This window comes from Osmia lignaria, chromosome 7 (assembly GCF_051020975.1).
Source record: "Osmia lignaria lignaria isolate PbOS001 chromosome 7, iyOsmLign1, whole genome shotgun sequence".
Taxonomy (NCBI): Eukaryota; Metazoa; Arthropoda; class Insecta; order Hymenoptera; family Megachilidae; genus Osmia; species Osmia lignaria.
Window position 1 is genome coordinate 3,466,296 of NC_135038.1, and position 56,683 is coordinate 3,522,978.

A 56,683-nucleotide genomic window follows, 5' to 3' on the forward strand; every position below is an offset into this window, starting at 1 on the left:
CTGATGGGCCCCGTATCCAACGCGCCAGTCTCCAACACAAGCTGCTCCAACGCTTCTGGGAATTGGAGGAACTGTCAGGCCAGCCCCCCTTGTCGCCCGAGGAGATTTGTGAACGACCCTTCAAGGACGCAAGCATCCGGGACTCTACAGGACACTATTGGGTCCGTTTACCTTTCAGGATAGATCCGGTCACCGCGTTGAGGCCTTCCCGGTCTTCAGCCCTCAAGCTACTGCTCACCTGTGAGCGTCGATTGACCTCGGACGAGTTCCTGGGCAGCAAGTATTTCCAATTTATGTCCGAGTACCAGACCTTGTAGCAGATGAAGGCAGACACTATCTGCTGCACCATGCGGTGATCAAGCGATATAATACTTCAGCGAAACTCCGCGTGGTCTTCAAGACGGCTTCAGGGTACTCGCTTATTGCTAGCAGTGATGCCAGAATCGTGGGACGTGGGACAAATTTTTACCCTCTCCACGCCGTCCCAGTGACTCCCCTACTTCAGTTGTTTCATCTAACACAAGCGTGTTGTCCTACGTGTCCGTGCCAGGCCCTCCAAACGCCCGTATTTAATGCTGTAACTAAAATTAGTGTTACGCCTCACTACCAGGATCGCTGGTGTCGCTACAAACACATATAAATGATATCGGTGAGGTACACACACAAGCACATGGTCCCTATATACGTGTGCATGGTCGTACTTATTCAAAACTTAGAAAAATAAAAATGAAGGAAAGGAAAAAATTACAACAGTATATAAATATTAATGGAAATATATTCAATGTTTGTTGTGGTTAATGTGTATATATATTTATAAAAACAATATAAAAAATAGAATTATAAATAATATAAAAAACAGAATTATACAATAAATGACACATTTTACTCGCAGATTACATCATAATACATTAATTTATATACATACAATACAAAACATATATATCACGATAGAAACAGGAAGGAGGCGATTTCTCGTACAGAAGTGAGCTAGAAGTGTAGGATGACAATCCCTCATTCAAGAGTGCGCTCTCAGGAAAAATGACTACGAAGCTCTGTCAAGCACGTGTGCATCTGAAAAGGCAAAAGGGGAATTCGGTTGAACAGCGTTCCTCGCATTTGTAAACAGTGTCATAACTTGTAACATTAAAGAAATTCCCCCGTTAATATTGCAAATTATGACACTGTTTATAAATGTAAGGAAAACCGTTCACCCGACTCCCCTTCCCGTTCAGGGGCACACACAGTTGACGAAACTTCGTAGTCAGTTTACCTGACAGTGCAATCAAGAATGAGGGATTGTCATCCCACATTTCTGACTCACTTCTGCACGAAAAATCGCCACCATCCTGCTCGTATCGTGATTTTCATGACATTTTCATTACATACATACATTGCATTCCTCACACACACTGTATACATTACAAAACACTGTATACATTACACACATTCCATACATTGCACACATGCCATACATTGCACACATTCCATACATTGCACACATTCCATACATTGCACACATTCCATACATTGCACACATGCCATACATTGCACACATTACAATAATATTACATTGCTTACTTCCTACTTACATGAAGAGCTCGTGTTATAAGTGGATCCGAAGACGCAGGCTCCTCGGATCCATTTATAACACGATTTACTCTTCCTATATAATTCTTGTTGCGCGCAGAGAATAAATTTTTTCTCTGGGCAAAATACCGATAATTTTAGTAAGGAAGGAAGGAGTTTTAATAAAGTTTTAGAAACACTTTTAATGTAAGTAATATAATTTAATAAAGAAAAGGAGTGTTTAGTCACTTTATACTATGGTGCCTTTAATTAGTAAAGGCAAACTGAGTTTTACTGGGTACTTTCAGTCGAAGTACCGTGCGAATTAGTCGCGTGATCAAAAATGTCGTTACTTGTTTTCGTCGTGAAGAGCGAAAGAGTAGCCGATCGTCGCCGCGTCGCGGTTTTTATAATCGTAAGCGCGATGACAACGCCGAGGTGTTTTCGGCGTCTGGCATAACTATGCCTATTTTAAATTGGCGCGCTCAATCCCGAACAATTCTTGACAACATATATGATACATTGATGTATCACATATGTTATCAAAGAATTGCCATGTTCGGAGCATGTCAATTTAAAATTCACATGCTCCGAAATGCATAATTTTAGAGTCGCAATAAGGTTCGGAGTGTGCGCTATATGTGGCATATTAGCGAGGCAAATAGATACTACCTGCGTTATCAATGATCTACACGCAGCATGCATCGATGAACTTTGAGAAACATTGATTTCAAAAACTAATGCCAAACAAAATTTGCAGGTGGTGTTCTTCTTCAGAACACCCCGTGAAACATACTGAACCACTGTTAATACAGTCGATTCAGCAGCTGCCGAAACATTGAAATTTAGAAAAATAGTAGAATTGTCGATCATCGATGCAGCTGGAGCAGGTGACAAATATTTTTAAGACTAATTAAAAAGTTTGCGGATTCTTCAGATTCGCAGTTAGTATCCGCACTTACCAACTGCGAATAGGAATTTAAGAGCAATGTCCTATAATACCCGTGAAAGGCAGTACACGTTGGATTAGTATTTCGCGTACCATGCTGTTTAATCTGACCGAAAAAATTTTCTAAGGCATCTTGGTTAAAATTGCGACCGATAAAATGAGAAAATCCAAGATTGCCTAGAAGTATTGTCAAAAATTTAAAATTCTCTAACGTTCTAATCCAATTGCATACTACCAGTGGACGCTCTTTATCCGCAAACTTTCTTTTAATAAATTTCGTGCTTCGAAAAACATTAATGTCTACATCCCAGATATTGGGTCTTTCGCAGTTCATATCTACTACCGGAAGAGGACGACTACTGTTGATACTGTCGAAAATATCATTCATAAAATGAATGAATCGAGCAGTGTCAACACCTTCTAAAGGCATTTCACGCGTACCGCACACACTCTTAAGTTTATTGCGACTCATGAGTGTTATTACGGACCCAACCGATAGACTAAAAACCTGCGCGCAATACTTCACCTTCATTTTCCTAATTTTATCAACTACTAAATGCTTTGCAGTAAGCTTCTTCAGAACTCGGTCCTGAGAAGAAGCATTACTGCTATCAATAAAATATAAATCTTCCACGTGTGGCTAAATGGTCACACGTGGAAGATTATCCGCTAAATTGAATTGCAAATCTTTAGTCAAAAGATTGTTCCGCATGCACTTTAATAGGTGCGGAGGATCGAAGAGAGGTACGATTTCATTTTCATCAATTACAATTATATCATGCCGTAATGGATTCGACTGCTGAAAGGCATTTCTCTTCGAATAATCTATTAGGCATTGTATTGCCTTACAATTCGTGCTGCCTTGGTCACAAACTGAGGCTACAACTACAATGCCGGCCTGACATGCACTGCGAACTAATGCTTTAAATATTCTAACGATGATCTCCGCGGAAGAAGTACCCCTACAAAAACTATATGCGACAGGTTGCTTCCAAGGTCGCACCCCGTGTATACCTTTCAACATCCACACCATGGCATGATCTGCAATATCTAATGAACGCGAAAAACCGGAGTCTACAAATCCTTCAACTATGTCCATTGAAGGGTTGTAGACCAGTGACGGCGATAGCTTAATTTCGTCGAAAAGCAGAATAGCGTATCTGCTTTTCTCGTTTGGGAAGGACTCGGACCGCTCTTCGAGTTCACGGAATACGTTGTCGCAAATTCCAGCTCTTAGTGGAATGTGCGACAATAATTTCCGAAGCGTTTCGATACTTGGCAAAAGAAATAATTTTGACAAATATCGGAACGCTTTTGGACTTTGCTTATAAATACTTAAAGCTAATACCTTTTCCTCTTCCGTGAAGCGTCGTCCATAGATGGGTTTTCCCTCGTTGCGCATCTAGGCGGAAATCATCGCGTGTAGGCAAGTTTTCCAAAACTTGGCATACACCTACTTGCACGAGATGCTCTATCTTCTTGATGCGGTCCTTCGTTGCCATCTGCCGCCGCTTGCACTGCCGCGCTGCCTTCCATACCGCTGCCACGGCGCTGTAGATTCGTTGCTGCAGGGGCTTCTCCACGATGTTGTCCTTCAGCATCTTCAGTATATTACCTGCGGAAGGAAACATACAATATAATTACTCTGTAAAGGATATATAAAGTTATATAAAGTAGTGTATAGTTTGCATGTGTATTACTGCCATGTATACCGTATACACAGTGTAATGTACACATGCAAATGAATAATATCGACTGAAGGTATGTACATACTAGGGTGGCGCACTGAGCTCGACCCTACATAGAGGATGTTTAGTACCTTCAGTTACGAGAAAGTGTATCCGATTTGGAGTACCTCAATCTTCGGCGTCAAATAATGCACGTAAGAAATACATAAAGTAAAAATTTTAGTTGTACATGTTAGCAGCATTGTATGAGAAGCAAGCATTGTATAGAATGCCTGGCGTTTTGGAACAAACTATGAAATATCCGAATTATTTTAATATTATATCAACTTTGGATTGATATTGCCTGGGCATTCTGTACAGTGATTGCTTTTCATACATGGCTAGTAACATGTACAAATGATAAAAAAGAGTAGAATGTTAACAATTTCCTTTCAGTAAGAAAAAAAATTGTATACATTTCTCTCATTTTAGGATATGAATGCGACAAGGAATGTTTAATGGAAGTAATTGAATTGCACCGGTTTTAATCAAAAACTTCAACTATTCTTTTATTTATTCAATATTTTTTGCAGTGTTGTCCTGCACTTATGATTACTTAACCTAATATATTCATACTTATTTCGTACCTTTATGGCCTTTCTGAGCTTCTGATCGCTGATGCTCTCTTCCAAGGACAACACAATCTGTAATTGTAAAAAAGACTTAATAAAACTTCCCTTTAAATCATCATGCATAATATTTAATACTAACATCCAGTAATATATAAATTCATACCTGCGTTATGCAATGGCTTGTCTTCTTGTAGACTTAGTCTGCCTAAGTCGTTGCATTGCATTTCTACAAACAGCCAAAGAATATTTGTTAAATATACCAGTCTACAACTAAGAAAGATAGTAAAACCAAAAGTAATATTTTTTCATGGTAACACACTAACCTCCGGATGGTCCAGGAAGTGCTGTGAAGTCCACGTGTCCCACGATGCCACACTTCGTATCCATTCCCCCAGTGCAGTCAGGTTTGCCTGTCACAATAAAATTAAATAACATTATAGATACATTTCATGTTAGAAGTATTATTATGTACTTTCAGTATACAGGTATAACTGAAAACTTACATTCTTCTTCTTCTTCTGGTATTTCCATCAGGGTCTCTTGCTGCTTTATTTTAATAGAGGCAGCCTCTGACACTGTGTAATAAATATTTTCATTAACAATTATGTACATACGCTACACAAATTATGTAAGAGTATTACCTAGTAAGTACAGTGTTGGAACTGCGGATGTAGTCAGCCTCTTTCTCATAAAGTATTTCTCTTCAATGTGGCTGCTACATATCACCCAGAACTTCAGTTTTTCAGGTGGAAGTATTAACAAATTTGGATGGTCACATGCTTCCACCCACTGCATCATCCTCTTCTTATCCTTCTTCTCCTGGGGGAAGGTGAACATCCTCGTGTACTGCTGGGTGCAGCTTCTAACGCTGCATACTTTCATCCGTTTTCTTTAAAGACACATTTTAGTAATTAAAATTAAATATATTAATGAAACACCAATGTAAACAGTTACTGTTTTCAGTAACAATTCTAAAAAATTCGGTACTTACTTCATTTCCATCTTCACCTGCTGTTGCTGCATCTCAGTAGAAATGATCCAAAAATCTGAAAAAAAACTCGGAAAAACCTGAAAAAAACCTTACAAAATATGTTGTTAAATAATCGGAATAATAATACTAATAAAGATAAAAATAGTAAAAATAATAAAAATAATAGAAATAATAAAAATAATAATAAAAATAGTAACAATAATATGTATGTATGTATGTATGTATGGTTTTATTGGATTCCCCTTGGGGTTACCATTCCTTCACACTTATTTTTACAAACTTATTCTTACGTATTACTACGTATATGCTAAAAATCTTATTCGCCGCCATCGCTCGCTTCTCTACTCGACCTCTCTCTCTCCGCTTTTCTAACTATAACTTAATTCTATCTTAATTCTATCTTAATACTACTTTATTTCTATTCTTAGTTTTATCCTTACACCTATCCTTATTTCTATCCTTATATCCAACCGCGGCTTAGCATACCGGTAGCAATTTCACCCCCTGATTTCCTCCCTAGGTTTCCGGTTCCTCCCATTCACTCTTCTCGCACACCTTCCCTTCATTCATTCGCCCTTTTCTCGCTCCTTTATTTTTTCTTTCTCTCCTATCGCCTCCCTATGCTGTTTTTTCTTTCCCTGTTTCCCTTGCCTTCTCCAGCTCCCTCATCCATCCTTCTCCTTCCCCCTCCTCTCCCAGCAATTGCTTCACTCTTTCCTGCCAACTACCCGCCCCCCCTCCTCCCCTTCCACATCTTTCCCATACATGCTCCCATGTCTCCTCCTCCCCTTCGCATAACCTACATCTTCTCTTCTCCTCCGGTTCCCAGTATCTCCCTTCTCTCACCTCGTTCCCTAGCCTGTACCTTGCCATCCTCTGCCACCTGCTCCCCCCATCCTTTCCTCAGGTACTCCGCCGTACCCCTGCTTTTTACCTGCTTATACCACTTATTATAGTTCGAGTTTATTATTCTCTCACTATTTTCCTTCTCCTGTTCCTCCCTATTTCTTCTTTCTATCTCTTCCCATTCCCAACCTCCTAAACCTCCCCTCCTTTCCATTTCTTCTGCTTCCACCCCTCTTTCTCTTAAAAAATCTATCCTCTCCTCCTCCCAAGTTGACAGTCTCTCTCCTCTTTTCGCCCTTTCCCTTATTTCCTGCAGACACTTCCTTGCCCACCCATTTCCACCCCCCTCCTCTATTTTTCTTTCAAGGTGCCATGCTCTTTTTCCTGCCCAGCTCCTTATCTTTCCTCTCCCCGTCTCTACCCGAACTAGGTAACCCGGTGTCCTCCAATGCACCCCCAGCGTCCACCTCAGGTACCTATCTTGTACCGCCTCAATCTCTTCTCTCTCCCTCCAACCCCATACCTCCGCCCCATAGCTCATTACCGCCCAGACCAACCTATCATACAGCCACATCTTCCTTTCCCAGTCCGCTTTAAATCTCCTCTTCCCTATCTCCCAGACCTGTCTCATCACTGCTGCTGTCCTTCTAATTCTGTCTCTTATTTGTTTTCCTTGTGTCCCGTTCCTCCCCACTACATATCCCAGGTACTTGTACTCCTTCACCTCCTCTATTGGCTTTCCGCTCCATATCCATCTCCATTCTTTTTTCCTGCCACCTCCTTTTTTAAACCTCATCATCTTTGTTTTTCCGGTGTTCAAAACCAGTCTCTTCTCTTCTAGATACTTTTCCAGCGTTTTCAGCATCATTCCCATTCCTACTTCCTCTTCTGCCAGAATTACCATATCATCTGCGTATGTTAGGACGAACACTTTCTCTCCTCCCACTCTTATCCCTCCCCACCCTTCCTCTTTAAATCTGTCCTCTATGTCCGCCAACAGCACATTGAATAGGTACGGACTTAGCGGGCACCCCTGCCTCACCCCTTTTGCCGTCCAAAAAGCTCTTCCTGTATCTTCTCCTATCCTAACCTTACTCCATGTCTCCCTATAAATTTCTTCCACTCTTCTTCTTATTCCCTCTCTTATCCCCCTCTCCCTCATCGCCCTAAACAGAGTTTCCCTATCTATCGAGTCAAATGCAGCCTTTAGGTCTACAAACATCGCCACCATCCCTCCTCCTTTCTTCCCTATCTGCCTATTTATTAGGTAGTTGAGCACATAAATATTTTCCGTTGTTCCCATTCCTTTCCTGAATCCTGTCTGACATTGTGGTAGCACCTCTTTCTCTTCCATATCCTCCTTCAATCTTTCTGCTAACACCGATGCGTAAATTTTGTACAAAGTCGGCATTAGCGTTACTCCCCTGTAGTCCTCCGCTTTTTCTCCCGACCCCTTCTTTTTTATCGGAGCTACAATCCCCCCTTTCCATTTTTCTGGCCAGCCTTCTCCTCTCCATACTCTATTGCATATTTTCCATGCCCAGTCTCTTGCTTCCTCCCCACCTAACATCCAGATTTCGTTTGGGACTCCATCCTCCCCTGCTGCCTTGTTTCTCTTCAACTTTCGTATCACCCTGTCAAACTCCTCCTTCGTTATCCCCTCTTCCCCATCCTCTTCCCCTCTTCTTTTTCCTTCTCTCACCACTTTACTATCCACCCCTCCTAGCATACCCATAAAGTGTTCCCTCCATTCATCTTGTCCGATACCTTCATTTACTCCTGTTCTCTTCCTTCTCTCTGACTTTATAATTCTCCATACTTCCCTCTCCGTCCTTGCCTCCTCTACCTCTTTCTCTAGTCTTCTCGTCTCCTCTCTCTTTTTTTCATCATACAGCTGCCTATACTCTCTTCTCTTTCTTCTGTAGTCCATCCTATCCTCTTCACCTTTTCTCCACTTCCTCAGGGCCTTCCTAACCTCTTCTTTTCTTTCCTTGCAGTCTTCGTCCCACCACCCTCTCTTTCCTTTCCTCCCTCTTCTCTCTTCTTCTTCCCCTTCCATCCCTTTTTCTATTGCCCTCCCGATTTTCTTTGTCGTCTCTTCTATCTCCTGTCCTAGCTCTCTTTCTTCCCCGCCTCCCCACCTCATTTCTTCCTTAAATCTCTCCTTTGCTTCCTCCGTCCACTCCATTTTCTTTTTCCCCCTATTATTCTTCTTCCCTCCCTGTCTTCCCTCCCTTCTCCCTCGGATTTCCACTATTAGCGGGTGGTGGTCTGACGTCACCGCCTCTCCTACTACTAGTTTTTCTACCCTTTCCCACGCTTCCTCCTCTCCTATCACGTAATCAATTACAGTATCCCCCCTCCCTCCTGTGTAAGTAAATTCACCATCCTCATCACCCCTTATCCCCCCGTTCCCAATACTCCATCCTGTCCCATTATCCTTTCCAATAATTTCCTTCCTTCTGCATTCACTTTTTTGTCTTTCGACTTTCTTCCTCCCTCCTCTTCCCCTACCCCCATATTCTCCCGCCCTCCTCCCCCGTTCTTGCGTTGAAGTCCCCTCCAACTAACTTCACTAGCCCCTCCCTCCTTTCCTCCATCCACCCCCTCAGCTTCCCCATTTCATCTTCTATGTCCCCATTTACATACACTCCCATTATTTCCCACCTCTCCCCCCCTATTTTCCCTTCGCCTTTCATTATTCCCTGTCCCTTGTCTTCTATCTCTCCTCCTGACTCCAATTCTAGTCCCTCTCTTATCCCCAGCACCATCCCCTCCTTCGCCCTTCCCTTCTTGTTTTTCTTACTCGCTGCCTGCGCACTCCATTTGTATCCCCCCGGCATCTTTCCCTTCATGTTTTCCCACCCTTTTTCATCCAACCACGTCTCCATCAATATCATTATATCCCATTCCCTTACCCTCTGCCAAAAGTCTCTGTCCTTGTTCTTCAGACCCGCTACATTCCAGAAGGCTATCTTCCATATTCCTCCCCCCTCTTCCCTCCTGGTCTTGTCCCCTTTTCTCTCCTTTCTCTTTTCTCTCTGCCTCCCCTCCTCTTCCCCTCTCCCTCTTCCTACCTACTCTCTCTTTCTGCTCCTTTTCCATCACTCTCCTCTTTTTTCTCCCCCTGCCCCTCTTTCCTTCTGTCTTTCTCTTTCCCCTCCCTCTCCCTCGCCTATTAATCTTTCTTTCTCTTCATCCCAGCTCCACCACTTCCCTTCTATTCTTATCCTTCCTCTGCCTACCTATACGTTCTTCCCCTTACTGCTTTCTTCTCCTGCTATTCTCCTTAATTTCCATTGCGTCCTCCTTTCATCCCAAGTTAAATCCTCTTCTATCCTCACCTCCCTGCCCCTTAGCTTCTTTTTCTTATCCATCACCTCCCATTTTTGCTCTGTTGTTTTCATTTTTACCCATATCATTTTCACCTCCCCCTCTTTTCCCTCCGCCCCTATCTTTCTTACCCCCTCTATTTCTCCCTCCGCTCCTATGTCTCTTAATATTCTTTCGGCTTCTTTCCTGATTCCCCCTTTTCCTACCTTTACTCCTTTTATTACCAGATTTCTCTTTCTTTCCTCTCTTTCTTTTGCCTCCAATTTTTTCTCTATCCCTCTCACCCTATCCCTTATCTCCTTCTCTTCTCCTCTCTGCCCCTCTCCACGGTTCTCCCCCATCTCTATCTGCTTTACTCTCACTTCTAGTTCCTTAATCTCTTTTCCCTTTCCTTCTATTTCTTCCAGTCTCTTACTTATATCCCCCATTTTTTCCCACATCCCTTTCCTCTCTTCCTCCCATTGTTCCTCTCTTTTCTTAATTTCCTCTTTTAGTTTTTCCATCTCCTCCCTTATCTCCTTCCCTACCTCTTTTAGTCCTTTTCTCATTTTATCCTTTATCTCCGTCAGCAGGCCCCGAAGCTCTACCCTGCTTCCCTGCTCCTGCTCCTTCGGAGATCTTTCTGTTTTTTGGCTTTTCCTAAATATCAATCCCTCCTCCTCCTTCCCCCCTTCGCCCTCACCACCTATACTCTCCCTCTTTCTTTTCCACAATTCCTCTACACTCCCCATGCTTGCACTTCTCTCCCTCCCCTGCCTTTTTAGACTTTCCGCCAGCGTGGGTCTTCCCCTCTTTCCTATCTCCTTTTCTTCCATCTCTCTCTTACTGGGTCCTTTCTTTCTCCTATCCTGTTCACTTCTTCTTCCTTACCGACGTGGGATATCCACCTCGCTAGAAATTCTGCCTTTCTCCCCTCACTACCAGTGTCGCCACTCTCGCCCGAACAATTCCTCCCGTTACCCGTGCCTCGTTGTCCTAACCTCTAAATTTACTTTTTCTTTTTGTCCCTTTTTCTCGCCTACCTATTCTCTTCTCTCCCCTTCACTCTACCCCGAATCTTCCTAACCCTCTCCCTCACCCCCCACTCGCTCTCTATCGCTCTTTTCCTTTCACACACCCTTTTTCACTCTCAAAAACTTTCACTACGCTTTCTTTGCTTCTATATACTTTCTCGCCCGGAACCGAAAAAAAAAAAAATAGTAACAGTAATAATAATAATAATAATAATAATAATAATAACAATAATAATAACAATAACAATAACAATAACAATAATAATAATAATAATAATGATAATGATAATGATAATGATAATGATAATGATAACGATAACGATAACGATAACGATAACGATAACGATAACAATAACGATAACAATAGCAATAACAATAAAAACAACAATAACAACAATAATAACAACAACAATAATAATGTGGGACGCGGTCGCGGCGTTCGCGACCTCTGTCCTGGTGGCGAAGAGAGTCGATGGCTGTCTACAGGACCCCCGTCCAGGTCCTGTAGAATAGAGGAGGCCTGCTGTCTGCGCAGGCCAGCACGCCACGGACCCAGACCGAAGTAATGCGATGAGCGGATTCCGGTCTGGGCCCATATGTCAGAGGTGGTTTTAGTGGGTAGGCCCTTCAGCATAATTGCAGGAGGGAGAGTCCCACAGTCCCTCCGCAATACGTTGCGGGGGTCTGCGTAATGCATTTCCACCTCTTAAAAAAAAAAAAAAAAAAAAAAAAAAAATAATAATAATATTGAAAATAAAATAAAAATTGAGATACATCTTGGTTTTCTCTTACTGCCCACGCTATCGCTTTCAATGACCGTTAATCGACATGTGCGCCACATTTCTTCAGTTTCTATAATTTTTGAAACAATTAAACATCGCCGCGACAAATTTCGCGGGAACATGACGTCACGATATCTTTAGTTGTGTATGTTACAATCACTGATACAAGGTATGCATGTGGAGAAGCGACATCAGCACCTCCTGGTAGTGAGGCGTAAACCTAAAATTTGCATCAAAATCACAAGAGTGGAGCTTGGAGGGCCTGGTTAGGGATGGGCGATGTTCGACAAAAATATCGATGTTAAAATAATCGATTAGTTGAAAAATCGATAATTGAACATCGATGCTTTTTAAAAAATATCAAAGTATCGAATTTTTTTTTACTTGGGCTGATTTTGGAAACATCACCCTGAGCACATTTCCTAGAGTGTAGCCTAGAAAATGCATATACAGGTAAACAAAAAATATTACACTATCTTTCTTATTTAAGTTTTCCTAAAAAATATAGTTAAATCAGAATCGTACATTCAATGTTAACTTCGAAGAATATTAATGAATATCCCCCAAGTAGTAATAGTATTTTGCGAGTTCTTGAACTGTAAGTGCAACAGGGTTGACTTCGTGATTAGAAGAAATGTTTTTATTAAATCTAGGAAATGGGGTATTCTAAGGATAGATATGCATAAGCAGCATAAACATCAAAATATTATGCGTGCTGTTACGTCGCAACTCAGGGAGGCAATTAAAACTACACGGTATCACTTCCACACGCGTTCGTTTTATTAAATTAATAATTGAATTTTGGACGATGGTTCAAATCTCGCACAAGAACTAACTATTATTAAGCGATCGTGACCCTTGCTATGAAGTCGCCTGGCGCAGAATGGCCGCCCGGGTGTGGTTTTTTATTATATATATGAATATGTTGCGCAGTTTCGTTCGCGAAGAAGCAGCCCAGTCGTCGGATTCTTATGTTTCTATGTGTCATCAGTTTCTGGGCTGCCGTACCATGGGAATAGGGGATGCAGGGTGTTATCTCTGCTAGTCAAGCTAGCAGAGGTTCCCGCCTAACAATACTTTATAAAAAGTCACTGTACCTGCAATAGTAGAACAGATGCAAAAGGATTGAGATGATAAAGAAAATTATAGATGGAGCATTTGGATAAGATAATTTAAATCTAAGATCATAGAATAAGAGTCACAAGAATATAATACCACAAATGCGTAAGGCGTTCTTATTTAGTCGCGTTCCGAAATTCACTGCCACTGCAGGAATCTAATTACGTATTACAGATTTTCAGGGCTGGCAATGAAGTTCGGAACACGACTTATACCCAATGAGCATACAACATTTCTCGAAAATTATACGCTCATTGAATAGTGCGCGTCGAGTTATCATATCATGCTGTTCAGTTTTCTCACAGAGATAAAAAATACCGATGTTATGTAAAAAAGTATCGATAATCGATTAATTGATTTGTAGAAACATCGACAAAAATAATCGATTATTAGGAAAAAAACTATCGATATTTAAGTAATCGAAACATATTGCCCATCCCTACTTGGCACCCCGTTGGCATAGCACAATAAAAAAACTGAACTGGTAGAACATTTTTAGTCGCTGTTTAGAATGAATATGGAACCTAATCTCTTATTGTCTGTCATAATGTAAAAAAGGAAATTCTAAGGATTTTAAACAACAAATAAAAATGTTTGAAGTGGTATAATTAATAAACGTTTGAATTGAAGGCTACGCTAATGATGCAAAATTTGAAAACAATTTAAATGAAACTTACCCATTCGTTTCTAAATTAACTTGCTACGCTGAAAACAAATAATTTCCACTAGATCACTGTGTCGATTCTGGACATTCGATGAGCAAACACCTCGCCTATTATTCATACTTAAGTGCAATAAATGAGGGGAGCTTACTGGCCCGATCATGAAAACAGCTGTTCTACCGAACGTGTTTCCCCGTTTTCCAGTGACAATTATCTGCTTTCAACGTAGCAGGTTAATTTAGGAACGAATGCGAAAGTTTCATTTAAATGGTTTTCAAATTTTTCATCATTAATGTAGCCTCCAATTCAAACGTTTATTAATTATTCCATTTCAATCATTTTTATTTGTTGTTTAGAATGCTTAGAATTTCCTTTTTTACATTATGACAGGCGACAAGAGATTAGGTTCCGTATTCGTTTTAAACGACTGAAAGTATTCTACCAGTTCAGTTTTTTTATTGTGCTATGCCAACGGCATAGTTGCTGTACGCGCTCGGATTGGCCGGTGTTTTTTGTTGATAATTCGAAAACGAACCAACATTTTGGAAAAGGAAGAAGTTGTTTAGAATCACATGCTATATTCTATCCTTGTTCAAAAAATAACATCCTTGCTCGGCCGATCACTTTATGATTTGCCGCTACCTCGGATCTCTCACTTGTTTCTCGTGTTCTCTATCGTCCCGTTTCGAGAACAAAGTCGAGCCGAATAGCCTACCTGATCCGTAATAAGCAACAGGCCAGACCCGAGCGTGTTGCTTATTACGAGGCAATCCTGTATCAGAAATTGGCAGCACCCCTGATGTACATGCACTATACTGCAGTTCGCGAGAGACCATACTTAATTCGCGCAAGTCACTAGTTCTAGAGAGATTTTTAATAACGTTTGTTATTCCCCTCTACAGCTTGTTTCTTATTATACTTTGCGATCATATAAATGGTGGGCAGAAATATTTGACATACGATAACTGATAACCGGTGATGACATTGTAAAGTTTCACGATACAATGAAATTCCTATTATTTTTCGAAAAAAAAATGATGTGAACGCAAAGTAAGAAGCAAGCTGTAAAGGGGAATCACACACGCTATTAAAAATCTTCCTAGACCTAGTGAGCTGCGCGAGTTAGTGCGGTCACTCGTGAACTGCAGTATAGTTAAATCGCAATGGGTATGTTGATTCCCGTTGAATATTGTTTCCTTGAAATTATCAAATGGGTCATTTATCATAGGTTGCCGACGCCCGAGTTAGGATCTTCCTAGTAGAGGAAAAGTTTTTAATTTTGCGCCACCTCCGAAAACTTTGAAATGTATTTGGTATCCTAGTTAACTATTAAGTAGATATTATTAATAGCTATGGAATATTGGTATAAATTGAATAGAAATTATTTCACACTTTTTAGTGCATTTCGAAGTCGGATTTGTTTTTTGTTAAAAATTATTTTTGAAACAACAGATCCGCCAACCACCGCAAGTTGCGGATAGGAAATAAATGCGTAGATGATTGGATTTATGCAGCTGAAATTCAGTGTTTATTCAACACAATCAGATCAGAGTTTACTGGTTATTGTTAAAATAAAAGGACATTTGCTCGATGTACCTGTTAAAAAAGGCCATCAATTGGATCGCGGTATTAAAATGTTTGTGCATTCCCCATTTCACTCGTGGTAGGACACCATAGGCGGTGAGGGTAGGACACCGTAGGCGGAGAATTGGACCCCAGCAGATAGCGAACACCACCACCACAGTCACCAACATCTTCACTACCTATCGTGCAAGAATTATATGTATGTGAATTTGAAAAAATTCACGGTTCAAGTAAAATAGGAAGCAATAGAAGGATATTTTTATTTGTTATCTTGTCACGTAGACAGACCGTTTTTATCAAACGTGTCTCCTTTCAAATAAGCTTAAACATCTGGAAAGGAAAACTCTCGGGCAAACCGACCATTTACTCTCGTAATAAACAGAAGGCCCACCGATAGCAGAACCAAACACTTGGGAAAGCAATGGGTCCGCCGTAATCAAATAGCAGATGCAACCACTCTAAACTGTCGCAGAGGCAGGTGGACCCAGCCTGATCACTCGAATAGTAACCAGACCACCCTTCTTAATTAGTATATAAACCCGTTCGTACCAACGATCGGGGGCAGTACCAGAGCTCATCTCGTGTCGAGCACGTCGTGTACGGTAGTGAGTTGGTTACTATTAGTGAGATCGGGTTGAAGTCCCCTTCGAGCAACATTCACCTTATAGAATCCGCGAGTCGTGTTTCTATTTGGCATTACAATCAACCACACACAACACCCCCGCATTGCCAGTGCGTGAACACCGAGCATAGTGGAAATAGGTAATATATCACATTATACACCTATATTCGCGACAACAACATCTGTAATAGACCAAGATTGTAGAATATATACATTGCTGTGTCAAACCCACATTAGCATTCTCCTTTAAACCCAGTGAAACCTTGTGACAGTTCCTACCACAATACAATCTTACCGCTCGGGTTGTATTGATAATAAAATAAGTTACGCGGCCGCCAATCAGAAAGCCTCTGATAGCCACGCGCGCTGCCAAGCCGTCGGCCACGTAACAATCTTGATCAACTTTTGTTTCATTTATTAGTGTGAGTATCTCGTTAATTTTCGCAATTATTACAGTTTCTGAAAGTTCTGCCTAACTTCGATCCCTTTTAGTTTCCTGTTACGACAAGCAAGGAATACTGTGGCTGTATTCTATCCCCCAAACCACAGGGGCTAACTTCGTCAATCGATAAGGGATGTTTAGAAATTGTTTTCAACTGGACAATGACGTTCAAGCTCTTTAATTTTAGACTACGAGTGAGTTCATTATATTCTTTGGGAATTTAATGTTATGTTACGTTGCGCGTGGCGAGAGAGCGAGCGCGCAACATAAAAGAAGAAAAATAATTAAGATGGAAAATATTGAACTTGATTCCTCTTATTTTTGGGCGATGAGAAAGGTATCGCTGCCACCAGTTCTGACCGCGTATGACGCGGTGGCGTCCACTACGGTCAGAACAAATTAAAAGACGGAAAGGGTATAGCAGGATAAGATGGTCAAAAGTGCCCTTGAGCCGAATTTGCTTCGCAATGCACCATTCGATAGCATATCCCAAAAAACCATGGTACACCAAGTTTCAACCCTGTACCTCAACCGGGAGGGTAGTTACAGGGTAAGAAAGAAAAAGTAGTTTTTGCCATATTTTCCGTATTTAATGGCATTCAAAAAATCTGAAAAAATTCTAGAATATTCTAGCCATGTTTCTTTATGATTGTGAATTTTCTCAGATTTTTCGGTTGCAAATCCTAGGCGTGAAAAATCAAAAACGCAAAAAAAAGTCGAAAAATAGAGATTTCGGGTAGAAGCTTTCGAGACACTAGATTTTTACTTTTACAGTAGTTAGATATTAGCATGACTGGTGTCCTCAATTTTTTTCAGATTTTTCATTCTGGTGCGTCAAACCGAAAAAAATCAAAAACCGATATTTTCGACATATTTCGTGCGATAACATGAGAAATACTTTCAATTTTTACATTTCCTTTACACATTTAGTGCATTATGTGATTTCGAACATTTTTGCACTGGATGCAGTAAAATCTGAATGGAGAGAGTGAAGTTATTATAAATAATTGAAAATTACGCACCTTATCCTCTAAAATATTAGAAAGTTTTTCAACGTCGCCGATGGATAAGTCGGTAAGGTGTCCGACTATGGAACCGCTGGAAACTTTTTTGTCACGAGTTCGCGCCCCATGAATGTACAATTCTATTTTTTGTCATAAAACAATTTTTTTTTAAATTATTAATCACATAAGAATACACAATAATCATTTAATAACGTATGAAAATAATTTTGAAATATTTTATTATTAAGTATACATAAAAATAAGTGGAATAAGTTGAATAAAATATTTCAAAATTATTTTCATACGTTATTAAATGATTATTGTGTATTCTTATGTGATTAATAATTTAAAAAAAAATTGTTTTATGACAAAAAATAGAATTGTACATTCATGGGGCGCGAACTCGTGACAAAAAAGTTTCCAGCGGTTCCATAGTCGGACACCTTACCGACTTATCCATCGGCGACGTTGAAAAACTTTCTAATATTTTAGAGGATAAGGTGCGTAATTTTCAATTATTTATAATAACTTCACTCTCTCCATTCAGATTTTACTGCATCCAGTGCAAAAATGTTCGAAATCACATAATGCACTAAGTGTGTAAAGGAAATGTAAAAATTGAAAGTATTTCTCATGTTATCGCACGAAATATGTCGAAAATATCGGTTTTTGATTTTTTTCGGTTTGACGCACCAGAATGAAAAATCTGAAAAAAATTGAGGACACCAGTCATGCTAATATCTAACTACTGTAAAAGTAAAAATCTAGTGTCTCGAAAGCTTCTACCCGAAATCTCTATTTTTCGACTTTTTTTTGCGTTTTTGATTTTTCACGCCTAGGATTTGCAACCGAAAAATCTGAGAAAATTCACAATCATAAAGAAACATGGCTAGAATATTCTAGAATTTTTTCAGATTTTTTGAATGCCATTAAATAGGGAAAATATGGCAAAAACTACTTTTTCTTTCTTACCCTGTAACTACCCTCCCGGTTGAGGTACAGGGTTGAAACTTGGTGTACCATGGTTTTTTGGGATATGCTATCGAATGGTGCATTGCGAAGCAAATTCGGCTCAAGGGCACTTTTGACCATCTTATCCTGCTATACCCTTTAGATAGTAATTATTTCCGTTGGGTTCGTCAGTGTTCTGGGTCCCATACGGGTCCCTCCTTGAAACCTATGTGTTGGGGTGCGTGGATTTGAAATATAGAATGATAAAGGAAATGATACAAAACGGAATTTGAAAGAAATATTAATACAGTTTAGTGTGCAAAAAGAAAGTAATTTTAATTCAAAATAATTATTGAAGCTAACAGAAACTGAATTTGAAATGACTATTGTTTGAGTACTGAAATGATTCTATTTGAATACTGTTAATTACTATTAAATGAATTCAATTAAAACAATACTGATTTACAAGGGTAAAGATGCTTAACCTATTGTTTGATATAAATATAAATGAAATCGGAAAAAGATGTTTAGCCTTTGGTTTACAATGAGACCTTCTAATATAACATTAACCGGATTTGAAATGTAAAAAATTATATGTTCTTAATGAAGGACGACTGCCTCGACCAAATATAATAGAAAATTAAGGTTTTTGGCGGTTTCTATCCGCTAGGTAACGACCTAAACGAAGAGACTCTTACAACCCCCGAAAGGGCTTTACAGGTCGTTCCTGGTAAAGTATCGTAGTCGAAGCAATCGTCACACACAAACTCGCGATGATTCAAAATTCGGAATATTAAGATAGCGAAATAAACTATGATCGGTACCTGAATGTGGAAACGAGACGATCTAAAATGAAGAGACTCTTACAACCCCCGAAAGGGCTTAATAGATCGCCCGTTTTGCCGTACTCGACAAATTAGTACTGAACAGGCTTACCGTGAAACTGTAGAATATAATATACGACAAAAATCGCTCTGAGGTTCGCTATGATATCGTTGAATAATCGCTGGTTGATCTGGAACACCAAGAAAGATGAGAGGTTGGTGTCGCACTAACACTGTTGTCGCGCACCCGGTTGTCGTTTATTGCAAAATTAAGTAGACGTATCACAAGACGATTACAAATTCAGAAAATGGAATAATTAACGCGATTGAATTTAATACGAGAATTACGCGATCAACGGATTAAAAGAAAGAGGAAAAGACAGAATTCTAATAGTGTGAAATGAATTTAACGTGCGCGTCTCTGAGTCTTTGCCGCGTATTCGGAATTTCACCCTCACGACACTCTGCCTAATTCGTAGGACTTGCCGCGCAGCTAAATTACAACGAAATACAATCGACAACTCTATCTCTTAATGCACGGGCTCCCGTCACGACTTACTCGATTGTTCGACGGAGAGTAATCAGAATCGATCGCGATCCTAGCCTGAAGGGCCCGTCGCGAGGACGATGTCCTGCGTGGGGACATTTCGGCAAATCATAGCGCGTGACGACAGCGTCGCGTGCGTCGCTATTGGCTGAAAGCGCGTGCCAGCTAAATTCCTTTAAATCATGCTTTCTCTCTTTCTTGGTGTTCCATCTTTGTCTAACGGCTTTTCGGTGTTTCTACGCCGTAGAATTTCTGGAATGTTCCATGCTTTCGATAATTTCGTATATTAGCTAACAACGATGCGAATATCTATTAACAGTTTAAATCAGTCTTACTGAACAACAAATATGCGAGTAATTACAAACATGAACTATATGTGTTGTACTATTACGTATGAATAATGGACCGGCTATCACGAGGTTCCCTAAATAACAATTGGCTTGTCCATAATCATTTTGCTCGCCAAGAAATCGATCAACAATACGAATTGCGGTGGTAGCGCAAGTTGTTCGTTAAAAATCCTAATAGCATGCGATGATTCAACTGATAATTTCAATAGTATTCAATTGTTCGATATCCGAATATTCATTCCTGTACTCGCAGCGAACTTTGTTCGAGAACGTTCTTTCTGTTCAAAATCATACCGTTGGGTCTTAGTTTCAGGTAAATCTTGGAATTCGATACAATGACTTTTATTCCCCTGTGTGACCCTTCGTCTCTAAACAGTTCTCGCATGTTGCTAACGTTCGCTGGTGAGGGTTCTCTATCCTCGCCCTTTGCACTCATTCGAATATTTGAATTTCATGCTATTTCATACTTTCATTCCAACACTCAATTCGCACATACGATCGGGTTTGGGACCGACTGGCGCCTACGCGTAAAAAAGAGGAGAGTATCGGTTGAAAATCTAAAAGATGAATTGATTTTTACGCTTTTGCGCAGTTAACCTGAGGAGACCCCTATAATGCGAAGCACTGGCTAACTGCGCAGCGAACGCTGTTTACGATACCTCTCCTCGGTCGAAACCGAGTTTTTCTGTCCCGAATTCTGTTACTACGCAGTTGAGCACGACGATAGTTTCAAGGAGGGGTTTTAACTGAAGAAAAGAATTGAGAAATATGAAGAGAAATGAAAGGATAAAAAAGACAAAGTAGAATAATTATAAACTCAAACTCTTCCCTGTGCATTTCCCACATGAAGAAGTCTCTTACAACCCGAAGGCTTGATGGGAAAGCACAGAGTTGAGGAGAAAATCGAAATTATGTAGAAGTGATTTATCCCCCTCACGCTCCTTACATGAGGAGACCCCTATAACCCGAAGGCTTAATAAGGGAACGTGTGGTGGACAAATTTGCAAAATTTTCCGGACATGACAGTTGAATAAATTTTAATTATATTCCATGATTAGAAATTATATTAGTACGTTGACTACTACATTGGAATAGTTGGACATTATTCCAAATAACCTTCTGATACACATTTTGAATCAAACATGAAAATTTATAGATCTCTGAATACACATCTCGAATAAAAATAAATTATTTCAAATAGCAAATAATTTCCAATTTAAAGACACTTTTATCTGAAATAAAGTTTGATATTTTCTGTTATTTTAATTACGCGAATAAATAATTAATTTTTTATGCTTGAATATTTTCGCTTTAGTCGAAATTTGAGTTACAAAATTATTTGAAATAATGTCCAATTGTGGTCATGTGTAATTAGAGTGTTATTAAGGATATGGTTGATTAATTTGGGAAATCGATCACCAATGACCACTAAGGCAGTTAATCAAAAATATTTGAACTAAAACGTCTCAGTAGTTTGAACTATCGATGTCAGACGAAAGTAATAAAAACTGTTCAAAGGGAATATTGAAAATGAGGAGAATTGGATGAACAACGACGTCGTTTAGGACACCATTAGCATAAACAAGAAGATTTTGTCTTATTTATTCGAAAATGCTGCTTGTAATGCACAATAAGTTTGCATAGACCTTAGGCAAATTGTCTCTTATGAACCGAACCTTCCTACGATAGAAACAGTATCGGACTTTTATTAATTCCCACTACCATCGAGACTCTAAAATGAACGAGTTTCCACCTCGTGACTCGACTTCTAACCATTTCCCAGTGTTAACAGAATGTTAATTGCTAAAGGGTGAACTCGTGCTTCGAATAATTATACTACTAATTATTTCATTATCACCACGAACCACGTTTCAGTAATAAACAAATATTAGTGAAATTATTGTAAAGAAAATAATGAAAACAAATAGCCAAAGATACTCTTAGAAAATTAGAACATTTTAACTATTAACCTAATACTTGTCAACATACTAATTATCAAGTTCTATCATTTACCTGGAACCTGTGAGCAACTTAATAAGACAAAGTTCCCTTAACCCCTTCGCATCGGACAAGATATCTCGCCACGTGATTTCATTCACGATATGCTTTGGACGAGATACCTCGCGCTCCCGTTCCCGTTTTTCGGCTGCTTTGATACAAATCGTTGGACGAGATCTTGCGGTCTCGCAAAATATCGAAACAATAAGGTTACCTCCCCATTTAACCCTCGCTACATTTACACAAACAGAAACTTTTCGATGTAATAGTAAATACTTTTATCAAACTATGTTCAACAATGATTAAAGCTCAATTTATGTTGTTATTATAATTAATTAGTTAGGGAGGCTTAAATTTTAGACAAACTTAAATTTTGCAAACACATAATTTTGAATTTTAATTAGTCTGGAGTTGGGACTTTAAATTGCATGTGCAATTTAAATACAAATGACAAGAACGATATTTATCGCCTTATTTCTGCTACTTTCTGCAGGAGACACACGACTCACTTTTCTACATCATTCATTAATTTGTTTCTTCGTGTCGCATAGAAACTGGTGTTGTTTATTGCCGCACGGATTATTGTCCTTATTGGGGTTGTAAAGCCCAAGTAAACTTTTCAGTACGCGACCTTCCACAACACGTATCCGCCAAATTAATATTGGATACTTTAAGCGATTGCGTTTGGTTTGATCGAAATAGTGATCGGGTGCGTTGATTATGTGACCGATTTCGTTTGTCACTTGGTTTGAACCGAACGATGTTCGAATTAAAGCAGTTGACTGACGTCTCGACTGGTCGACGTGAGGAGTCGTTATTTTTGGCCGAATTCTTATGCCACTGCACTGATTCGATATAAAAGAAAACTTTCGAGGTCCTTTCTGTGCAACGTTTGAAGGAATTGTGCCTGGCGAACAGGTTGATGGTCACCGTGGCACCTCGGAGTGCTGTTAAAGGTGTTGCTGATTTTCTGCGTTTTCCAATCAACGTCTTTCAAAAATTTGTGGACTCGCGTATACGCCCTTTGGCCACCCCTCTTGGAGAGGTTTGTGTTGCTCTGCGAGAGGAGGGGGTTCTCGAAGGTTTGACGACATGACATGGTTTTCTTCAGGTTGACCCTTGTCGACAAACACCGTTATGCACGTGTTGCTGGCCGACCTTTCAGGACTCCAGGTTTATGACATATCTTCGAGTTGTTAGGACGGCGAGGCGCAAAATTTAAAGCTATTGTGTGAGGATTAAAAGACGAGAAAATAAAGTTTACTGTCGCGCGAAAGTGAAATTGTCGGTTGTAAAATCAAAAAGGAATACAGGAAAAGTTAATCTTTACAAGAACTTATTTTGCACGTTCACGTGATAAAGCAACCTTCGAGAACTATCGGGCATTGTATTCCGCGTCGGACGCTTTCCTCCCTTTGTTCGTCCTTTCTTTCAAGAAGAAAAAGTGATCCCATTTAAAATCCGCTCATTGATGTTTCTATGTTGAACGAACGAATTTAAATTGACAAGTTGATGTGTAAATGAAGGTCGATGCAAGTCGTTTCCAGAAGTAATAAGAGAAGAGCAACAAAGGGAGTGTTTAAACACCTATGGAAGATACTACGAAGAAAGCTTCTTTTCCTTTACAAAATCCATTCGATGCATAATTTCACCCGATTTTTTACTCCCTGTTTACTTCATATTGAGCGGAAATAGCTTCTTAATGGTTCGATAAACAGAGGTTTCTCGCTAGAAAACATCAGTCAAATACACGTCGATTTCTGTTGATGGGCAACGCTATCTCGTACATATTTGCGTAAACTACCAATTTCTCTAAATGAAGTATGAGCTGACGTTTCTAACGATTATATGAATTCATCGCTCGAAAATATTAAATAAAATAAATGAAATAGAAATGAAGATATTGATACATTTACCTGAACGAAAATCATTGGAATACCAAGAAAGAACGATGCCACCCAAATTGTAATCACCACCTTACGGGTCTAGCTTATCGTGCTCCTGTATTGCGCTTTCATCGGATGAATTATCGCGAAATACCTGAAACACACTGATGGAATTTTTAATTCCAATTTAACTTTTTTGCAGTTGAAAAATAATTGTCGAATGAACTATAGTGAAATATTAAATTCCCGAGATTATAGAGCATGCAGGTTGGTGATGGACCGAGCGATGTCTGTCAGTGCGTCGCGAATGAATGCCGACGGATTTCATGCGTCTTTTCGAAGTTGTAAGTCTTGGAAGAGTCTGATGGCTAGTAGTCCGTCACGACGCGTTGTTTCGCCAAATTAATTTTGAAACAATAGTTGAAAATTACGATTACGATGGTCTGATATTTCTTGGTCATGAACGTTGACCGAATGAAACGTATGACCCCGAAAAAAGTGCGTAAGTGTCCGTCGCGTTCGAATGTCGCCGTTTTTAACGTCTCGATTTTTTCTCGTTTAGCGGGGAGACTACGTTGATTGGCTTTTTCCGAAAAGCTGAGTTTCCAATCAGCATGTCCCCTGAGTACCGAGTCCGCCCCTCCTTACGCCCTTAGCGCGATTTCGTCCAGGAGAGGGTGGAGTAATACCTGAGGTATCGGAGGACCTCGAAAGTTCGACAACGCCGCACCAGGGTTTTTCCATCCAGGTTGGCCTTCGAAGGCCTCGTACCGTTAGACGACCGCTGTCGAATTACCCTTCGGAAAGACTCAATTTATGACGTGTTTTAGCCATGGAGACCGAAACGAAAATAAAACTCTAACTTCATTGTTGAAAAAAGGGAAACTACTATTGCCGACAATATTACAAGGTTTACTCAAAAATAGTTGTACCGTCGCGAAACCGTCATAAATTAACTTTCGAAATCCTCGTACTGCGTTTTCCCTAGAACGGAACACAGGTGGCAATGGTGAAAAGGCGGCAATAGAGCAAAGTAATTTTTTCCACACTTATATAAGTGGATTGTATCTAATTAAATGATTGACTTCGAACACGTTTGTATATCGACTAGATTTTATTTGCTGAATACTTGTATGAAAGTTGTTTCGAGAATGACTCTTTGAAGATTTCTTCTGTTTTTCGAAGGCTCGGAGTGGGCGTACAATTTTCCGTGAAATGGGTGAGGGAAACAGTTTCTAATTTTCTATTGGCTAGACAAATTCGGGTGGAAATGGAAAACGAAATGAGCATAGCAAGTAATAAACCAAGCAATACCTCGACATGAATAGAAAACTGCAAACAAAAGACTACTGCTAAGGTTAAAGGTCCTGAAAACCAGATGTGACTAGTAATAAACTAAAATTACTCGACAGGATTCCTTGGGTCTTATTGCTGCTACGGGTAAAAGGACCTATTGACTTGAAAATACAGAGTGTTTGAAAGAACGAAAAAACGATAACTATTGTATCGATGGAAACTTGGATTGAGGTCTAATCCTCTCGCTGTAATATTGTATTTTAATATCTAACAGCCAATTAAACGAAAAAAAAGAAGCGAGTGCAGCGATTATCCGGATCTTTTTCAATTAAACGGGACCATGAATACAAAGTAGCTGGAGATTTCTGTACCGACTGTGAATCAGCCCACCCTCGTCGCCGAATGCAAACGAATTAAACTAGCAAAATTACGTATCATTTAATAATGATTGGCAAAGCCGCACTGTCAAGAATAAATTCTATTTAGTCTGATCGATTATCCAATTGACGAATATGAATTTTACGAACCGTATTTAATTTTGATCGCTTAATATAATACTTTGATAGCCGCAAATTCCATATGAAATCCAATAAATGTATTAAAATTAGGCTCTCTCCATGGTCTGCCGTCCGAGGGTACAATAAAGTCTACTTGTAGAATTACAATAAAGTTGCAATATTGATCATTTTTAGACGAGTACAGTTTATAAATTAATACAGCAATCGCAGTTATTGTTTGCAAAATTTATTTGTTTCATTTACACCACAAAAGAGTTATAAAGGGAAAGGCGAAAAACAATGAAAGAGCAATCAATTCAGCGGTGTGGAAGAGAAACTCGTCGATAAGGTGGTTCAGTTTCCCCTGAAATCAAATAAATTTTAAGCGTGACGGGAGAAAGGACGTTAAATCACGTATCTTGATCATCTTGGAGGCCTATTTCTTGGCTTCTCTACTAAAAGAAAACATGAGCAGTGAACCGAAATAACAGCTTCCTCCCGAGGAATCATAAATTCACAAATCTTAAAAAATTGACATTGAAAGGTGTAAAATATTTGTATTATGAACATGTTAAATAAGTCTTACGATGAATTCGGTGTGAAGGAAAGTGGAAAAGGAAAGAAAACATCTGGCATTCTCAACTCCCTTGGAATCTTATTTGAAATGGAAAAGACAAATCCTGCTCCTCTTTCCCTGTGTTAACTGCCTTCGAAACGTGCTAAAATAAAGATAGGAACGAATTTTGTTGAAACTACGCCAACGAACGTAAACTTTTAGGTAGATTCGAGCAGCGAATTCTTCTTCGCGTGAAATTGAAAGGAAACGATTTACGATGAAGAAAATCTCTAAACAACTTTACGTTGATTACATTTCATTTAAACTTAAATGATCTGCGGATGAATTGTCGCTATATCTTGAATTAGAAAATAAAAATGTGATTGAAATATTTAGAGATTGTAAATAATTATTAAAGTTAAACTGGATAGACCCTGAAATCATTATTAGATATGAACAGTGTAATACATAATAGGGGCATGTTATTGAAACTGCCACCTAATCCTCGTGAAATTTATAATCCTTCGGATTTATTAATCTTGCCGGGAAAGAGAGAGGACATTAGAAAAGATCTATGGGATTTAAATAATTTTGAAACTAATAGCCACGTTTCATGATACATAGAACGAACATTTCCAACTACGCAGGCAGACAGTGCCATCGATGGAAAATATGGGGAAACTTCTGAAAGGCCCCTCCACCATAGGACACCCAAACTTTGGATTTATAGTAATTGAGGAAGAGAAAAACTAAAATCAAAATCAAAGAATAAAAGCTTTAAAGTTCGAAAGTTGAGCGCTTAAGAGTTGGTGGAAGAGTGACGAGTGAGCAAAAGAGTCATTACGCAGCCTCACTTTCTTCTGCGCATGTGCAGTCTGATTTTAAGGAAGATGAGTATATTTCATGCAGGGCATTGGAAAAGCGTGGGACGCCCCTATTATCTCGAAAAGAACGCACTTTCACGCAAAATGATTCTGAAAAAATTGAGGTTTCCATTTAAAAAATTTGATTTGACCTACAAATAACCTCCAAGGTCAAGTTCAAGGTCACTACTAGATAATACTTTACGATCCCTACAACTTTTGTTTTAGTAATTTTCCGTGGAAATGCGTTCTTATCGAGATAATAGGGGGGTCCCACACTTTTCGAATATCTGGTATATCTCGAGAACGGTTTATTTGCCAGCTTTCAAAGTGGTCTCATTCGATTTCTCATCCCTCAATTACTATAAATCCGAAGTTTGGTTGCCCTAGGGTGGGGGGGGGGGGGGGGGGGGGGGGGGGCTTTCGAAAATACGGCTATAAATAAGGAGAAATTCTGACAACTCGTTTGAGTTCGCTAATTAATTGTAGGTGAAACTGTACTCCTTGAATGTGAAACGACGTTACGTTAAACGTTTTTATTCTTCCTACATGTTTTTATTCTCCTTTTCTTACGAACATCGAGCAATGCAAAAGTGTCATAATTTTGTCTTCCAGTTAATCTCTAAGTTTTTACGTAAACAAATAATTGTTTTAACGATAGGTTTAATAAATCGGAAGACTTTTGTAACAAATTTCACATTTTTTGTTGTCCTAAAGATACCTAAGAAAATACAACTTTGATTAAAGATAAAGTTTCTTTATAAAAAATATTGGATGGAATTTTTTTTATTTTAATATGATTTAACTTGGAAGTGGAGATAGGTACGATATTAGGTTAAATAATGGGTAGTTTAAAGGAAATAATAATGTAAGATTTACCTTTCGATCGACGTTGAGGTTAACATGACAACCGAGCAAATAACCGATACGCTCTGGATATAATGCACCGACTTGCATAGAAACACGCCCATAGTCCACGTGTAAGAGAACAGCTTGGCTACCTGCGACAAATCGTTAACCATCTCGTTAGATTAAATAGTCCGAATACACTTTGCAAGCTCATTCACACGTTTCAAAGCAATTTTGCTAAGAAAAAAAAAATGACACGTGTCATATCCCTTGGATAAATTTTCAAATAATAACACAATAATAAGTATTCTATCATTCATGATTTCATTTCCTCACCTCTGTTATGATCCTCCCATTCATTTTTCAAGTCGTTCAAAACAGTGTTTCCAGAAAAACTACAAAACAATCGCAGGGAGAACAAAAAATCATAAGAACAAAGGGACGAATGTTGGAATGAAAGAAGAAAATCTCGGAAAATACAGGAAACGTTCCTCGGAGCTTTCGAATGGAAGAAAAAAAAGAACTTCGACGTTCCAGGCAAGAACGTGTTTAATCAAGCATCTTTGAGATGTAGGCAAAAAAGATGAATACGTTGTTGAAGTAGGATAAGCTGTTATAAGAGCACGCAGTCGATAAGAGTACGCACTGAAGCTAAAAGTGAAATAGTTTCGATATTGAAGCTAAGTTCAATCATATTTTTATTGACGTACGGTGTAGGTGTTTGTGCCAAAAAAGAATTAAAAAGTGTTCAAAAGCGGAAGAGCCAGGTAAAGAGTATAGCAGGATAAGATGGTCAAAAGTGCCCTTGAGCCGATTTTACTTAGCAATGCACCATTCGATAGCTTATCTCAAAAAACGCGAACGAACCGTGTCGTCGATCGCGATCCGCACTGTAGCAGTTCTTTTAAGCGACTAAATGTTACGCGTCGATCGCCCGAGAACCCTCGAACGAAAGGGGTGGTGAACGAAAAGTAGTTTTCGTTCTCTCTTACTTTCTTTATTCATCGTGAGCGGCGATGAGAAACCGTTAGGTTATTTATGACATGCATGTGCTAGAACCGATCCTAGTGAAAACTAACAAAGACCCTGCCTTGATTCGTACATATTTCGAGACATAGGCTATTCACGGTAGTCACTTGAGGTTATATAAGATAATTTTTAACAAAAAACAAATCCGACTTCGAAATGCACTAAAAAGTGTAAAATAATTTCTATTTCATTTATATCAATATTCCATAGCTATTAATAATATCTACTTAATTATTAAATAGGATACCAAATACATTTCAAAGTTTTCGGAGGCGGTGCAAAATTAAAAATACCCGAATATACGATGCTGCCAACAACGATTTGATTGCGGTATGGCAAACTTGGTAATTAATAAGTCGTAAGAAAAAAAATTCGAAACGTTATAGATACGGCAGGAAACATTCATAATTGCAACGATTGTATCCGAAGTTGGTAACACTTCTAATGTACATGTTTATTGTGTAACGTGAAATGTTATCACATGAACATGTTTAGAGTGGTATGGCGACATTGTCGTGGGAATATTTATCGATAGTCTGTAGTATCGATATGTCTCGAATATCAGTCGAGGACCTTTGTATCGGTGGTTGTAAATCAAGAGCGAAATTTAAACACCATCTGCGCGTACAGTTATATAAATAAACAAAGCTTAAATTGTAAACGTCTCGACGTGGGTGATCGAGCTGAGAGAAGGCCGGAAATCCAGAGAATGGAATAGTTTCACTTCGAAAATTCCTAAAAGACTAATTTATGATAGACCATATCCAATTCTGTTTTCGACCAAGTCACGAACGGTCCTTAAAAGTTACGAAGTCTTTTCCGATTCCAATATTTAAACAACAGTGATACCAGTTTTGTTTAATTCATTTTTGCGCCTTACAAGCAGGGTGCTTTAGCGCTCCACGGATACCTTACCCACGTTCTTCAAATCCTAGAAAATCCCTAAACACCAAAGCCCACACGGAACAACACGCGACATTTTTAATAACGTGTGTGATTCCTCTCTACAGCTTGCTTTGTACTTTGCGATCTTATAAATGGTGAACAGAAATATATGACGTACGATAACTGATAACCGATGATGATATGGTAAATATACACGATACAATGAAATTCCTATTATTTTTCAAAGAAAAAGTAATATGATCGCAAAGTAAGAAGCAAGCTTTAGAGGGGAATCACACACGTTATTAAAAATGCCCCTAGACCTACTGAGCTGTGCGAGTTAAGTATGGTCTTTCGTGAACTGCAGTATAGTTAATCCGCAATGGGTATTGTTGTATGACCAATTCACCACCAACAAAGATATCCTAATCCAAACATATTCTAGTCATAGTTCCAGCTCATCTAGCCTCCTGCACTTAGTTAGTCATCCTATTCCTTCCTTACTCATGTAGCTTATTCTCCCCAGTTATTCATCCTGCCCCTTGTACCTTGACCATCCGCTGACCCCCAGTTACCCTCGCTTACCATATATATAGATGTTCCCCAAAACATCTTGGTAGATTTTTCTGTAGTCAGTACTAGCGTGCGCTTCTTGCCGTTCAATAAACGTCTTGATTTTTAAAAGTGTTGTACCTGATTCCCCAACCCGGAATTCAACACAAATTTGGTGTCAGAAGTGGGATTGTTCTGACGGCTTTTCACTCAGTTGCATTTGGATATTCATTATCTCACTGAGGAGAAGGCGCTGATTTCTATCGGTTACATCGGAACAAGAAGAAAAGAAGAAAACTCGTCCCGAAGCTCAACAAACACAATTGGTCGTATCTTCTGGATTCTTCGTGTGTCCAGCACCACTGTGAGTTGCAGTCTTTCTTCGGAAGGAGGAAAACGTCTAAACGGTCGCATGGTAAATACTGAACTTCAGATATTCTCAACGTATTATTTTTCAATTTCCGACGTGTAATCCTATCCTCGTATTCAAAAATGTCCCTAAGTAACGAAGTTGATACAAACCTAGATTCCGCAATGAATATATCCTTAAACCATTTGATAAAACTGTTACCGAGGGAATTCGATTGTGACAGAACAAAACTACGTTCGTTTATTAAACAGGTAGACTCTGTTTTTGAATTAGCTAGTCCTTCGCAAAAACCGGTTCTCTTATTATTCGTAAAAAATAAAGTAGAGGGTAAAGCCCGAGACCAGATTGGTATTCATTGTAATCTCACCACTTGGGAGGAAGTCCCTGAATTATTGCTAAACTTATATCAGGATAAAAAATCTCTAGATCAACTCATGGAAGAATTAAATTCAATTCAACAAAATCGCAATGAAAACGTTTCACAATTTTATCAAAGATTAGAAGAACTCTAATCAAGAATTCTAGGAACTATTCACTCAACAGACTGTGAGGGTAATACATTGGCAGGGCGCGTAGCAATGATAAACGAAATGACTCTCAGTCGTTTCGTGTTTCATTCGCACCCACAAATATCCCAAATGTTGAAATATCGCGATTTCCCAAATATTAACAGCGCTCTCACGGCAGCTATGGCCGAGGAGAAAGCTTTGCGTCTGAGATACAATAACTTTCAGCATTGTAGAATTTGTAACAAGTCAAATCACAGCATTAATGACTGCTATTTAGGGAAACAAAGATCACCTCCTAGTAGAGCAATCAATTTTAATCAATCGAGTCAAAACAATGCATTAAATAATATAAAACAGTGTAGATATTGTAAAAATTTTGGTCACAATATAGAAGAATGTAAGAAACGGGAGTATAATAATTCTAGACAAAATAACGGACTCTATCGCCAGTCAAACTCCAACAATTTGCAAATAAATCGATAGCAACCAAATCCTAACAATTCATATCAACATCGATCAAATCCTAACAATTCTTATACATACCGAGGTCAACCAAATCCTAACAATTTTCGCATATATCGACAGAATCCAAATTCCTTTAATAATCATTCTCAAAATCCACGAGATATTAGATAACAAGAACAGAACCAATTCACTCCTAATGAGGTTGCGCCATATAATACCATCTCAAAAGATTCTCAAACTGGAAATTTTCGTCAGGTCCAATATCCACCAGAACCCCCGAATCCATTGGAAGAAGCAACGAAGGAATTCAATCTCATGAGTACACGATAAACTCTTCAAATTCATTTTTTAACCGACTTCGAAAAGGAGGAGGTTACTCAATTCGATCAGTATGTATTTTTTTTTTTGTGTGTGTTCACCGATTACTCCGAGATAGATGGACCAATTGGAACGAACCCTTTTGCATCTTGTAGGGTATGTCTTCCGATTGGTCCCATTAAAAAAAAATTTTTCATTTTTTCATTGTTATTGCAAAATACATGAAGTTTTTAATCTCAAGGTTGGACGATTTCAATAATCTTTTAATATGTTGTCGGGGGCATGATTCTGAACAACTTTTTTCTTATGCTTAATTAACGGAAAGCTTTAGTTTCCGAGATATTCGTGAAAAACTATTGTTACTACTACATTGAATTCTACGTATGCCTACGTGTCTCTACCGGTGTATGAGTCAGCATGCAGTCGCCGATTCTCTACTGTTTCTATATACATATGTATACTCTGCAAGGCATGTACCGATCGCGACGAAACCTTTCGCATTTAATAAGAGATATCTCCGCGATGATCCCACTTGCAAAAATGTACGGAACTTGTTAGCGTTGAAAACTATTGTTATAATTAACCAATAAGAACGGTAAACCACCTTACGGCATCCTACAAATACTGCTCGTTCCACTAAAAAGTGTGAAATAAAATAATTTTTAACAAAACATACAACCGACTTCGAAATGCACTAAAAAGTATGAAATAATTTCTACTTCATTTATACAAATACCCAACAGCTATTAATAAAACCTATTTACTCGTTAAATCGTATACTAAATACATTTCAACCTTTTCGGAGGCGGCGCAAAATTAATAATACCCGATGATGCCAATAACGATTTGATAGGTTGCTGACGCCTGAACTAGGATCTTCCTAGTAGAAGAAAGTTTTTAATTTTGTGCTATATTAACGTAGGTACGCCAAAAGATTTTTTCTTATTTAATAAAGAGCGTCAACTTAAATCTTAAATTCTATTTCAATTTTTAGACTTCGATACCGTAACACTAACCACTGATCATATTACTCTCCATTAAATTCCCCTTACGGTGTATCGAATTAATTGGAAAAAGAAAAACTTTATTGCGTCAGATAATCAAATTACTAATTACGCTCGTAGATTCGACCGCAATACTACACATTAATTATAATTATTACTTCAACAGTATTCTCCACAGATAAATAACAGTTGTTTAGCCCGACGTTCTAACAGAGATCTATTTAATAATTCTTATTTTTGGGCGATGAGAAAAGGTATCGCTGCCACCAGTTCTGACCGCGTATGACGCGGTAACGTCCTCTACGGTCAGAACAAAAATTAAAAGACGGGAAATTTAGATAGTAATAATTTCCGTTGGGTTCGTCAGCGCTCTGGGTCCCATACGGGTCCCTCTTTGAAACCTTGTATTGTTATGCGTGGATTTAAAATGGTAAAGGTGGTTGAAAGAAAATGATTAAACTGGTTAGTGTGCAAAAGAAAATAAATTTTAATTCAAAATTGTCTATTGGATAGTGAAGCTAACAGAAACTGAATTTAAAATGACTATTGAATGAATACTAATAAATTCTATTAAATACTGATAATTCAAATTAGAACAATACTGGTTAACAAGGGTAAAGATGCTTAACCTATTTTATAACGTGATTTGACCAGAAAGGCGCTTTTCCTTTGATTCGCAATGTGAGATTCCAATATAATTTAAACGGATTGGTAGTTGAAAATTTAATGTTTGACGACTGACTCGACTAGATAGAAAATGAAAAGTTGGCGGTGTCAATCCGCAAGGAAACGACCTGAATGAACGGACTCTCACAACCCTCGAAAGGGCTTTACAGGCCGTCCCTGATAAAGTTCTGAAGTCGAAACAATCGTCTCACAAAAATAGTGATAGTAGAAAATGCAAATATATCCAAAATGTATATTATATAATTCGGTACCTGAACGTAAAAACAGGACGATCTAAAATGAAGAGACTCTCATAACCCGAAGGCTTAATAGATCGCCCGTTTTGCCTTGTTGAAAATCAATTATAATGCACGACAAATTAGTACTGAACAGGCTTACCGTGAGAATGTAGAGTATAATATACGATAAAATCGTTTATAAATGCGCTGGTAGATCGTTGAAAATCGCTGTAGTATCTGGAACACCAAGAAAGGTTGAGAGATCTGTGGCGGCACTACACTTGTCGCGCGCCCGGTGGTCGTTTATCGCAAAATTTAATAGACGAAACACAAGACGATTACGCTCTTCGAAATAATATAATAGTAACGCGAGTAAATTTAATACGGAAATTACGCGAGCAAACGAGTTAAAAGGAAAGAGAAAAGATAGAAATTTAGAAGTGTGAAAAGGCTTTACGTGTGCGTCTCAGAATTATTGAACAATAAATTTGCAAGTAATTGAATCAATCATTCGTAGTACCATTGCGCACGGATAATGAAACCGATGATCGCGTGGTTTCTTAATTAACAATCGGCTTGTTCATAATCATTTGTTCGCAGAGAAATCGATCAACAATATGAATTGCGCCGGTACGCTCGATATAAGGCATTCGGTGTTCGATTGCTATTTTTCAATAACGACAGGTTTCCATTATTAATCGAATATTCGTTATTACATTTGCGACGTAGTTGCTTCGAGAACGTTCTCGCCATTCGAAAATTACCGTTAGGTTTTCGGTTTCAGGCAAATTTTCGGAATTCGATACAAAGACTTTTATTGCCCCGTACGACCCTTTGCCTCTAAACAGTCCTCGAACGCTTGCTAACGTTTGCCTGCAAGGGTTCTCATTCCTCGCTCTCGCATTCATACAAATTTTCAACAAGCTAGATTGCTTTGCGTTCTCATTCCAGCAATCAATTCATACACGCGATCGGGTTAGGGACCGACTGGCGCCCACGCGTGAAAAAGAGGAGAGTATCGATGTTAATTTTGGCAATAACGTAATCTTTACGTTTTGCGCAGTTAGCCTGAGGAGACCCCTACAATGCGAAGCACTGGCTAACCGCGCCGCGAACGGTGTTTATGATACCTCTCCTCGGTCGAAGCCGAGTTTTTCTATCACATGTTTCTGTTACTACGCAGTTGAGCACGACGATAGCTTCAAGGAGGGGTTTTAACTAAGAAAAGAATTGAGAAGTATGAGAAGAATGAAAGGATAGAAAAGACAAAAGTAGAATAATTATAAGCTCAAACTTTTCCCTGTGCATTTCCCACATGAAGAAGTCTCTCACAACCCGAAGGCTTGATGGGAAAGCACAGAGTCAAGGAGAAGTTAAAGAGAGGTGCAGAAGTAATTCGCCCTCCCCACGCCCCTTACACGAGGAGACTCCTACAACCCGAGGGCTTGATAAGGGAACGTGAGGCGGACTTTGTAAAATTTTTTCGGACGTGACAAATCCTCCCCCCTTAAAACTATCGCCGCCCTCGGCGATATGGAAGTTGAGCGTATTGCTCACGCGATGCGTTGGGATGCGCTCAACGCAGGATAGGATCGAAGACGCGATCGTAGATAATCTGGACTATCAAACTACCGCGGACCTGCGCTCGACGATTCACGCCCGTCCCGCCGACCCAGAGCCGCAATATCGCCTGTCATCCTTGGCCTCGCACTATGTTGGTAATTCCTCTGAGGGTGCGCTCGGTGATCCCCAAACATCCCTCCATATTGAGGGCCACCAGGTTTGGGCACCCTTGTGCGGCCGTGCACGCGTCTTCGTCCGTGACACCTAACGAGTCTCGGCAATTTACCTCCTCCAAGGTAGAGATGTTCCCCAGTACCTGCGCTCCCACCGTGGGATGCAGGTTATTGATGGCAAGTCGCCGGAGTGCCGTCAATCTCTCCAAAGGCTCCAACGCAAATTGCCCTCGTATATTGGAGCATCCCGAGAGGTTTAGATCTGTTAATTGGGCTAGGTGCTCCCCAATGTGGATGACGAATCCGTTGCCCACCCAGCCACAGAACATCGTGCTGAGGTTCTTGAGGTTCTTAAAGGCCTCCGGGATACTGGTCGCGGCCTCCGCCGGGCCTATTTGAAGGACCAAGAAATGAAGGGGTTGGTCTGGTGGCACCTCGAAGTCGTCATCGTCGGCCGCCGGTTCTGGTGCTGGTACGAAATTGATGTCGCAAATACTAAGTTCCTCGAGGGTGGAATGTAGAGCGGTATTCGCGATTAGAGCATGAAGCGGCTCTTCGGTGGTTATGGCGGTACACTGCGCGAGCTCTAAGTCGACGAGCGAGCGCGCGGCTCGCAGGAAAGCCGCCACAGGTGCTGGAGACAGTGATTCGCACCTCTTCACACGCAGACTCCGGAGCGCCGGCGTCAATCGCGGCAACGACGCCCCCACGAACGCCGTGCCCGTGGCACCGAAGCGTTCGAGTCGCGTCGCAGCCGCAAACAACGCCGACAACTCCGGGTCCACGCTGCCCAAGCATGATCCCAATTCTAATTCCCGCAACGAGTTCGCTGACGCGATTAAATCACGCACCGCTGATGGACGCAGTAAGGTCCCGGTTAAATCGATTTTCACTAGATTCGGGCAATGCCGAACCACTATTCCCAGCACCTGGGGCCGCAATCTTCCTACGACCCTTCCGTCGTCGAGTCGCAGGTCCGTGATATAAACGCCCAGGCGACGCACTGCCCAGTTCAGCATCTCGGTCGTAATCCTCCTACTTTCCCAGGCCTGCGGCCATCGCCAGTCAGTAAGGTCCAGTCGGTTGGTTCCAGCGTAGGAGGCCATGGAGCCCATTCTCCATGCTCGACTCACGCATTCCATGCGCGCTCGGTCCGCGAATGGAAGTAGGCGCGCAATCCTGGTGATAGCCTCTATCGGAAGCGGAGGTGATGGTCTAGGCTCCCATCCGGGGAACGGCACAGCCCCGTCCCTGGGGCGTAGGAGTTTGGCCTCATGCCATGGGTCGGCAAGGGCAGCCCTGATCCTCCGTTTATGAAAGATTGGCTGGGTGTTCTTAACCCACGCGATTGCCTCTGCTGCTAGCGTGGCTTGCGGGAAGGTGACGTATCCCTGCGTCCCCGTTGATTTCCGTGCCACTACAGCATGCTCCGGCCGAAACTCTTTGAAAAGCTTGAGCAGCTCCTTGGTCTTAGTGAACGGCGGTATACGGGTGACGAAGACTATTCGCCCCTCGTTCTCCTCCTTGGTGTTCCGGTAACGGGATGCCATGATGCAGTTGATGATCCTAGATTAATTCAAATACAATGAAACAACGCATATTTACGTACAGAAATTCGAATTGAATACGTGTGCTTTTCTCGGTATTTTCCTGTAATAAGTACAATAGGTGTTAAATATATAAATAAATACGCAGTGCGCCAGTCGGCCCCCCTTTGAGGAGTAAAGTGCCCCCTTCGTCGAACAATATTACCGATTATGAAGGCCAACCGCTGCACTCAATCTTTCTTGGTTCCTACGAACTTTAATTTGTCTACATGTTTCATAAAAATGTTGCCTGTCCCGTCTTCCAGCACGACATTATTTCTAGCTGTAAAATCTACTATCTTATAAGGGCCATGATACCTTTTGCCAAACTTGCCTTTACGCGGCTCGACCAGGACGTATGCCACGTCCCCTACCTGCCCTTTAAATGGACGAGCTTTCGCATCGTAATAGGTTTTCGAGCAGACCTTTGCACGATCTAAATTACTAGAAGCGATTTCGCGCATTTCGTGCAATCTGTCATTTAAGTCCCGAACGTACCCGGTGTACGTGAGTAAATCGTCGCTCGCAGGGAACGAGGTCGGTGCGCGTGTACGTTTACCGTACACCAGTTCGAAAGGTGTAAATTTCGTTCCCTCGTGCACCGAGGTATTGTATGCAAACATTGCGAACGGTACCAGCCTATCCCAATCGTCAAAGTCCCCCAAATAATGTGTAATATAATCTACCAGAACCGCGTGACTTCGTTCTAAAGAACCATTAGTTTGGGGATGGTATCCAGATGTGGTGAGATGGTGAATACCAAACATCTGTGCTATAGCAGATATTACTTTATTTAAGAAGCTTGTCCCTCGATCGGACAAGATTAGTTTTGGGGCACCGAATTGCAGGATAAGATTGGTGACCAGCGCGTGAGCGACTGTTTCAGCCTTAATATTAGGAAGTGGTACTGCGATGCAAAATTTGGTCAATCCATCTTGAATAGTTAGAATATGTTTGTTACCTTCCGGAGTGGTAGGGAGCGGACCCACCGTGTCAATGGAAACCTTCGCGAAGGGTTCCGCGGGTGTATCGGTGATTACCATTGGTTCGCGGGTCTTGTGTCTCGAGATCTTACGCGTTTGACAGCTCGGACAATTACTTATGTACGTTTCGATATCTTTCTTCATATTAGGCCAATAAAATCTCTCGCGGATACGGCGGTATGTTTTAGTTATTCCCTTATGCCCGACTATTAAGCTATCGTGTAATTCGGAAATAATGCGTGATCTTAATTCCGCAGGTGGTAGTTGAACACGGCCATAACATAAGGTTACTGAGATGTTAGCATTTCGGAATGTTTCTCGTAAGGCACTAGTTAACGTATGCTGCGGTAACGTTTCCGTGAGATCGTCGACTCTTGAGATTCGAAATGAGTTAATCTTTAATTCAAATAATTTTTGTTTTAGATTCCTCAAGAGTACGCGTAACCTGGTTATTGGCAGGTCATCCTTCGCGTTATCTTTCGCGACGAGGCTGAATATTCGGTGTTTACCGCGCTTTGTAACGAGTATGTTCCCTATCTTTAATTCCGCGTCCGTGAATTTATTGAGTTAATCGCGCCAAGATCCGTTAATAATTTATTCGTTGGTGTAAGATAGCGGTCACGACTGATAAAATGTACATAATTGTCACGATAATACGTAAGGTTCTCGGAAGCGAACTGTACAACCCTTGGAGGTTTGACTTCCCGGTCTTCCGGTGTTTCTAAGCTCGACGTATCGGTCAAAACGTCAAAGTCAATGGCAATTGGCGGAGTTTTCATTGGCACGGAAGGCTCCTCCCGCATTTCCTCAGGTTTACGTTTGAAAATCGATGGTTTATGTGGAGTTGACAATGCGATGGGTGGTGTAGATGGTAAGATTGTAGGTAACTGTGATTGGTGAGATGGTCGGTAAACTATTGTATCTGTAAAATTATCTGTTAGTTTGGATAATCCATCTAGCGTTTGATGTAACTCATCAACATCAGTATCGTCGCTTTCGTCTAACTGTTCTGGTCGCTCGTGATCCGACTGTACGTCGAAATACTCTTGACTGGTGTTACTAGAGAACGGTATTTTATATATTTCCTCGTCAGGCCGAGCGCATCCGGAACCCGGGGTCTGAGGAGCTCCTACAACTCGGTTACCCGAGCTGAACCCCAAGCTCGGAAGTACGCTCCACCTGCGTAGGAAAATCGGCGGTTCCGACTCGGTATCGGAATCCGAACCTGAGCTTCCAGAATCATCGGACGAACCTGACGTAGGTGTATTAGATGTTACCACGATAGATGGTTTTTGGTATGGAACAGTTAAAGTTGCTGGCTGATCAGCTGATCGATGTCTTGTACGCGTAGCGATTGCATCTGGGTCTATTATCCTCGGTTTAGGATTCGATTTGGATCCTGGTGGTCGGCCTCGCCCCCTGCGAACGACGTCTCCCGACGGTTCGGAATCAGACGAGCGCGGTGACCCGGATATCGGCATAATGTTTGCCGATTGCAAAGCACGTTTCGCTCTCTTAGCTTTTATTGAATTCGAAACGCGCAAAAATCGTTCTATCAACGTTACTATCGAGCATGGTTCACGCCGCGTTTCTTCGCTCGATGATGTGAGCGTAAATTCATCTGAGCCGTTTAATTCCGCTTCAATGACCGGATTTCGCGATAAAGCGTCCGCGTTGACGTTGTCTTTCCCGGCTTTGTGAACGAAATCGTAATCATAGTCTCGTAGTTTTAATCTCCACCGGACCAAACGTTGACCGGGATCTTTGATGGAATTGATCCAACGCAATGGTTCGTGGTCGCTGACCAATGTAAATTTCCGGCCATACAAATACGGTCTAAAATGTAAAATGGAATACAGAACCGCGAGGCATTCCTTCTCTGTTGTGAAATAGTTCCGTTCCGGTTTCGTTAGAGTTCGCGACAAATAAGCGACAGGTAAGTCATGTCCGTTGACTTCTTGACTCAAAACTGCTCCGATAGCATAATCCGACGCGTCGGTCGTAAGCGTAAATGGTTTTTCGAAATTTGGATACTGTAGGATCGGTGCTCTACATAACGCTTTCCTTAACGCGATGAAACTGCGTTTTTGCTCTTTTCCCCAAATAAATTCTGTGTTCTTCTTCAAGAGATCGGACAAGGGTTTTGACAACTCCGCGAAATTATGTATAAAACGTCGGTAGTAACCGGCTAGGCCTAAGAATTGGCGTATTATTTCGCGTTCCGCGGTCGCGGGAAGTTCTTAACCGCGCTTATCTTTTTCGGATCGGGGCGTACGCCCTTACGACCGATTATGTGCCCGAGGTACGCGACTTCCCTTCTCAGAAATTCGCATTTGTCCGGCTGGAGGGTCAATCCGGCATCGGCCAAGCGCGTAAAAAGGCGCCGAACCTTCTTGCCATGTTCCTCCAGCGTACGCGCAAAAATAACGATATCATCTAAATATACAAACAATTCTGTACCCTGTAAACCACGGAGTGTACTATTCATTAAACGCTGGAAAGTTGCCGGTGCATTTTTTAACCCTTCGGGCATTCGTACATATTCATAATGCCCAGTCGGCGTGCTGAATGCCGTTTTATGACGATCCTTGGGATCGGTTTCAATTTGTTGGAAACCACTAGCTAAATCAAATACGGAAAAGTATTGGGCACTGCCAATGAGGTCTAGAATCTCAGTCATGTTTGGCAATGGATATGCGTCACCGATTGTTTTCTCGTTCAGTTTTCGAAAATCGATTACCATTCTCCACCTGGGATTGCCCTTGGAATCCGGTTTCTTAGGGACAATCCACAGGGGAGAATTATATGGAGAGTTTGACGGAACAATGATTCCACTTTCTAATTTTGTCAAGATCTGACGCTCGATTTCCTCTTTATGAATAGGCGGAAATCGATATTGGCGCGTGTTTATCGGAATTTCATCTACCGTCGGAATATTATGTTTAATAAACGAGGTAGCCTCTAATTTATCCATGGGGAGATGAAATCTTTCGGGGTATTCCTCAACTATTTCTTCTACGTGCCTGCGTTCTTCTACGTTTAAATGTCCTAGCCGTAGTTTGTCTAACACTTCGGAGACTCGATCCCATGAATTCGTGCTTGTATTTTTACGATCTGAACCCGACGACTCGTCTGATTCCTCGGGAAAACAATGGTAGTCAAATGGTACTAATTCCTGTGGTGGTACCTTTAGCTCAAGGTCACGCTCTAATGTATTAATGGCGAGTACGTCGCATACGCCCTGGTCATTTACCGATACGGCTGCCGACGAACAGGCCGCCCACGGTTTCTAATAAGGGCAAGTACCCTTCTTACAAGACGTTATTTACCACGTCAATCGCGATCAGCTGTTTAGAGCGCGCTTTAATGATGTAGGTGCGCGGTTCTAAAGCTTTGCGGTCTGAAAAGTCTAATGATCTTTCGTCTACGAATCTATGCGATCTTATAGGATCTGTTCGCGTGACTAGAGTGTTATGAGCAAATGAAATTTCAGCCCGTTCCTGACGTAAATATTCTTGACCCAAAATACCGTCTGTTCTCAGTGGAAAATTAGATCGTACGACGTGGAAGCGCACGGGGTTCCCCTGTATGCGTAATGTCGAAGTACCTATTGTACGGTCTTTCTGCGGGGTTATCCCTGATATTATCGTGGCCTCGTACGTCGCGATTGGCAGATCATTGCGTAATAGATTTAATTTAATTAAATTAATTTCCGCCCCAGTGTCTACTAGAAAGTTCGCGGATCCTGTTTCTAGGTCATCCGATGAGAGCTTAACGATCGGCGTATCACGTTTATACTCGAAGGCTAGAATCTTTTCTGGAACTGAACTTTTTGATTTGAGTGACGCTCGGGAGGTGATTGACTCGTCGTCGCGTCGGTGCGGCGAGTCCTGTCCAAGTTTAAATTTCCGAAATTTGATAACGGTGATGGTGATCTACGGGACGAGCTGGAAGGTCCCGCTACCGGCTCCTCCAATGACGGAGAGCGTGGTCTATAATCACTTTTAAACCGCGATTTCTCGCCCGACGGTGTCTCCGGGGTTGGCGAACGCGAAGAGGCGTTCGGTCGCGCGTCCGATGCGCTCGCATGACGGCAGCATTTACAATGATGCGTCCGCCGCACAGTGGGACAAAACGGCTTTCGGCGATCAAAAGTCGATTTTCGTGTATTCGAAAATTGAAAAACTATTTACATACATCGATAGAGAATAAACTGTAGTTTAACGTGGTGTAATCCGTTTTTTCATATTTGCTTTCGTTTTGCCGTGGTTCGCACTCAAAGTCAGTAGAAATTTGTCAAAACGAAACGCTGATGATATTATCCGTAACTTCAATGTACGATTCTAATAACTTTTACTCGGAAAGATAAAATTCAAATGAATTACAAAGTTTAGTAGATTAGTATAGATTCTATTCAGTGCATAAAATAAGTTAAAATGTTAACAACTTTTTAAATAATAGGATCTGATTGAAACGAAATACATTTAACTAAAATCTCAACTTTGCGTTTGAGTTTTAAAAAATGTGCACATTTGTGCAGGGTGTGATTACTACTGTAGTAAAGAGTGAACCTTCCTCTATCAGAATCAGAAAAAAACGGCTGCCCCAACCTGCCACTGCTCAAAAAAATAGCGATTGAAATAAATTACACCCATCTTGGCCGCAGCGCACGATGATGGAAAAGCAGTACCAGATACGATTATTATCCAGTTAACTGCATTCAACGTGTATATTCGTCATCTAAAACTTTATTTCGGCCTTGCAATATGCCATAATAAATTTTCATAATTGTCGAAACTATTTTCACGAATGATTTGGTATAGATCATAATAAATATAAATAAATATATTATAATAACACATGTCTTGTCATTTTTTAATTATTATATCCGTTTTCATTATAGTTATTAACAGTTTTAAGTTAAATTTTTGGTAAATAACATAAACTATGTCTAACAAGTGAAGGATATTGAACGCGTTACAGTTTATACGTGAATATCTTGACACCCTGTAGTTCAATATGATTTATATTAATACAACTTAAGTATTATGATGTAGGCAAAAACTTCCCAAAATTTCATTAAAATATTTCCAATAGAACCGAAGTTACAGAATTTTGATCGCCAAAAGCAGTTTTGTCCCACTGTGCGCCGTACAAAGCCGAGTATCCACCTGTATCAAACGCCCGTATCGTATCACCGTTCCGAACCTTTTGAATAGGCAGACGTTGCCTCGTTGCATGCCTCGGCGTGCTACGGCTCGGACAATATTTCTTCGTTTCTTGAAAGAAACTCCTATAGGCGAGAAGTTTCGATTTCCTGCATGCTGTTTCTTTATTGTAATTGTCCTAACCATATCGTGTTTGGTATCATTTTAATCAGAAAAACGTCACAAATATCTTGGTAAAAGTTTTATAAGAAAAAAATGAAAAATAACAAAGTTCAGTCATTGCATTAGTATTATCTCACTGATATATCCGATTCCAGATCATATTATCTCGAGCCTCAAGTGTCATGTTTCCACTTGACATAGCATTTCGGGCCTTCGCCTGGGTATGTTGTTTTTACGTTTCAAGTGGTCTCCGAACCTATCCTTTGAACAGCAAGAAATCGACAATTTTCGGATCGGCCCGTTCCTTCACCTCCGTATCACAGCCCAATAGAACTTTCGATACTCGGCAACGGAAAAATCTCTGCAAAATTAACATTGTCCTTTCTCAATAATCACAGAAGTTCTTATTAACATTGCTCTTTTATGTACAGCGTATCACCGAAGATAATTGATCTGTTTAAATATATTTAGACGATAAAATTTGTCTAAATTAAATTAGATTAAGTTCATAAATAATTTCATCGATTTTGAAATGAATCCAATAATACCGCAAGATTTCAAATAAATTGAAACCCAAGTGACGGCACGAAACGCTATGTCAAGTGCAAATGCATAAACCTTTCCTTCGATGCAACGGCAAAGAATCGACAAATTTTTCGGATGGGTCCGTTGCCTCCGTTCCTTTGGAACGGCACGCAGCAAAACGAAACTCCTCGCCTGTAGTGGCCCAGTCCTATTGCCGAACCGTTTCTATCAAGAAACGAAGAAATATTGTCCGAGCCGTAGCACGCTGTGGCATGCAACGAGGCAACGTCTGCCTATTCAAAAGGGTTCGGAACGGTGATACGATACGGGCGTTGGATACAGGTGGATACTCGGCTCAAGAGCATCTCGCGTTTCGGTGTCGAAGGCTCGGACAGGGCTCGGAGCCCGATTAAACTCTCGAGTCGGTGGTGGTCTAACCGGCGAATTAGTCTCGTTCCTTACCGGAGAGTAGGTCTCGTATCGTGGATAAGTACGGACAAAATTTCTCTCGGGACTATAGCCCTCGTATCGCGGCCTATAGTCGCGGTCTCCGTATTCGCGTCGGTAACCCGAGTCATAATCTGAACGACGCGATTCATGCGACATTGTCGGCCGATTTCGATATCTAGTCTGTACGCGGTCTGCAATTTCGACGGCCTCAGTTAGTGTTTTTGGATTGCGCGCGTCCACTGCTCGCGCAATATCGTCCGGCAATCCCCAGATAAATGACTCTAACGCTGTTGCACGGACTGGATCCATCATCTGAGCATAGCTAGATCCGGATTTTAACTTAATCAAGTCCTCCATTCCCGCAAGCAAAACTCTGATTCGGTCGTGAAACGCGTATACTGACTCATCGCGTTTCATCCTAATATTCGCGATTTGTTGATAATAATCGTGGAATGTCTTTTCCGGCGTGAATCGTTTCTTTAAGTGTCTTATTAAATCAGAGAGTACCATAAACCTAATTCCCTGCACGCTATCACGCGCCTCCCCCCTTAACGAGCCGAAGGAAGACCGTTCTACTTGACATGGGCAGGCTGTCTGAATGATATTGTACTTCCGCGATGAAGTCTCTTAAACGGATGTTACGACTATCGAAAATCGGTACATAATGTGCGGCCTGCTGTACGGCGAAGCTTTCAATCACCGTGGTGGAAAGATCGTCGTCATCGTCGCGGGCCGTCAGCGAGGTGCTTCCGCTAGCACCCGCGTTAATCGGCGGATCAGGCATATTGCAAATGTTCGTAATTCAATTCAAAAATGTAAATGAGAAAATACACACAAAAATATCAATCAGAAAAAATATACACAGATAATATTCAAAATTCGGTAGCACACCGTATTCAATACGAAAATGTGCGATAATTGTTCGTTCTAGTTTATCGAAATAGAATAATCAATTGATAATTAACTGAATGAGCTCAAAATAAATTAACAGAAACACAAAATAAATAACAAACAAGAAAAATAAATAGGAACAAATAAATAACGGAAAAAAAATGAATAACAGAAAACAAAATAAATAGAAATAAATAAATTAAATAAGAAATAACTATAACAAAATAAATATAACAAAATAATAAATATAACAATTAAATAGGTGGTTAACAAAATTGATTGTAAGCAAGAAATTAAACTTTGGTAGCGAACAATTATCGCAAAACACACAAAAATATATAAATCATATAACAAAATACACAAATATCCACAATTTGCAATAATATGATAATATACGACAAATGTGGCAAAAGGGGTGTCCAGTATACGAAAATCCCGGTTTTTGCCTCAATTGCAAATCAAAGGTTCTAGCAAGAATTAATGGAAATTTTAAAGAAAATGCAATTTCCAACACAATTCTCAATGAGCGAGCACTGAATCATCCCACCGCTGCCACCAAAAATTTGTTACGTTGCGCGTTGCGAGAGCGCGCAACGTAAAAGAAAACTTAATAATTCTTATTTTTGGGCGATGAGAAAGAGTATCGCTGCCACCAGTTCTGACCGCATATGACGCGGTAACGTCCTCTACGGTCAGAACAAAAATTAAAAGACGGGAAATTTAGATAGTAATAATTTCCGTTGGGTTCGTCATCGCTCTGGGTCCCATACGGGTCCCTCCTTGAAACCTTGTGTTGGTATGCGTGGATTTGAAATGGTAAAGGTGGTTGAAAGAAAATGATTAAACTGCTTAGTGTGCAAAAGAAAATAAATTTTAATTCAAAATTGTCTATTGGATAGTGAAGCTAACAGAAACTGAATTTAAAATGACTATTGAATGAATACTAATAAATTCTATTAAATACTGATAATTCAAATCAGAACAATACTGGTTAACAAGGGTAAAGATGCTTAACCTACTTCATAACGTGATTTGACCAGAAAGGCGCTTTTCCTTTGATTCGCAATGTGAGATTCCAATATAATTTAAACGGATTGGTAGTTGAAAATTTAATGTTTGACGATTGACTCGACTAGATAGAAAATGAAAAGTTGGCGGTGTCAATCCGCAAGGAAACGACCTGAATGAAGTGACTCTCACAACCCTCGAAAGGGCTTTACAGGCCGTCCCTGATAAAGTTCTGAAGTCGAAACAATCGTCTCACAAAAATAGTGATAGTAGAAAATGCAAATATATCCAAAATGTATATTATATAATTCGGTACCTGAACGTAAAAACAGGACGATCTAAAATGAAGAGACTCTCATAACCCGAAGGCTTAATAGATCGCCCGTTTTGCCTTGTTGAAAATCAATTATAATTCACGACAAATTAGTACTGAACAGGCTTACCGTGAGAATGTAGAGTATAATATACGATAAAATCGTTTATAAATGCGCTGGTAGATCGTTGAAAATCGCTGTAGTATCTGGAACACCAAGAAAGGTTGAGAGATCTGTGGCGGCACTACACTTGTCGCGCGCCCGGTGGTCGTTTATCGCAAAATTTAATAGACGAAACACAAGACGATTACGCTCTTCGAAATAATATAATAGTAACGCGAGTAAATTTAATACGGAAATTACGCGAGCAAACGAGTTAAAAGGAAAGAGAAAAGATAGAAATTTAGAAGTGTGAAAAGGCTTTACGTGTGCGTCTCAGAATTATTGAACAATAAATTTGCAAGTAATTGAATCAATCATTCGTAGTACCATTGCGCACGGATAATGAAACCGTGGTTTCTTAATTAACAATCGGCTTGTTCATAATCATTTGTTCGCAGAGAAATCGATCAACAATATGAATTGCGCCGGTACGCTCGATATAAGGCATTCGGTGTTCGATTGCTATTTTTCAATAACGACAGGTTTCCATTATTAATCGAATATTCGTTATTACATTTGCGACGTAGTTGCTTCGAGAACGTTCTCGCCATTCGAAAATTACCGTTAGGTTTTCGGTTTCAGGCAAATTCTCGGAATTCGATACAAAGACTTTTATTGCCCCGTACGACCCTTTGCCTCTAAACAGTCCTCGAACGCTTGCTAACGTTTGCCTGCAAGGGTTCTCATTCCTCGCTCTCGCATTCATACAAATTTTCAACAAGCTAGATTGCTTTGCGTTCTCATTCCAGCAATCAATTCATACACGCGATCGGGTTAGGGACCGACTGGCGCCCACGCGTGAAAAAGAGGAGAGTATCGATGTTAATTTCGGCATTAACGTAATCTTTGCGTTTTGCGCAGTTAGCCTGAGGAGACCCCTACAATGCGAAGCACTGGCTAACCGCGCCGCGAACGGTGTTTATGATACCTCTCCTCGGTCGAAGCCGAGTTTTTCTATCACATGTTTCTGTTACTACGCAGTTGAGCACGACGATAGCTTCAAGGAGGGGTTTTAACTAAGAAAAGAATTGAGAAGTATGAGAAGAATGAAAGGATAGAAAAGACAAAAGTAGAATAATTATAAGCTCAAACTTTTTCCTGTGCATTTCCCACATGAAGAAGTCTCTCACAACCCGAAGGCTTGATGGGAAAGCACAGAGTCAAGGAGAAGTTAAAGAGAGGTGCAGAAGTAATTCGCCCTCCCCACGCCCCTTACACGAGGAGACTCCTACAACCCGAAGGCTTGATAAGGGAACGTGAGGCGGACTTTGTAAAATTTTTTCGGACGTGACATATTATTATGACAATGCGTATTTTCAGATGAAAAGAATAATTCTTGGAGAATCCTCCTGTTTATTTTCGATATATCTTGTAGAATCAGAGTTGTGATACATATTTTGAATAAAATGAAAATATTACATAATCAGAAATAATTTTTTCTTCAAATGAAAATTTATTTATAGATATTTGAATAAAAATTATATCAAATAGCGAACAATTTCCAATTTAAAAACATTTTTACATAAAATGAAGTTTTTTCAAATAACTAATTGAATTTTTGATTACTTGAATAAATAATTTATTTCTTATGTTACGTTGCGACGTACGCGGTCGACGTGACGGCGCAACGTAAAAAGAAAAGAAAAACAAAATTAGAATTGGTTAATTATAATATCATTGATTCTTTCCTTAATTTTTACGCGATGGAAAAGGTATTACTATCACCAGTCCGAAACACGTATGACAATGTGCCTGCACATCCTCTGTGTTTAGAACAAAATTTAAAAGACGGAAAAGAAGATGTTACTTTCCGTTGGGTTCGTCAGTGCTCTGGTCCCGTACGGGTCCATCCTTGTAACTGTATGACGTTGATAAGCGTGTTTTATGTTGTGTGAAGGTGTTTGAGTTTGAAATAAATTGAAACCGGTTAAAGGCTGAAACTGTGTATAATTCAAAAACTATTGAAGCTAACAGTGATAGACTTCGAACAAAATGTAACAGATGTTTGACTGACAAGTAAATCTACGGAAGTGTCACTCTCCGATTTTTATGAAATTTGGATTTGTTATAATACATGAAAAACTAAGGGTCACGTATTTTTTTTTAGCGGCGGAAAAACATATTTAGAGAGTGAAACGACCCCTCAAAATGGGGGCTAAAATGGAAAGATTGCGATATCTTTGAGACCAGTGAAGCGATTTTGATGATTTTTGGTATGAAAGTATCTTTCGATAGAAGACGAAAATCGGCCTAGGTATGTTGGAAGGGGAATGAAAATTAGGGGGTGAACTACCCCTAATGTGACCAATTTCTTGTTGTAAAAAATCAGTTTTGATCTGATCGAAGTAAAATCTATTAAAACTTCAAGAGGAAAGCTAATTAAGGAACACGTATTTTTTTTTTTTTTTTTCATATAAATATTTGCAGGGTAAATAACTCCTAAATCGCCGCGCTCGTTTGGCATTACGCATGAATCACTTTGTGAAACTATATTTTTTAACTGTTTGAAATTATTAATATATTGGTTTTTTAAGTCACTGAATCCGAATCTGAAATCAGATCTTCAAATTCAATATGACGGTTCCACTATGGCGGACGAAAACTCGAAAAATTACTTGAATAGACAGTAATTCGACATGTGACCTCCAACTCGTTAATAAAGAAATAGAAATATTTAGATACCTCGAAACGCGGAACGATCTAAATGGGAAGCTTCCGAAACCCGAAGGCTTTATAGATCGTCCGTTTTGCCTCTTGAAATGTAATATCGTCGTACGAGTTAGAGAGTTAGAATAAGATGGACAAACTTACCAGAGAGATGTACTATATTATATATTTAATGCAATAATTGCTTTCAATGCATTTTCGATTTGCTGTTGTTCGTTGCTGATCTGGAACACCAAAAGAGAGATGAAGAATTTCGTCGCACGCGCACTTGTCGCGCACGGAGTTGACCGTTCTACGATTTAAAATTGGATAAACGATTGACGAGGTACGAGTTTTACGCGACGAAATACGAACGAATTACGAATACACGATTTTTAAAATATCAGAATTATCACGCGAAGTTGAAGTTAATACAAATTATCTACGCGAACAACAAGTTAAAATGAAAGAAAAAGGACACAAGTTTAATACTATTAAAAGGCTTAACGTGCGCGTCTCTGAGGTCTTGTCGCGAAACTGCGAAATTACACCATTGCAACACACTGCCTCGCTACGCGCAGGACTTTGTTGAGCAGCTAATTTATAACGATTTTACACGACAAACTCCCCGCTCTCCCCGTCGTGCACCTGCGATTGATCGACGAAGAGTGTCCTGCGTGGGGACTTCCTAGCGAATCGGGGTGCGAAACGATGGCGCCACGTGCTCTATATTGGTTGACAGCGCGTGCTAGACGAAATTCCTCTCTCTGGTTCCTTGATCCTACTTTCTCTCTCTATGGTATCGTCCATTTCTTTCTAACGGTTTCGACGATTCTACGCAGTTATTTGTTCCGGGAACTACGACGAAATTTTAACATGATTCAAATTTAGCATTGATTTACCCGATTTAAAAATACTATTGTTAACAGAATATGATCGAATTGATGCGCGTTATTTTATAACGCATCTTCGATTTTTACATATGTTGAAGAAATCAACATTTTGAACAACTTTTTCCTATGCATATAACCGCCGCTCGGCCTTAGTTTTCTAGATATTTTCGAAAAACTGTCGAAACTATCACGTTGAATTCTGCCTATCTGTGTGCGTCCGTTACAATGTACGCATTAGTATGGGATCGCTGCTTTCCTACTGTTTCTGTATGCAGCAGTACGGCAGACGACACCAATATACAATATACATATTTAACAAGTGTGCTTAAAAATCTAATTTAACTAATTTTAATGATTTTGAATCTCAGTTTGTGTGTCTGATCGTCTGACAGAGACCAGAATATTACTTTAGCCTAACCTAACCTAATTTACTGATTAGGTACTTACATTAGATTAGGTTAGGTTAGGTTATATTAAATAAATTATCAATATAGAAGTACACAAGGTATACATACAGGGTGTCTCAACTTAAGTGTTATAATTCCGTTATTCCGTAACTATTAATGATACAAAAAATTGTTGATATGGGAATTGCAGGGTAAAAGGGGGCCTATGTTTTGGCCGAAGTGAAAAATCTTTTGCATTATTAGTTTAAGAGATATGATGGTCAAGTTTCGTTTTTCAAATGGAACTATATATTTTTTTTTAGTTCCTGTGATAGTGCTTCTCAAGACGAATTTATTAAGCTTTAATGTATGCACTCGATTTTAATTAGTTTTCAAGATATAACGTTTACATATTTCCCGATTTTCAGTAGATGCGTCTCGGTTTGAGTAGCAAGTCGTAAAAGCGGCCCTATTGTTGCGGTAAGTGCCACAGCAGTTATTCATTGGGTCTGCCGTTCCTAGCGTAGACCCCCGCTATGACACTTACCGCAACAGTAAGGCCGCTTTTTATCCGACTTCGAAAAGGAGGAGGATACTCAATTCGATGTGTATGTATTTTTTTTTTTTTTTTTCTTATGTATGTTCGCCGATTACGCGGAGACGGATGGACCAATCGGAACGAAACCTTTTGCATCTGGTAGAGTATGTCTCCCGATTGGTCCCGTTAAAAAAACATTTTGCATTTTTTCATTGTTAACGACTTTTTTGCAAAAAACGTAATGCTTGACTTATATTTTTCACCGATTACCGCGAGACGGATGGACCAATCGAATAAAAAATTTTGCATCTTGTAGAGTATATTTCCCGATTGGTCTCGCAAAAAAATGTTTGTACTTTTTCATTCCTAACGACTTATGTCGCAAAAAACGTAATACTTCATTTATATCTTCTGGCGTTTATGCTGCAGGGAATGTATCGATTGTGATGAAAACTTTCACATTAAGTAGGAGGTATATCCGCGATGACCCCACTTGCAAAAATTTATGGAATTTGTTGTTTATTAACCATTTAAATTTGGTCAATATTTTTTAGATTTATGGTTATTAGCTAAGTAACAGAAACCCAAAATCACCTTGCACTATCCTAAAAATACTACAGGTTCCACTAAAAAGTGTGAAATAAAATAATTTTTAACAAAAAACAAATCCGACTTCGAAATGCACTAAAAAGTGTCAAATAATTTCTATTTCATTTATACCAATATTCCATAGCTATTAATAATATCTACTTAATCGTTAAATAGGATACCAAATACATTTCAAAGTTTTCGGAGGCGGCGCAAAATTAAAAATACTCGAACAAACGATACTGCCAATAACGATTTGATTGCGGTATGGCAAACTTGGTAATTAATAAGTCGTAAGAGAAAAATTATAGGTCTGGCTGAAAACATTTGTAATTGTAACGATTGTATGAGAAATTAGCAGCCCTCCTGATGTACATGCACTATACTGCAGTTCACAAGAGACCATACTTAACTCGCGCCGCTCACTAGGTCTAGAGAGATTTTTAATAACGTGTGTTATTCCCCTCTACAGCTTGCTTCTTATTATACTTTGCAACCATATAAATGGCGGGCAGAAATATATGACATACGATAATTGATAACCGGTGATGATATTGTAAAGTTTCACGATACAATGAAATTCCTATTATTTGTCGCAAGAAAAAAATGATGTGAACGCAAAGTAAGAAGCAAGCTGTAAAGGGGAATCACACACACTATTAAGAATCTCCCTAGACCACAGTAGGTCACTAACTGCGCGAGTTAAGTGCGGTCACTCGTGAACTGCAGTATAGTTAATTCGCAATGGGTTTGTTGATTCCCGTTGAATATTATTTACTTGAAATTATCAAATGGGTGATTTATCATAGGTTGCCGACGTCCGAGTTAGGATCTTCTTAGTAGAGGAAAAGTTTTTAATTTTGCGCTGCCTCCGAAAACTTTGAAATGTATTTGGTATCCTATTTAACGATTAAGTAGATATTATTAATAGCTATGGAATATTGGTATAAATGAAATAGAAATTATTTGACACTTTTTAGTGCATTTCGAAGTCGCATTTGTTTTTTGTTAAAAATTATTTTATTCATTATGCATAATTAACGGAAAGCTTTAGTTTTCGAGATATTGGTGAAAAACTTTTGTTATTTTTTCTGCCTTTGTTCGCCGATTACTCCGAGGCGGATGGACCACTAGGAACGAAACCTTTTGTATCTTCTAAAGTATGTCTCCCGATTCGCTCCATTAAAGAAACATTTTATATTTTTTCACTCCGAACGGTTTTTATGACAAAAAAATCTACTATTTTATGTACGTTCGGCGTATGTTCACCGATTACTCCGAGACGAATGGACCAATCTTAGCGAAACATTGTGCATCTTGCAGAGTATAACTCCCCATTGGTCCCGTAAAAGAATATTTTCATGTTTTCATTGCCAAGGATTATTAATGCGAAAAACAGAAAGGTTCTAATCTCAACATAGGTTGATTTCAATGACCCTTTAATATGTTGTCGGGGGCATGATGATGAAGAACTTTTTCCTTATGCATAATCAACTGAAAGCTTTAGTTTCCGAGATATTCGTGAAAAACTATTGTTACTACTACATTGAATTCTACGTATGCCTACGTGTATTCTAAGGCCTATTCTGGCAGTGTATGGGTCAGCATGCAGTCGCCTATCTCTACTATTTCTATATACATATCGCGTCGACCAAAAACCAGTATACAGGTAAGTCTCGATTAATGCTAGTTCACATAGTGCGATATTCGGTATAGTGCGAATTTTAAAATGATACCTGGTCGCATTAAAGCGAACAAAAATTCAGTTAATGCGAGGTTTGCGAGGCTTTTTTCGATCCAGACATGGATCGAAGCATGCAAGTAAACAAAGACTTGGATAAAATACTGCAGGTTTATCATCACATATACGAAGATATGAAAAAGCAAAAGAAAGTGCAATCAACACTGTTAAAATACTTTAAAAAATAATAAACATGTTTATGCTATTATAATTTAATAATATACGTATGAAAGGTATATTTCAAATATTCGAATAGTACGAATTCAAATAATGCGGACAATTTCTGGGATTTATTACTCGCACTAATCGAGACCTACCTGTATAAAGTGCGTTTCAGGTCTATAACCTCACCCAACAATATTGATGTTAGGAGAGTTACTGAAAAAATATGATTATATTGATACTTGTACGTAATAAAGCATCTAAATTAACGTATTTTTGGAGAGTTTCATAAACTTTTCATTATTTGTTGAAAAATTATAGTCAGAATACCAGTTCTTGAGCGTTTCAGCATATAACCCCGACAATGAAATGTTTGCGATTGTCTAATATTTGTGTTACTGTTACGTCTGTGTGTTATTTTTATAAAATGCCTCGTGGAAAAATATTGTCCGAACGCGAAAAAGGAATGATAGAGGCATTCCAATGTGAAGGAAAGAGTGTTAGAGCCATTGCAAACGCGATAAGCCGTTCGCCACGGGTAGTGAGTAATTATTTGAAGAATCCAAATCGTTATGGTAAAATCAAACGAAGAAGCCAACAGCGAATACTGACAACACGTGACGATCGACAAATTTCAATATGTAATGTAATTAAGCGTAAATGCGGGCTTCAGGTATCTAAGTCGACGATTTGGAGATTAATCAAGCGTAACCCTCACATTGTTAGAGCGAAAATGCAAAGTACACCACGTCGTAAGGATCAACACATAGCTACTAGGATCAAATTTGCACAAAACAATATGGACCGGGATTGGAAGCGGGTAAGTTTGTATTAGGTAATTAGATACACTCATATTAGAAATTTTTTTTTTCTATTGTTACAAATATTTAAAGAAGTTTTTTTTCAGGTGGTGTTTAGCGACGAAAAGAAGTTTAACATGGATGGTCCAGACAGTTTTAGATAATCCAGATAAATTTTCTTACTGAGTGAGAGAATGAAGTTCATTTACGCTCAAACAAAACACCTTTGCATTGATGAATCGATAGTTCTTATTGTGGAGAGACCGATTAGTTTTTAGTCAATACATAAAAAATAAAAAACATAAATACGGGATAAAATTACGATCAATTGCGTTTTCATAAATGAAATATTTGGACGTACGAAACTTTAAATCACGATATCTCAAAAATGAAAGCCCATTCTGAATAAACCCACAAGGCTTTTCTAACACTGACTACGCACTACAACCTCCACATGGTGGTGTTGCAAAAGCAATTTCCACACCTTGGCACTCCCCTTGTTATTGAAGCATTAGTTCCATATAAAAGTCATTCAAGCTTAATAAAGCTTAATAATATGTTCAGTATGAAGTGATCATTATTCAATAATTTATCCCCAGCGTCGAAATATGATATATTGAAGCTGTGATATTGAATAGAGGATTCCCTCATCCCGAAATAAAACTTTATTGGCCTTCCATGTCCACGTAACTGGAAACTCGAAGTCGTATCAATTCCGTTCGCCGACTCTGCGAGTGAGTAGAAGGAATGTTGGATTCTGACAATGAGACTTCATAAGAATACGTCTACATAATAATACGTCTAAAGAATTTCAAGCACGAATACTTCAGAAAGTAGGAAAAAACGAGAATAGTCGGTATTGAATCAATTTTAATAACTTGCGTCCTTTAATCCATTTACATCCGTAAGCGGAATAATACGCATACGCTAGTAGCGTATTCAGAATTGTGACGCAAATGGGTTAATTAAGTAGATTCCTTTTTAGGTATTTTCATTAAGAAATCAAATTATTGTAGGTAATATGGACGCAAACGTAAAGGTAAATGTATAATTTACTAAACGAAAGAGTTTCATACAATAGAACTAGTTTTTAGAAGGAATAGTATCAAATTTAGAAAATAAAATTAGGGCTGTCTCTATGGTCCGCCGACCAAGGGTTAATTGATAACTTAATAACTGAGGATTGCAAAGTGTTAAATGGTATTCAGCTTGAAAATAAGCTAACGAGATGTTAGAGAGTACAGTATCTTCAAAATTTCAAGCATGACTTACGAGAAGGAAGTCTCATTTGGTAAATGATCTGAGTCTGGCTACCTACTAATTCTAACATGATTACTTTTCTGATTGCTGATCGTTCTAATATAATTTTGTGGAACAAAAAGAAACACCGATGAGTAAGTTTGAGTCTATTTTAAAATTTGTTGTCACAATGACGGTACTTTTAGTTTATAAAAAAGACTCTGAATTCATTCTCTTCTCGTTTCGTTCCTTACTTTCAGCCTGACGCACGTTTTGTTGATTCGATGGAACATAAATAAATTATAAAACCTGTTTCAAGTGAGTTTGGTAGTGAAACAATTGGTTAATTATCACTTACATTTTTAGAGATAAAAAAGCTGAACTAATTTAGAACATGTGAGGCTAAATTATCCATTACAACCAGATTGGAAACTAAACCCAGTTTAGTTGGTAACATGTCTTTGGATGATATACGAACTTCCGCAAGAGTTTGTCATCGATTTTCTGAGTATATACAGATAAGAAAAAGAAAAGTGAATATCATGAAGATTGTCGTCCGAGACTTTCGATAAAGGGTATAGCCGGGTAAGGTAGGCAAAATGGCCCTTGAACCAAATTAATTTGATAGCATATCAAAAGAAAATACTGTACACTAATTTTCAACCCTTTATCTTAACCAGGGCGACGGGGGGGGGGGGGCAAAAGAAACGAATCCATTTAAAAGTATTTAATACATATTCTAAAAAAACAGGAAATACAAATTCGAAGTAGAAGTTACTTTTTCATGAGAAATAATTGGTTCCTGATTTTTTTAACTACGTTGCACCACATCAAAAAAT

The 56,683-nt window shown here is 39.6% G+C and overlaps 1 protein-coding gene across 3 annotated transcripts; it reads right to left on the reverse strand.

The window, feature by feature from the left end:
• Window positions 1-870: 870 nt before the first annotated feature.
• On the reverse strand, window positions 871-51,282 carry LOC143305423 (uncharacterized). Of its 3 annotated transcripts, XM_076689001.1 has the most exons (10): window positions 49,663-51,121; window positions 27,860-27,981; window positions 23,799-23,932; window positions 5,806-5,882; window positions 5,456-5,703; window positions 5,318-5,389; window positions 5,138-5,224; window positions 4,978-5,040; window positions 4,830-4,886; window positions 871-4,130 (listed from the first exon to the last, which is right to left on the reverse strand). In XM_076689001.1, exons 3-10 carry the CDS (start codon window positions 23,811-23,813, stop codon window positions 3,841-3,843), a joined length of 909 nt encoding a protein of 302 aa, XP_076545116.1. In that variant the 5' UTR covers window positions 23,814-23,932; window positions 27,860-27,981; window positions 49,663-51,121; the 3' UTR covers window positions 871-3,840. The 3 variants fall into 3 exon arrangements, with proteins under 3 accessions (XP_076545116.1, XP_076545117.1, XP_076545115.1); XM_076689002.1 differs by lacking the exons at window positions 871-4,130; window positions 49,663-51,121 and adding an exon at window positions 4,282-4,376 and having other exon boundaries at window positions 27,860-28,957; XM_076689000.1 differs by lacking the exons at window positions 871-4,130; window positions 4,830-4,886; window positions 4,978-5,040; ... (4 more) ...; window positions 23,799-23,932; window positions 27,860-27,981 and adding exons at window positions 29,310-37,168; window positions 46,819-46,895 and having other exon boundaries at window positions 49,663-51,282.
• Between the last annotated feature and the right edge of the window lie 5,401 nt (window positions 51,283-56,683).

Bases quoted from the DNA above. Each gene is read 5' to 3' on its own strand.
- LOC143305423 (XM_076689000.1), bottom strand. From the start codon at position 37,152: ATGGCATCCCGTTACCGGAACACCAAGGAGGAGAACGAGGGGCGAATA.